This window comes from Papaver somniferum, chromosome 2, assembly GCF_003573695.1.
Source record: "Papaver somniferum cultivar HN1 chromosome 2, ASM357369v1, whole genome shotgun sequence".
Lineage (NCBI taxonomy): Eukaryota > Viridiplantae > Streptophyta > Magnoliopsida > Ranunculales > Papaveraceae > Papaver > Papaver somniferum.
Window position 1 is genome coordinate 40,311,075 of NC_039359.1, and position 72,089 is coordinate 40,383,163.

The 72,089-nt window shown below is 42.7% G+C and overlaps 3 protein-coding genes across 3 annotated transcripts; 1 reads left to right on the top strand and 2 right to left on the bottom strand.

Moving 5' to 3' along the window:
- Positions 1-17,712: 17,712 nt before the first annotated feature.
- LOC113350869 lies at positions 17,713-18,657 on the bottom strand. The gene is made up of 2 exons (XM_026594974.1): positions 18,125-18,657; positions 17,713-17,986 (listed from the first exon to the last, which is right to left on the bottom strand). The coding sequence occupies exons 1-2, from the start codon at positions 18,655-18,657 to the stop codon at positions 17,713-17,715; spliced, it is 807 nt and encodes a 268-aa protein (XP_026450759.1).
- Positions 18,658-62,554: 43,897 nt separating this feature from the next.
- Positions 62,555-65,552, top strand: LOC113347432 (4-hydroxy-3-methylbut-2-enyl diphosphate reductase-like). The gene is made up of 8 exons (XM_026591082.1): positions 62,555-63,507; positions 63,692-63,766; positions 63,862-63,933; positions 64,066-64,146; positions 64,230-64,327; positions 64,665-64,790; positions 64,877-64,925; positions 65,041-65,552. The coding sequence occupies exons 1-8, from the start codon at positions 62,647-62,649 to the stop codon at positions 65,209-65,211; spliced, it is 1,533 nt and encodes a 510-aa protein (XP_026446867.1). The 5' UTR covers positions 62,555-62,646; the 3' UTR covers positions 65,212-65,552.
- Positions 65,553-65,810: 258 nt separating this feature from the next.
- LOC113347433 (uncharacterized N-acetyltransferase p20-like) lies at positions 65,811-66,709 on the bottom strand. Its single transcript, XM_026591084.1, has one exon. The coding sequence runs from the start codon at positions 66,444-66,446 to the stop codon at positions 65,883-65,885; it is 564 nt and encodes a 187-aa protein (XP_026446869.1). The 5' UTR covers positions 66,447-66,709; the 3' UTR covers positions 65,811-65,882.
- Between the last annotated feature and the right edge of the window lie 5,380 nt (positions 66,710-72,089).

A 72,089-nucleotide genomic window follows, 5' to 3' on the forward strand; every position in this document is an offset into this window, starting at 1 on the left:
ACTCGTACGCGGTTAATTTTCGTCCATGGGCTCCGGTGCATACATCCATAGTTCAGGTCAACACCTTTGCTCCTGCCCCGAACATGTCTTTGTCTTTCGATGAAAAGGATATGAGCGTTGGAGAGGTGGTGTTCATGCGAAGCTGCATGCCTGGTCATGTGCCGTCTTTCTTTCGAGGATCTTGTAAGGCAGTCTCTTTTAATATCGATAGGGCGGCTCGGAATATGGGATTTGACCAAGGGGTCCCACTTTCCTGTCAGCCGGTTGTTCCGGAAGACCCATAATTGCCATCCGTTCTCGATGCTAGTGTTCTTACACCGGGTAAAAGTCTTCCTTTTCTTCTCCCGGAACAAAATCTATCAACGACCTCCAAATATAAGACGCTCTGGCAGGATGAGTTTCTCGCTATTCATGGATTCGTGAATGATGTGGCAGAAAATCATCGTGGTAAGGCTTCCCCTGCAGTTTTAGCTGAGCATCCTCTATTGAGGGACCCCTCTTCGACTAAGAGAAAATACGCCAGCCCGGACGCGGACAGTCCCCGAGCGAAGGTCTAAAAGCCGTGCAGATGGTTTCCAGTCGGATTCGACAACTCTTCCGACTTTCGTTTCTTCTAATATACGAGTACGTATGATTTTATCCCTGATTTTAGTTGGGTTGCGTATATCCTCGTCTCTTTTCTGAGCGTCTGTCTTTGTGGCTTGCCCAGGGTCTCAGCAGCGTGAACGCCTTTACCAAACTTGCAAGTAGTCAGAAGACAACATTTCTTGAGACGGAGGGTGGAGATGCTGAACCTATCCGTGGTGAAAAGGAACGCGAGAAGGATGAAATTTCGGAGTCTAGTGACGGCGAGAATAGTTCTTCCAACAGCAGTGTTGAATCTTCTTCTAGTTAGTCTGAAAGCAATCAGTGAGTCTCCTACACGTTTTTCTTATTCCTTGTATCTCTTCTTTTTGGAAACATATAATCTGTAATATCATAGGGGAAGCCGTTTCTGAAATGGACCTGAGACGGAGACTTGTGGAGACACATCTTTGTCTCCAATCGTGGAAGCCGCACCTGGTGACCTTGGAACAAAGGTTGCTCGAGATGAAGGTGTTGTTGCGACTCAGACAATGAAGAGTACTCCAGTGACCGCTGATGCAATTGTAGTTAGGAATTCTTTTCCGGTCGTTGATTCAGTCGCGGGCGCCACCTTCACTCCTCCATACCTGGTTCCTTATCCGGATCACGTGTTGATCGGGGGCTTTAGTGTGCCAGAAAAGTATGCGGCACTATACACTAGGATATGGGAAAGCTACGGACATATCGCCACGACCAAGAGAATTACTAGCCGACTCGCGTTGGTTAAGCGTGTGGAGGAAGCTTTGTCTTCAATTGACGACATGTGCAACGTGACTGGTCATACTGTTTCTGAGGATGTAATCTCGAGATGGAAGTTCCATCGTGACATGTACGTAGACTTCTAGTTCAATGCTCCTTGGTTCGTTGAAGGCTTCTCCGAGGTTGAAAAGCTGCTGGCCGAGACAGTCGAAGGTCCTTCTGTGGAAGTGGTCAAACAGCAGGAAGCGGAAGTCGAGAAGTTGTCCAGAAAGTTGAAGCTGAAACGGGAGACACTCCAAAGCACGAAGGAGGCTTTCTCTAAGAAGAGCAAGCCATTGTTGAAAAACTTTCTTTGAATTCATTTCTGTCTTCTGAATTTCTTTACATAGGTTTTTTTTTTTTGAAAGGCAAATGAAACGCCTAGTTTATGGTTTTGGTTTGAATTGAAAGATAACTGTTATCTATGAGGGTTTTGTATTATTCTTTTTGAATGAATTGTTTTAGAATATTGTTACTATTGCAAGTGACGCAAACATCCCAGGAAAACCATGGAACCGTGAGTGTTTCGTGTCTGTAGAGAGCATGGGATGAAACATAACATGCCTATATATTTTATCATTCACGTGAAAAATGGAAGTAGTAAACCATGTATTTTGTCTAGGCAAGACTTACTCGGTTTTTCGGGATCTCTTGACAAGAAATGAACCTTCCGGGTGTAAGTACGAGTTTTGTGGGAAGCACCGCCGTGATTGTGGAAAGTCCCCAGTCGTCCCTGAGTCACCTGATAACCGAGTCGTCGATCCCTGGTGGATCGTTTTCTTCTACCAAATTGGAAGTCCCCAATCACCTCTTGTCGTGTCATGACTGGTAACTGAGTCGCCTATCCCTGAGCGGATCGTTTGCTTCTACCACCTTGATGTCCGGGTTGAAGTATGAGATTGGGAGTTGGAAATCGATATTTTAACCGAGAGATTAATCTCCCACTGTGGTCGCCAATTGTTTGAGGGTGAAAAAAGTTTCTGCTGGTTTCGGTATTTTCGTGTGTTGTGGGTGAGAAACGAGTCTAAACCCTAAACAATGTACTTCAAGGGAGTACTTTAGATTCGAGAGATCAATCTGTACAAATCCGGCCTAAACCAATAAATGGCCGTTCTAGACTTGCTTAGGTCACAAAATGAAGGAGAAGGGTTGGTTTTGGGGAGGGAAGCGAAGAGAGTGTTGAGACCAGAATAGTTGATTCTGGAAGAATAATTGTTTGACTTGTATTAGAAAGTGAAAGCTAACAGATGGGAAAGCTAACAAGTGATTTCTTAGTGTTGTATGTGCCTGACCAAAACTTGTTGTTCAGTGGTAATAGGTAAGTCCTATTTATACAAGTCCAAGTGAAACATACTCTGGTCTCGTAAGAAATATAAACGAATGAGTAAATGGGAGGAGGTGGTAACCGATAACGTCTGGAATTGATGTTCCATAATGAAGGAAAGCGTTTCATCATTGCTCCCTGTATTTACTAACCGCCTCATTCTTATGACACTGCCTTGTAACGGGCGTAGTGTACGCCGCACGCTGTAAACCGCCAAACCAATACCCAAATGAGAATCCCCCAGTTTGCGACATGTGTTGATGTCTCGAGTGTTTTTGTAGAAAACGTGTAGCATGTTTCTGATGTTTGGAAAGTTGAGCTTAGGAGACTTGCCGGCTCGGTGGTGACCCTCGACGGTCGAGATTTGCATCTTAAGAGGAAGGACAGCCGTTGATTATTACAACCCTTCGTTTGGTAGCCAGCGGCATGAAAGCATGGATGGCATGCCTTTAACATGGGTAGGCGTGTCCAAGCTCGGATTTTGGCATAGTTTAGGCGCGGCCAAGAACTAGGGTTTTTTCATAGTTTGGGCGCGGCCAAAATTAGGGCTTGGCGTTAGGCCAAAGGTTGCCATGCATTAGCTGGTGACCTTGGACGACTAAGATATGTATCTTAGATGGAAGGGTGGCCGTTGATTGTCGCAACCCTTCGGTTTGGTAGCCAACGACGTGGAAGAAAAGCTGGCATGGTTTTGGCACAGCGGTGCGGCTCGCATGGTTGGCATGACTTAGCGCGGAGATGTGGTTGGCATGCCATTGGCACATGTGGAGCGCTGGCATGGTTTTGGCAAAGCGGTGCGGTTCGCATGGTTGGCATGCCTTGGTGCGGAGATGTGGCTGGCATTCCATTGACACATGTGGAGAGCTGGCATGGTTGGTATGCTTTGGGCGCGGAGATGTGGCGCGGCATGCCATTGGCACATGCGACATGTTTGGCATGCCTTGGCGCGGAAAGGTTGCATGGTATGTCATTCGCACATGTGACATGGTTGGCATGTCTTGGCATGGAGATGCGGCTGACACGTCATGCCATGGGAACATGTGGCGTGGTTGGCATGCCTTGGCACGGAAAGGTTGTACGGCATGCCATTAGCACATGTGGCGCGGATGGCATGGTTGACATGTCTTGGCGCGACGATTTTGGATGGTTGAGATATGCATCTTAGATGGAAGGGTGGCCATTGATTGTTGAAACCCTTCGTTTTGGAAACCGTGAATGAAAGGCCGGCATGGTTTAGGCGTGGCCAAGCTAGGATGTTGGCATAGTTTAGGCGCGGACAAAACTAAGGTTTTGGCATAGTTTGGGCGCGGCCAAAAGTAGAACTTGGCGTTGGGCCAAAGGTTACCACGTGTTAGTTGGCGACCTTGGAGGGCTAAGATCTGCATTTCAGATGGAAGGGTGGCCGTAGATTGTTGCAACCCTTTGTTTTGGCAGCCGTGAAGGAAAGGCCGACATGGTTTATTAGGGTTTTGTCATAGTTTAGGCGTGGCCAAAAACTAGGGTTTTGGCATAGTTTGGGAGAGACCAAAATTAGGGTTTGGCGTTGGGCCAAAGGTTACCACGCGTTAGCTGGAGACCTTGGAAGGCTAAGATCTGCATCTCAGATGGAAGGGTGGTCATCGATTATTGCAACCCTTTGTTTTGGCAGTCGTGAAGGAAAGGCCGGCATGGTTTAGGCGTGGCCAAGCTAGGGTTTTGGCATAGTTTAGGCGCGGCAAAAAACTAGGGTTTTGGCATAGTTTAGGCGCGGCAAAAAACTAGGGTTTTGGCATAGTTTGGGCGTGGCTAAAATTAGGGCTTGGCGTTGGGCCAAAGATTACCACGTGTTAGATAGCGACCTTGGACGGCTAAGATCTTCATCTCATGTGGAAAGGTGGTCGTTGATTGTTGAAACCCTTCGTTTTGGCAGCCTGAGTTATGCATGTAAAGTTGGGACGGCTGGCATGGTCGGCATGCCTCGGCGAGGAGATGCGGCTGGAAAGGCATGCCATTGGCACATGTGGTGCGGTTGGCATGGTTGGCATGCCTCGGCGCGGAGATGTGGCTGGCACGACATGCCATTGGCACATTGGTGCGGCTGGCATGGTTGGCATGCCTTGGCGCGGAGACGTGGCTAGCATGGTTTACCATTGGGATGGTGGTGCGACTGGCATGGTTGGAATACCATGGCACGGAGATGTGGCTGGCACGGCATGCCATTAGAACATGTGGTGCGACTGGCATGGTTGGCATGCCTTGGCGCGGAGACGCGGCTGACATGGTTTGCCATCGGCACGGTGGTGCGGCTGGCATGGTCGGCATGCCTTGGTGCGAAGACGTGGCTGGCATGGTTTTCCATTGGCACGGTGGTACGGCTATGATGGTTGGCATGCCTTGGCGCGGAGACGTGGCTTGCATGGTTTTCCATTGATACGGTAGTATGAGAATTAGGGTTTGGTATATACGAAGATGATATCGGTCAATACTTAAGGTTCTGCCGTGGAACATGACACATATATGTATATTAAAAAAGGTACCCTGGTAATACTTACGTAGGCATGCTGATTGATTCAATAAATGCGCTAGTGGTCGTAGTGACGTCATGTCAGATGTACGGTTTTACGATTTTAATCCTAAGATAAAAACCACCATCACACAAGGATTCTGGTCTGACCATCCAATAGTTGGTTTACTTGCAGTTGAAGGTTTGCAAACTCGACCTTTGAATCATTCTGAAAACGGGTTAAATCCTTGATAGAATCATCAATCCAGGATTTATGATCCTTTCTTTCAAGCGTCTTCTTTAGAACCAGCTCTTGAATTGACTCACGTCCTTGAACGTCTTCTTCCATATCAAGATGCACAATCTCTTGAGATTTTGCTGAGTTCTCCATATAATTTTTGTTAGAGATGGAAAAACACAATATAAAGTAATATATGTGTGTGTAAACAGGAGAAGAAAACTCTTGTTTTGGAAACCCTATGAACTCAAAATAGGAGGACGCGAACGTTTGTGGACCAAACACAAAAAGGAAAAAACTTAAACAGAAAAAATATACAACATACTTGAGTAATTCTCAATTATTATCCTTGCACCTCTCAAGTTAGGAACAAGGAATATAATACCTGGAATCAGGTGGTAGAGTGAGAATTAATCCCACTATGATAATTGAGAATTGAGTTGTACATGTCATCTGACAGCTTGATCCTTGTGTTCTTCACCTTTCTTCGGTTGACATTCATCTCAGAAGAAAAAGACACAGCTTGATAAACATATCCGTCAGAAGGCTTTCTCTGAGGACTAAATCTAGGACCTCTTGATACTGGTTCAAGAGGATCAGGATGGAGAGGGATCCATTTTCTAGACTTAGATTTACCTGAAACAGCCTTATAAACACAGGGAATGCTTTTATCAGCGACACAAGAATTTATACCACTAGACTGCACTTGAGCCCTGTGATGATTTCTAGGAAAGAGATTATATTTATAAGGTTTTTGGTATTATGTGGGAATGAAATTCTCTGCAGTAGTTGATCGACTATTTATTCCATTGACAGTGGAAAGAAGCAAATTATGAAGTTTAGAAATTTGTTTCTGTAAAGACCCTCAAGCTCGTCAACGCTATTAGAATAGTCATGAGACATCTTAGCCGATAATAACTCGATTAAATTAACACGAACGTTAATTAATAGGAATTAATCTAACAACGATCTAGATACGAAATTAGTAATGTCGATAGATCTCGAAAAGTTAGGCGAAATGGACTACTCGAACGTGTCATTCGGACACTGGATGAAGAAGATATCACCGGATGAGTATGAAGGGAAGATTAGTCATCTTATGGACAAACCTCGTTGGTCTTATCGAACCAAATCGAGTAGATAACTCATAATTTCTCTTCTTCTTCATTCTTATTTTCTCTTTCTTCTTCTCTTATTTATTCTTCTTCTGCTGCTCCTCTGTTTTCCATCTAAGAGTGATTGTGAGGATCGATTCGAGAGATATTACCGAGGAAGCTGTTTAGGCGACGAAGGAGATGCTGTTGCCGTTAATAATGGTGGAGAAGAATTAAGGATTTTTAGGGTTCCGATTCACAGAGGGAGAAGTAGAATTAGGGTTTCTGAAGTTAGGGTTCATGAAGAACTGATGATGAGATCGAGTTGATAACAGATGAAGAAGTAGTGGGTTGTTGTCTGATTGTTGTTTTATGATGTTTCAATGGAGAATCGAAGAATTAAGGTTTTGTTTTAATTAGGGTTTCTCTGAGTTCAATTCTGAAATGATTTCAAAGATGATGATTGAGAAAAATAGTAGATGGGTTTTGTTGAAGTGAAGAATTAGGTTTTTGTTTGTGTTCGAATTAGAGAAGTTCAGATTTGGGAATTGAATTAAGGTTTGGTCAAGAACAGATGGTGATGAAGATCGATGGGTTGCTGAAGTGAATCAATTGCTTGAGCTGAACTGTTTTTGAGGTAATTTATCTTAATTGAAGTAGTTTGAGTTGAATTGTTTTGATTTCAAAGTTTGTATGATTGTGAATTGAACTGAGATTAATGAGGGTATGGATTTGGAGTGAACTGGTGTTTTTTTGAGTTAAGGGAAAGAACAATAATTGATGTTGGAGTTGTAATTAGTGTAATTGGTAAACACCGGTCTATTATTGCAGGTGTTAGTACTGAACTGAAGATAATTGAATTGGTGATTTAGGGATTGAGATTGAGGCAGGTGGTATGTGATATAGTTGAGTGTTACTCAGCTAATAGTGGTGATAAGTATTATGTGTTGTAGTGGAAAATGTTGTTGTTAGTGAGGACATGAATGAAACTGAGATATACTTTAGAGGAATGCTTTGGAGTTGCAATGGATATCAGTGGTTGTTAGAGACGTATTGTTGGTGGCTGGTGTTGTTTGTTTTGGCTCTAAAGTGTGCATAACAGGTGATGGCAGTTGAAGATGGTTGAATTGGTAGTGCTGATGAGTTATCCTGGAAGTGAACTGTAATGGGTGTAGGTGAGGATTGTGTTAGATATGAGTAGGCGTTGTGATGAATGTTGTGTTTTTGCTGGAGTTGAGATGTTGTTGGATATAGCCAGTGATATCAGATTGATTGGCAGTATATTGAGGGACATGAACTGAGTTTGGTAGTGGTGCTGTAATGAAGCCACGGGGTTAGTGATGAACAAGTTGTTTGGGATGTTGTATGGAATGGGTTAAAGTGATAACGATGCTGTTGTTGAATGAGAGTTAGATGAATGTGATGAAGTTGAGATGGTAGTATGTAGAAAGAGTGAAAGCTTGGAACTGCAATTGCAAATAAGCTATATTTGTATTTGTAAATGAACTATTTAGTTATTTGAGATAATTATGATAAAAAGGTAGGAATGTAATCTGATAAGTAGGAAATTAAGATGTAAGAACCTTTGGCATGTTCTTTAGTTCAGGCCTGAAGTGTTAGTTGTCTGACTGAACAGATTCAGTCTGATTTAGTCTTCTTTTCTATGTGACTCAGATCATCTGACTGAGTCGAGTTAACCTTGTAACCTGAGTTGAATCGGGTTGACTCATACTTGACCATTTGACCAGGACCTTGACTTGACTTGGACGTTGACTATTAGTTGACCTGCGACCGTTAGTTTAACCGTTAGGTGACCTAGAAGGGCCAGGCCTTGGTAAGGACATGGTTTGTTGGGCTTGGGCTTATAGTTGGTTTCTATTTTGATGTGTTGGACCATGGTGGTCTGAATTAGCCTTTGGTGCCTTCTACAAGTTGTAGATATTCTTAAGTCTTATCTAATAGACGATAGACATAATCTAATTGAATTAGTAAGCCATTAGATATGCAAGAGATGGGTAATGAAGATGTGTAGAACCTTAAATGGGCTTAGAACAATTAAATTAGTTCACTTAGCCTATAACTGGAGAATTGTATGAGATTATGTTATGAGCCTTGTGTGAGCCTTTTGGCTAGATTCTTAGACTTCTTGTGTGATTAACAGTTAGTCTATATTAACGACGATCGATTCAAAGGATGAACCAGTGGATCGTGGATCTCGAGGTAGGAGTGGCTTGTCATCAAAAGAGGTGGGAATACTTTAACTCTTTTGAAACCATTGTTTGTTTCTTTTACAAAAGTTTATGTTTAACAAACTCATGCATTGTCAGTTTGTGTATTTCATGCATTGTTTAGTTTGTATTATGATTGTTCTGTTGACTCTTTGAATCTTTCCACAATTTGGAAAGGACATGTAATGTGTTGTGGTCAATATGAATTGTTATGGGGAATAAGAAATTCCACGTGTGGTATATAGGATACGCTCCTTCACATTTATACACAGAGCTTTTATGATATATTAGTCGACAGTTTGCAAGTTCGGAATTGTCGATATCAATACTTACAGTTAGGTGTGGATTTGCGAGTTCGGAATTGCACAACCATAGTATACATTGTTTGAATAAGGAGTTTGTCCATATACATGTTTGTTTGTTACAGTGATTTAGTCACTTTGATGTTTGGGAAAACATGAATTGTTTTCCAAATCTTGCTCATGATTTCTTTAAAGTTAAATGTTATTCCTGTTGGGTACCCCTTTCTAGGGATGATGTTCTCACCCTTTCCCACTTTCAGTTTCAGAGACAGATCAGAGTTGCGCAACGAAAGATCGAGGAGTTGACTCCGTAAATTAGTTAACTTCTGCTATGTATATTATGTTGTTTATTATATCTGCAAACCAAATGATTATTGTATATGTATCATTTGAGAGGAGTTCTTGTATATATAATTCTGAGCGGGGCTAGTTTTGGGTTAAGTTTTGTAGCAGATTTCTTAATTAAATGTTTAAGTAAATGATTCAGATTTTTAGTGCCTCTGTATTTAGTTAATCTATTGGATTAGTCAGCTGCTAGCTTAGGGGGCGCTACAGTTTTCTCCTGGAAAAACAATGGATAGCATAGTGATTCTTTTTCCCACAGAATGTACAGGTTCGTGGAGGAGAAGCAATAATTGGCACCTGTTTTAACTTCATATCCATATGAGAAGATTGTAAGTTATGTAAAATTTGCTAGACACAATCTTCTTCTGGAGAACATTTCGTCATGTACTATATTTCATGAGAATTAGTTTGTACAGAGGAATTTCTCCTTAAGACAGGGTTTTCCTTTTCCAAGGATCTGCACTGTTCTTGGGCTAGAATAAGAGATGCCCTTAGTTTCTCTTTTTCGACACGAAATCTGTTAAGGTCTGATAAATGTGTCTCGATCAAACGTTTTTCTCTAATTGAGTATTCCTTAACAATATCCTCAAGAACACTAATCTTTTCACGCTGTAGAGTAGTTTCTTGGAGAAGTTTTTCAATATTCTTGGAGAATGACTCAATTATGTTATAGAGTTCACGCTCACGATCAAGAGACTTTTCAAATTCATCAATAAGCTGATCATGATCCTGGAAATCAATAATCTCAGTAGAAGTTTTTGAAATTCTCATCGGAGAGAAAGATGTCAACACATGGGACAACCTTATTACCTCGGGATTCGGAAGAATCAGCTAAGGAGTAATCCTTTGAGGTATTCCCAAGATATTTGGCATATTTAAAAGATTTAGAAGACATCTTGGTATGTGTGTGTGTCAGAGATTTTGTTCTCAGACTCAGATTTCCACAAACACAGACTTGTAAGTTCTTGGACGTGTTTTCCTGCTCTGATACCAATTGAAAAAGCGGGAGTACAACAACCACACCCAATATTTCTCTTAGCAATCTGTATGTACAAACTCCAATATACTTTCTAGAGAGTCAACTAGACAGTCAGACTCAATCTAGATAAAAAGTATATCAAAGAGTTTATATCTTAATCTCTCGATTTGATATATACTCAAGCAAATATAAATCTGCGAGTCTTTATCAAATACTAGCGAGATAACTTGGATGGTACCAAACACAAATATCCAAGTGTCAATCAATTTAAATCAACAACCAAAATATCGGATATTCTAATTGATTGAACAACGCACAACCTGTGATATTTTCAATTATATAACAAAATATAATGCGGAATAGAAATAACACAGACACCGGAATTTTGTTAAAGAGGAAACCGCAAATGCAGAAAAACCCCAAGACCTAGTCCAGATTGAACACACACTGTATTAAGCCGCTACAGACACTAGCCTACTACAAACTAACTTCGGATTTGACTGTAGTTGAACCCCAACAATTCTCACACTGATCCAAGGTACAGTTATGCTCATGTGTCTCTGATCCCAGCAGGATGATACGCACTTGATTCCCTTAGATGATCTCACCCACAACTAAGAGTTGCTACGACCCGAAGTCGAAGACTTGAATAAACAAATCTGTATCACACAGAAAAGTCTATAATGATAGATAAATCTGTCTCCCACAGATATACCTACAAGTTTTGTTCCGTCTTTTGATAAATCAAGGTGAAGAGGAACCAATTGATAACCCGAACTTAAATTCCCGAAGAACATCCTAGTATTATCAATCACCTCACAATAATCTTAATCGACGCGGCGAAAGAAGATATTGTGGAATCGCAAACGATGAGACGAAGATGTTTGTGACTACTTTTATATCTTGCTTATCGGAAATATCAATCTCAAGCAAATACTTACGATTGCACTCGTACGATAGAATATGCAAGATCAGATCACACAACTACGAGAAAGTAGTATCGGTCTGGCTTCACAATTCCAATGAAGTCTTTAAGTTGTTAACCTGGTTTAAAAGAAAAAACCAAAGGTTAAAGGAGAATCGACTCTAGATTACACAACTAGTATCACACGTAAGGTGTGGGGAATAGGTTTACAGTTGCTAGAGTTCTCCCTTATATAGTCTTTCAAATCAGGGTTTGCAATCAATGTTAGCTTGGTAACAAAGCATCCAATATTCACCGTTAGATGAAAACCTGATTAGATTCAAGCTAATATCTTTCAACCATTAGATTGAAAACCTAGCTTGTTACACACAAATGAAATGCACGTTTCTAGGTTTGTATAACCGTACCCAAACATGTACATTTGTTTGTTCAACAATAGTTAACCAAATGGTTAGCCATATAAGCATTTTCATATCAACCATATTCTTCTTCACCATAACTAGTTCAAGTGACTCAAATGAACTAGTTAGCGAGTCGTTCAATTGAAAGGAAATCTTATGTAACTACACAAGACACAATCAAAGAAAAAACGATTTGATTCACTCTAATCGGTTTATGAACTTTATAGCCACAATTTTCAATTAGCATTCCTTAGTTTATATAAACATGAGTTCACAAACAATCGTCTTTAGATATAACCTAAATCAAGTTCGCGGACTTAAGTTCCCGGAAGGAGTTCTCAAACTCCAGCAAATTTTCTCGGGTCGAGAACTTCTGCCAGTTCGCGGACTGGGTTCGCGGACCGAGTTCACGTACTTAGTTCACGGCTCTTGTTCCGGTTCTCTTGATCAACAAAGTTCGCAAGCTTCGGTTCAAGGAATAAGGACTTATACATATATGTGTTTCCACAAAAATGCTTATATCCATCATTGGTTATATAATCTAAACTCTCATTTCAATCATTCAAACATTCTCAGAGGACGTTATACAGTTGTTATTCACAAACCATTTTTCGTCAGAGCAATTTTCAAAGTGATTGAAACATAACATGACTTTCGTCACTAGGTAAAGATGAACTTGGATGAAGCGAAAGCTTACCAACACATATTTTGAGAAATAGATATGCGAGTTAAACTCGGCTCGAAATACCAAATGTGTATAATCAAAGTCTACATAGGAAAACGACTTTTATCTCAAGATAGGAGATAGAGTAGACAGACTTTTGAGTGATAGATAAGTTCAAGTCTCCACATACCTTTTTGTCAATGAAGTTCTACCAGTTCCTTGAGTAGTTCTTCGTCTTGTATGATGATCCACCATGGAGTTCTTGATCTCAACTACACTTTTTATCCTAGTCCGAGACTTAGCTATAGTAGACTAGAAATCAAGACTTATAGTTTTGATCATTAACATTGACAAACATGCTTGAGATAGCAACCATGAGAGTTCGACCGAGAAATGCACTAACACATAGTTCTTGATCTTCTGAGATGTTTACATTACGTAGACTATGGGAAAATTAGTAGTCACAGTTTGGCGCTAGAAGGTTTTTCTCAACAGCTTGAGTCTTTATATTCCGTCATTTATTTCAACTTACGCATCTTATTTAATGAAGATATTTGTGTTCAGCAGCGATGAATCTCACTCTCTAGTGATTTGTTCATCCATTGTTTTCGCAAGTTCTTGGAGTTCATAGCCTCTAGAAACTCACAATCTTACATATCTACAAAACTTTTTCCAAAAATGTACTTACAAAACGTCAAAACTTTTGTTTTGTACTAAACAACCTTTTCCGACAAAGTATCCTTCAGATCTGAGTACCTCTGAGCACTGAAGAATCTCAGCGAAGATTTAAGGAAGCAAAAATCTTTTTAAGAATTTAATACCCCATCTTTCAAAAAGATCTGGTACCCTTTTTTAATTGTTTTCAACGTTTAAGGTTGTTTTTTTTCCAAGGGTGTCATAAGAAATTTAATACATGTCTTTCCAGACGTCATTTCAGTCATTTTTCTGGAAAAGCTGCTCATCCGTCTTCTGTGTCAGAGCATTAAGTGTTATTTTTGACGAAGGCTCCCAAGTAGCAAATTTTGTCGTTTTTTCTGTATTCGCAGGATAGCAAAAGCCGAAGGCATGCAGAAACCAAGTGATGTACCAACAAGCTCACGATCAGCAGTTACAAGAGGAAGATCTCAAAAGCCATCTCAAGAAAACCAAAGAACAGAAGCAGAGGACGCGCAAAGTGAAATAGCAATAAGAACAGTCGCTAACAAGCCACCTATTCCTGCTGAAGGGATGGGGAAAACATCAGAAGCACAACCACTTTACGGTATGTCGTCGCCGGAGAATCTTAATTCAACAAAGCCACCTGCGGCCAACGTAGGGTTACCCAGAACCTCAGCTCCTACGGGACGGGGGTTGGGAAACTTAACTCCGATCCAGATAGATACTGACTCTCCGATCATAGAAGAAGGAGTGGATAATTCTGAGGATCCGGCCGACAACACTTCTCAGGGTGGTGGAATCCACAATGAAGACCACATAGCAGTGCAAGTAGCAGCTTTGCTACTCCATAACAAGGAGCACGAGGATGCAATGCACGTGATGGCCCAAGAGAACCAGAACCTGAAAGATATTTTGGATGTACATATCGACGGTTCCCAAACTCAACCTCCGTTAAAAAGGCGTGAAAACGGAGCTATCTCAGGAAGACGAAGGGTGGATCTTAACCCGCCAATGTCTAACCCACCAGGGGGAGCCAGGAGAACGTATCATGATCCAAACGAAATGGATCCAACTTACAATTCCTCTCAGTCTTACTATGATGATACATTCTCAAGAGATACTCACAATGTGAACATGGTCATGGAGAAAATGGAGAAATGAGAAAGGAGATACAAGGATTGAAAACCGGTCACGCAGGAGCAAGGCTAGTGGTCGGTTGTCAGCCGACGCAAAAATAATTTAAGTTCTTTCACTTCACAATTATAAATAATAGTATAGTTATAAGAAAAGATTCGTTCCACAGGGAGATATGGGTTGTTATTCGTATTTGAAACTTAAGTAACCTGGGGGGATTTTTGATTTGAGTCTAAAATAATTAAACTAATAATAATAGAAAAGAATGAATAAAGAGAATCAATAAGTTGAGAATACTGGTTAAGGTTTCATCATCAATCATAATACATGCACTTCGACTAATAACTGGTATTGTCACTCAATCATCCATTATCAAGAGTCCTAAAGTACCCTATCGAGAGCATACTCCGGTAAATTCCTTATATCATCACATACCATAATGATGAATATGTGAATACTTTTCATCGAACAACCTAATGCAACGTGCTATTAGGTTTAATCCTCCAAGAGCCTTAAGTTCTATGAATTAGATTAATCCATGCAATAGAAATACTACGAGTAAACTATTTAACATAGGTCAAGCTTCTACTTGAAATCACACAAAGGTTTTGAATACAATTGGTAATCACAATATGCTACTTATGACAAGGTTCATCAACAATTACGTATCTCAAAACCCTAATCTAGCAATAGATATGCGTTCATGGTCATTTAGTATCACTCCTAAACAAACAATCATACATGGGGATAATAAATCGTAGAACAAGACAATAATGATTTGAATGGGATAACAAAACCAATATATTAATTTAGTGATATGTTTATAATATCCGACTACATCCTTAACCAATATGGAGTGTTTATCTACTCATGGATGTAGAAACATCCATGATATACATATAAGAAAAGTTTAGAGATGTCGTTACGATTGAAACCGCTCCAAAACCCTAGTTTTTGATGTTTCTTCTCTCCAAGCTTACAATTTCGTAACCTAATGATGTGATATCATTTTACATAACCTTATACCTTTTTATAGGTTTACATTGCTTGGCCTTCACGTATTTAGTTGGGTTCAAGAACCCGACCCAAAATAACAAAATAACGTTCCCAAACGTGCCCTTAGGAATTCCAAGGAGTTTATACACATTTTCCACTTGCTAAGTTTGTGAACCCAGTCCGAAAACTTCAAATTCCAGCAGAAATTTTTGGAATTAAAGTATGAAACCCGTCCGCGAACTTTACTGTCTTCGGTATTTGATAAAAACTGTTTTGGTCACAACTTCTTCATCCGAACTCGGAATGACATCATTCTTTTTGAATTATTTTTATCTTTCAATTATCTTCATGATGGTGATGAGAAATACTTAATTTGAATGAGTTAATATTGGTCTTTGGTCTGAGTCTTGATTTTAAGCGTTTTACTCCTTTTCGTCGCACTTCTTCCACTTCCCTTGGACTTGGGCACTTGGAATACTTATCTTCCTAACTCTATTCAGCACTTTGTAGCTCCTTTTTGGATGATTCACTAATAGATACAAACAAGAGAAAACAAGAGTAATAATACGAAAATATGCAAGAATAATATCTTAAACAAGTATGGAATGGACACTAAAATCATATGAATTATGCACTTATCGAATTCCCCCACACTTAGCTTTTGCTAGTCCTCGAGCAAAATAAATAAAACTAATCCTAAATACAACAACTCCATGTCGTGAGGATACGGTTACTCTTAGCATGAATAACATGCCTTTAAACCCCTAGGTGTCCCTAGTGGAGGAGTTATAGTCTCGTGAGGGATTAAAAGAGGTATACCCACAAAACCTACTACAATTTCTCGTCTTGGAAGAACCACTAAGTATAGACACAAAGAAAAAGCTAAATAATTAGCTTGTATATGTTCTTTAGTTGCAAACATCCCACATACATTCCAATCCGCACACATAAGCAATTACTTAGGTATGTCATTCATCTTGATTGCAAAATTTTACTAAGATAGTCATTGTACTTGTTGCAACGTATGTCACAACACTCGCATACTAAAATCACATGGATAAATAAGATAATGGAAATATAAAAGTGAAGTATGCAAATGTTGAATTAAATGAAAGATGTTACCCACAATACCTGTATGAATGTTGTCAAAGGATATTTATTTATAGCGCAATAGTTGAGAGAAACACCCATTTAACTCGACCACATGATTAGATACTCTAAGCGCATGTTCCTTTTCAGCAAGTATGTGATAGTTGCCTTGGATCCTGCATTCCACGCTTGCTTAGGCGATGGAGACAGGGACAACGTTTCACACATACTGATATCTAAGCGTCAAGAACCTCATCAATAGTCTTTTTGACTTGCTATATAATGATGATATGGTTTTTATTTTTATCGACTACATGATTAGATACTCTAAGAGCATGTTCCTTTTCAACAAATACGTGATAGTTGCCTTGGATCTTGCGTTCCACGCTTTCTTAGGCGACGGAGACAGGGACAACGTTTCACACGTATTGCTATCCAAGTGTCGATAAATGAAGAGGAGCCTTATATATATATATATATTAACTTCATCTCACTCTTTGTGAGTGTAATAAAATTGTCTTGTGGGGCTTTTATATAAACTCAACCAATGATTACCTTGCTACAACATCCACGACAGTATCAGGATCCCACCAAATCACTTTAGAGAAACATATAACTGCAAAAATAAAAAGAAAGTGATTCAGTAATAATTAATTACGAGGATGACTCTTTAAAATGACTACCATAGATGAGTTTCGCATTCAATTATGAACATATATATTTAAGGATTTTAGAACGATAAAGTGGAACTCAATCTACAGCTGTAAGAATTGTTTCAACCTTAAAAGGTTTAGTGTGTCATCCTAAATAACTCATAATTAACTCCAAAAGATGAAGTCTCAAGAATGCAAGAAATCAAAGAGTATTATTTATCATGTGTATATGCAAATAGTATGATACTAAATGCTCCCCCACACTTAAACTCAACATTGTCCTCAATGTTCAAAATCGAAAATTCTGATTTCTGACATAACAGCCCTGAAAAACTCGAAAACTGTACCAATGGGTAGGGAACTAGGAAAAACATCCTAAAAGAAAATTGTTCGGCTACGTCTTTTCTATAACGTGTCAAAAGGGCACAGTTTTTTGACATGCAATCTGAAAAAGTTCTGTATAAATACCGAAACTCAAATGTCCAGGCCTATCGCTCCAACTTAACAGACTCCGAATTCAGATTTTATTTTTGGAAAAGAAAGGTATGTCTGTCCTGTTTAAAAGTTGGGGTAAACCACTCATATCAGACTCTGTATGAAGTCTCGAGAGCTATTTTCGTAACAAGTGCGCAGTCAAATTTTTTTTGACGAAAATAGTTTCGTTACAACTTTCATTATGGATATAGGACTTTGTAAAATCTAAGATGGGAATGCAAGATATGATATGAAAAACCTAAAAACTAAAAACAAAATGGATAGAGATACAAAACCGATGGGTTGCCTCCCGTTAGCGCTTGGTTTAACGCTGTCAGCCCGACTGTAGACTCTTTGACTACTCCTTAGCCTGCATCTACGACATTAGCATGAACATCCGAATGAACATCGCTAGGACACCGCATTGCTCCAAAAATATCGAAGCGAATCTTTTCATCATCAAATTCCATATTCAAAGTTCCTTTGTCAACATCAATAACGGTTTTGGTCGTTTTCATGAAAGGCCTCCCCAATAAAGGCGGTATAGATGCATCCAACCCGCTATCCATTTCCAATACAACGAAATAAGCTAGAAATACGAGTTGATTCACCTTCACAAGCACATCTTCAATAATACCTCTAGGGTAAACATTAGAACGACCAGCTAGTTCAAGAACAATACGGGTTTCTTAAAAAGGACCCAACTTCAAAGACTCATAAATAGATGCGGGCATAACATTAACCGATGCTCCTAAATTAAGCATGGCTTTTCCAAACCTTTTATTATTAATCCCAACAGGTATATTGAAACTACTGGGATCCTTGCATTTATGTAGGAGTTTCTTTTGGAGGATAGCAGAAACGTTCTTCCCCACATTCATCACCTCATTATCGGTTAGTCGTTTCTTCTTGGTGCGTAGGTCTTTCAAAACTCTTGCGTACTTAGGAACCTGCCTAATTGCATCTATCAGCGGGATATTCACATGAATCTTTTTGAGTACATCTAAAATCCCTTTGTCTTGTTCCATATTTTTGTTAGAGAACCTTCCAGGAAACGCTAAAGGAGGAACATAAGTTGAAACAAGAGGTTTAGAGTTTGTTTTAGGTACCTCATTGGTTTGGGAAGAGTCAGTAGTCTCTTTCTCCAAAACCGTCCCCTTGGGGTTTTTGCTTTTCACAACAGCTTCTGGTTGCACAGTTCGTGTACCACTTCTCAATGTCACAGCATTAATAGTTTCTCTAGGATTAATAGGTTGAGAAGGGTGTTTACCACTATTCTGCGTCTCCAAAAGGTTCAATCTACCTTCCATGGTTCTCATTTATGTCTGCAACTCCTTGATTGCTCCATCAGTCGTTTGCTGATTTTTTTTGCACTATTGTGGTTATATTCTTTATCATAGCAAGCATCTCTGATGATTCTGAGTTCTGCGCTGGTTGTGGTTGTTGTTGGAAACCACTAGGGAGATTAAAAACCAGCCCTGGAGCTGCTGCTTGCTTGTTTTCATAACTGAAGTTGGGATGATCTCTCCATCCTGGATTGTAAATGTAAGAGTAGGGATCATACTGTTGTCTCTGCTGATTCGGGAATACTGCATTGACTTGTTCAGCTTCTTCCTCATAAGAAGGAATGATTACAGAGGCCATTTGTTGTATCATCTTCTCCATATTACTAATCCTATGTTCTAAGTGCGGTGAAAAAGTGTTGATGGTGGTTTTCCGAATATGGCTAAAATTGTAAAACCCTGTATTTAATGCGCTGACTCCCTGCAAGGGTTTAAAGCCACTTGAGAAGTGATGAGTGCAAAAAAACTCTTCACTCATTGAGCAATTCAATATGTATGGAATTCATTCAGAATGGTGCAACAATCTCGAATATACTATGAATTTTCCTAGTATCATTATCCATTTAATGCATTGTGCGCCTGGTATTTTTCCATGCTATGTTCTCAGCCGAACTCTTCATACTGACATGACATGACGATCAATGCTCACTATCAGCAGAGTAGCATGAATCTCCCGAAGTGCTAGTATTGGGATCTGCGCAAAAATACTCATACAGGCTACATTTCTCTGACAAAGAGATCAACGCGTTCACACACTTTTAATTAAAGTTAGCGTGATTGAACACATATTTATACTTAAAGAAAATCTAGACTGTCAATATCAGTCTCAAAAAACAATCACGTCCACACGAATTGGCCGCGCAGTTTAACAAGCATAGCTTACTCCTAGTAAAACTAGGCAATCACCATAGCAATCACCGGCAAGCCCACTAGTCCTCTAATTGATCGAATTCCATGTTTCCCATTCACAAGCATTTCTAACGCTGACCCAAACACGGGTATTTGTGCTGCGTAAAAACAAAGCTCGAACGAGCTAGACTGTTCAAAAAAATCTTAGAAGCATCACGAACGTCCAACTTTGACAGCCTGGTTAGACGGCTTGGACATTCCTACGAACAGTTAAGGAAGCGCAAGCATGATCATCAATGGGCCCACTAGTTCCCTAGTCGATCGACTTGCATGCGGCAAACCTATAGAGTGCTCAACCGCTTACCCCAAGCATGGGCGTTCACCCTGCATAAAATAGCTCAAACGAATTGAGACCGGCAAAGACGGTCTCAAAACGCATCACGTCCGTCCAACTTAGTCGGTCTAGTTGGACGGCCTAGATCGCATCTCGAGCAATCAAAGAAGTTCTGGCATGTCCACCAGCGACCCAGCTACACCCATGGTTGATCAACTTGCTCACGGCAAGCCGAGAATGTATAGAATCGTTCACCCAAAGTAGGGTGAACGCGATGCTTTAGAAACCCTAAATTACATTTGCGGCAACACACTACTGCCGCAAGTCGATCACAACCATCCAACTTCGCCAGCCGAATTGAGTGGCTTAGATTTAATTTTAGGTGACCCAGAGTATGTCAGCGTGCTCGCTGGCAACCCACCTTTGTACATGGTCGATCGACCTACTCAAACTCAAACGCAACACCTCGAATCGCTTGCTCAAAAGGGAGTTGGTCGATCGGCCTCTAAACCCTAAAAATCGCGTCAGCGGCATTGAACAACTGCCGCAAATCAATCACGACCATCCAACTTCGCCATCTTATTCGGATGGTGTAGATTTATTCTCAGAAAATTTACAAAGTGGCATTGTGAACACCGACCATCACTCCTCCATAGGGAGTGATCGACCGGATGGTAGTTTTCCTATAATACACTCGAATGATCACCCAAAGTGGTCGACCCCGCTATCCTTTTAAGACGCTTATCCGCGACTTATTTAATCAGGCTCTAAAACAATGATGCTTCATACACACCAATTATATTGAGCTGCTTAAATGTGATGCTTCACGTGCATCAAATACATACGATATTTTATGTCGACCTCATAAACAACTTAGTTGTTTCAACTAATAGCATCATGTGTTATTCTCCGCGGCAAGTCCCACGACTTGACCCACTTACTCGAGACATCAAACGTGTCACAAACTGGGGGATGCTCACTGGGGTATTGTTCTGGCGGTTTATAGCATGCGGCGTGCAACGCACCCATTACGAGAAAGTGTTAAGAAAAGACAAACGGTCGGTAGTAATGATATTAGTGGGTGAAAGAGTGACCAATTTTCCCTCATAGTGGAAACATGACGATCACCACCACCTACACAACCCCACTACTCCATTACTCAATATCCTCCACTTCCTACGAGATCAGAGTTTTGCGATCAATGAATTGTATAAATAGGCTTTCAGCCTATATCAACAACAACACGAACAACACAAGTGTTGTCAACACTGTATCCAGAAAAACACCCATAACTGATAGCTTACACTATGCAAGCCAGTTCGACATTCTGATACAAGTCATAAACAACCAACACCTTCATAATCTCAAACACCTTCTTCGCTTCCCTCCCTAAGATCAACCCTTCTCCTTCATCTTGTGACCTAATTGAATATGGAACGACCATTTCTTGTTTTAGGACAGAGTCTTACAGATTGATCTCTCGAATCTAAAATTACTCCCAGGCAGTGCAATGTTTAGGTTTTGGATTCGTTTCTCATCAACATACCCAAGTTTACCAAAAATAGCAGAATCATTTTTTACCCATAAACAATTGGCGACCACAATGGGAGGTTGATCTCTCGGCTGCAGAAAATTGATTTGAATCTTCCTAAATTGAGAACGGGTATATCGTATATCTAAACTCAGTCATTAACCTTATTTCATTCCAATCACCAATCTCAATTTTTGCTCTGTGATGTATCCATGCCAGTTGAATTCTCCGAAAATCACAAGATCAGAATCCAATCACTATGAAAGACATGGCCAGGATATTAGAAGATGTTCTCGCGAATCAAGCTAACATCGCCAAGTAGCATGACGAGATGCTTCATATTCTAAGGAATGTAAACCGATTATAGTAGGAATCGTCAAGCGTCTACCCAGCTAATGCCATCAACGATGCAGACATCATACATGAGTAGAAAGGAAATAATCTACAAGATTCAACCAACAACAAGGAGCTGAAACAGTTTCACGGGGAAACGACTCGCCAAGAGAGTCATGGTACCAGCGAGATAAAAGATAAGCACCCATCTTACGAAGATTTGTTAAAAAAATATGTATCAAACATCATACATGAGCAGAAAGGAAACAATCCACAAGATTAAACCAACAGCAAGGAGCTGAAACAGTTTCACAGGGAAACGACTCGCCAAGAGAGTCATGGTACCAGCGAGATAAAAGATAAGCACCCAGCTTACGAATATTTGTTAAAAAATATGTATCAAGAGACCCTCGCAGAAGTCCGGGGGGTTATTCAACAATGCACATCCTCAACTGCTCATACTCTCTGCCAGAAGCACCCAAAGAAGAAGAAATCAACCAAAGTCTTCAATAAAACAATGATTGCACTAATGAACGGTGCTTAGTTCCACCACCTCATAGTGCTACTGTTAAGGATGCAGAGTACTTGAGAAAAGTTATGCGTCTACAAGATCGCCGAGCTAAACGGTTTGCGTTTGCGTCAACATATGCTCGCGTCTCTACTCTGCCTTTGAAACGAGCTTCGTACCAAAGTCCACGGAAGTTCTCACGACGGCAGCCGTTAACGCAAGAAAAACCAGATCTGGAATACCCGCACTTCCCATTTCCAACAAGGAATATTCTGGAATTACTAGAAGTTTGGGTGCGAGACGGGGAAGTTCAATTACCTCTCGTATGGCGTCCTCCAAATGATCAAGAGATGATGGACCCGAGGTACTGCCACTGCCACATATTCATTCATCGTTATTCCAGTGAACGCAATAGCCTGAAGCATATTCTCCAAAGAAAGATTAACTCAGGATAGTTACCCCCTTTCTCTGAAGATTAACGTGCGCAGTTTCATCGAAGTGATCGAACCAACTACGGTTTTCTCGAGGCGCGCCATAACAACTTGGATTCGAAGCGATCACCCTTGGAGAATTCAAGTCTCGTTGAACCGAGATCTTGTGAACAAGTAAGTTTCGGTAAACAATTTACATTTTAAAAGCCTGGGGTCTTGACGCATGCATCCCACATCGAGGAAGGGAGTCAATGATGCAGTTGTTCTTAGACACCACATTATCTTCCTTTTACATGTTTCCCTTTTTATGCAACATTTGCAATTTTTACGAGATACTCAGAATGATAGTATTCAAAACCAAAATGCCGTCTTTCAGCCGATTCAAACATAATTCCTTTCAGAAAGTCATTCATAAAATCATCTCAAAAATAAACCAATTCAAAAATTCAATCACCTACTAGTTCAAAAACCAGAAAATCAAACTGTGAAAGGAATTCCTTACATTACTCAAGACACCTAAAATGGAAATATAAAAGAAAATGTGCAAGTATTCAAGGGAAGTCTTTCAGCAACAACTCATTCTTTTTGGAAAGAGCGCCTTTCATTTTGTGAAGAACAGCCTGCTTCAACTTCAATTCCAAGGATAGCCTCTCGATCTCCTCCTCTTGACGAGCAATGAATTCCATGGAGGGAACTTCTTTTGTTTAATCTTGCATCTTCTGGATTTTAGGAAACCCTTCATAGAACCAGGAAGCATTGAACATATCTCAGTGGAACTCCCAGTTTGAAACCACCTCCTCAGAAACAGTGCACCCAGTCACGCTGCTCATGACATGAATGGAGGATAAAGATTCTTCGACACGTCGGTCCAACAGGCAATACAACCTTCAACCTTCTATAAGCGGTTTCACTGAAGCAGCAAGAGAAAAACCACCGAGGTACAACATCCTGCGCGTCTAAAATCGCCCACTTCAACTCCAGTATCACATGCAAGACTGCCACAATGATAAAAAACGTCCAAGATATTTCATATCTGGCTCGACGACAACGAAATCTATGAGGGATGCTTTCAGAATTTCGTCTCCCATAGAAGAAGTAGTTGCGTCACCAAATGAGGTCACGCCTGAGACTTAAGAGGTACACACAGACTCTCCATGTCAAGAGCTTCATCATATTTGAAGAACATATTAGTTAAGTCATTCGCATGAGGATACTTCCCTACTCCTCAAAGACACGATCCAAAGATGATAAAGGAAAAGGAGCGTCGCTGGAGACTGCTTAGCACTACCCATCTCAAAGATGCTGAATTTGGAGAGACGCAAGCCCGCTGTCATTATGATTTCAAGATGCCCAAAGACGTAGACGTATTCGAGGTAGCAAGTGTATTGTTTAAATACCAGTGATATTCCTGGATGTCTATGAAATGCAACGTAGGCGCAAACACAGCCTCATGATCAGCAACTCGTACTACCCTCATCAACATTGGGTTCAAATCCAACTCTCTCCCAAATTATTTATTCAGAAACCCAGCGTGGAAACATCTATGAAGTTGAAAGCTCAGTAGATACTCGTGGTCAGGGGACTGTTTCCCTCCTTTCCGTCTCATAAGGAAACATCAAGGAAGCTATCGGTTCCATCATCAGCTTCTCTCTCTAATAACGAGACGGTCTCTATCATTATATGAAAACTTCCAAGATCGTGCAAGTAGCTACCACGCCTCTCCTTGACAGTCTCTTCTGATCACAGCTGCTGCCAAGAACCGTTGTTTCTCGTTGATTGATACCATCCAAAGCTTCACCATAGCAACAACCACTACGGACAGAGGTAAATCACGCTTGGGGACTGAGGCTCAGCATGAAATTCCTTCGCCGTCAGTAAAGGACTTCTTCAACACAAGAGAGACGGTCAATCAAGAAGCATGTAATTTGCAAGGGAAAATCAAATTGAAGAAGAAGTCGCTTCAACGTTCTCTCTCCAGAAGCCGCTTCAACGCACGCTCTATCCAGAAAAAGCCGCTTCAACGCTCTCTCTCCATAAGCCGCTTCAACACACGCTCTCTCCTGAAGAAGCCGCTTCAACGCTCTCTCTTGAAGCCGCTTCAACACTCTCTCCAGAAGAAGCCGCTTCAGCGCTCTCTCTCTAGAAGCCACTTCAACGCACGCTCTCTCCAAAAGAAGACGCTTCAACGCTTAACGCACGCTCTCTCCTGAAGAAGCCTCTTCAACGCATACTTTCTCTAGAAGAAGCCTCTTCAAATCTCTCTCTCGAAGCTGCTTCAGCACTCTCCCCCGAAGCCGCTTCAGCGCTCTCTTCAGAGGCTGAAGACACTCCAATCTTACCAGCAAATGCAATGGAAGTACGTCTTTCAAGAGAAAATAAGCTTGGGATAATTACATCTGGGGAATGCTAGGATGCCTTCACGTCCCTCAACCGGTTTATTTCTAATATCAGCATCATCACTGTTGAAGCTTTACGAGCCGCAGAAAATTCTCAACATGAAGACGTACATGTGCATTAAAGACTCCAAAAGTACAAATCGGAGATGGTTTCACGTATCCAGCCACGCCATCGAATATGAAGTGTAACTGGGGACTGCTCATCGCATCCAATTCCATACAACCATCCAAGATTCATAAGATGGTTCAAAGGATGTCGCTTAGAAAGAAGTCCTTGAAGACTTAATAGCAGCACGTCGGCAACATAACGCCTCTCAGATCGTTTACTTCACTCAAAGACTCAGGAAGATTTTGCCGATACAAGCATTTCACCATCGCAATCAGAAGGGAAACAATGAGCCTATGAGATAAAGGGTCAGAATGAATGCAATTCCATTCCAGTCAATGTTCAGGAGTTTAAAGAAGATTTTCGTTGCGACTCAGCAGTCCGGACTCCAAGCAACTTAATTCAAGGCCTCTCGCAATCGAGCGCAATGGAGTTTAGAAAATTTCGAAATCTACCTGGAGGCAATTGACGTATGATAGGAGGACGATCACTGCAAGCCTTGATACTTCGTTAAGCGTATCTTGCTCAAAGACCTAGTCGGCCTCTATCCTGGTAACATCTGTCTACCTTGACTCATAAGTTTTATATTTAACCGTCACCATCCATTGCTTACCCCGCAACAATGTCACTGTTACGTGCTAAGCAGGGGACTTAATGTTGATGGTGGTTTTTCGAATAAGGCTAAAATTGTAAAACCCTGTATTTAATGCGCTGACGCCCTGCAAGGGTATAAAGCCATTTAAGAAGTGATGAATGAAAAAAACCTCTTCACTCATTGAGAAATTCAATATATATGGAATTCATTCAGAATGGTGCAACAATCCCGAATATTCTATGAATTTTCCTAGTAGCATTATCCATTTAATGCATTGTGCGCCTGGTACTTTTCCATGATATGTTCTCAGCCGAACTCTCAATACTTACATGACATGACATGACGATCAATGCTCACTCTCAGCAGAGTAGCATGAATCTCCCGAAGTGCTAGTATTGGGATTTGCGCAAAAATACTCATACAGGCTACATCTCTCTGACAAAGAGATCAAAGCGTTCACACACATTTAATTAAAGTTAGCGTGACTGAACACATATTTATTCTTAAAGAAAATCTAGACTGTCAATATCAGTCTCAAAAAACAATCACGACCACATGAATTGGCCGAGCGGTTTAACAAGCATAGCTTAGTCCTAGTAGAACTAGGCAATCACCGTAGCAATCACCGGCGGTCCCACTAGTCCTCTAGTTGATCGAATTCCATGTTTCCCATTCACAAGCGTTTCAAACGCTGACCCAAACATGGGCATTTGCGCTGCGTAAAAACAAAGCTCGAACGAGCTAGACTGTTCAAAACAGTCTTAAAAGCATCACGAACGTCCAACTTTGCCATCCTGGTTGGACGGCTTGGATCCTCCTACGAATAGTTAAGGAAGCGCAAGCATGATCATAAGTGGGCCCAACAGTTCCCTAGTCGATCGACTTGCATGCGGAAAACCTATAGAGTGCTCAACCGCTTACCCCAAGCACGGGCGTTCACGCTGTGTAAAATAGCTCAAACGAATTGAGACCGGCAAAGATGGTCTCAAATCGCATCTTGGGCAATCAAAGAAGTGCTGGCATGTCCGCCGGCGACCCAGCTACACCCATGAATGATCAACTTGCTCACGACAAGCCGAGAACGTATAAAATCGTTCACCCAAAGTAGGGTGAACGCGCTGCTTAAGAAACCCTAAATTACGTTTGCGGCAACACACTACTGCCATAAATCGATCACAACCATCCAACTTCGCCATCCGAATTGAGTGTCTTAGATTTAATTTTAGGTGACCCAGAGTTTGTCAGTGTGCTCGATGGCAACCCACCTTTGTACATGGTCGATCGACCTAATCAAACCCAAACGCAACACCTCGAATCGCTTGCTCAAAAGGGAGTTGGTCGATCGGCCTCCAAACCCTAAAAATCGCGTCAACGGCATTGAACAACTGCCGCAAATCAATCATGACCATCCAACTTCGCCAGCTTATTCGGATGGTGTAGATTTATTCTCAGAAAATTTACAAAGTGGCATTGTGAACACCGGCCATCACTCCTCCACAGGGAGTGATCGACCAGACGGTAGTTTGCCCATAATACACTTGGACGGTCACCCAAAGTGGTCGACCCCGCTATCCTTTTAATACGCTTATCCGCGACTTATTCAATCAGGCTCTAAAACAATGATGCTTCATACACACCGATTAAATTGAGATGCTTAAATGCGATGCTTCACGTGCATCAAATACATACAATATTTTATGTCGGCCTCATAAACAACTTAGTTGTTTCACCTAATAGCATCATGTGCTATTATCCGCGGCAAGTCCCACGACTTGACCCACTTACTCGAGACATCAAACGTGTCACAGACTGGGGGATGCTCACTGGGCTATCGGTCTGGCGGTTTACAACGTGCGGCGTGCAACGCGCCCATTACGATAAAGTGTTAGGAAAATACGGACGGTCAGCAGTAAGTAGAGTAGTGGGTGGAAGAGTGACCAATTTTCCTTCATAGTGGAAACATGACGATCACCACCACCTACACAACCCCGCTACTCCATTACTCAATCTCCTCCACTTCCTACGAGACAGAGTTTTGCGCTCAATGACTTGTAAAAATAGGCTTTTCAGATTCTTTCGACAACAACACGAACAACACAAGTGTTGTCAACACAGTATCCAGAAAGACACCCAGAACTGATAACTTACATTATGCAAGCCAGTTCGACATTCTGATACAATTCATAAACAACCAACACCTTCATAATCTCAAACACCTTCTTCGCTTCCCTCCCTAAGATCAACCTTTCTCCTTCACCTTGTGACCGAATTGAATCTGGAACGGCCATTTCTTGGTTTAGGACAGAGTCTTACAGATTGATCTCTCGAATCTAAAAGTACTCCCGTGCAGTGCATTGTTTAGGGTTTGGATTCATTTCTCATCAAAACACCCAAGTTTACCAAAAACATCAGAATCATTTTTTACCAATAAACAAGAAGTAACCTCATTAACCTTTCGACTCATTGACATACCTCTTGTGTTGAATTGCTGCGTGTTTGCAGCCATATTCTCGATCAATTATGTCGCTTCATCAATGGTTTTTTTTGTCAAAGCACCACCACTAGCTGCATCAATAATATTTCTCTCGGATTGGAGCAAACCATCGTAAAAATATTGCACTATGAGTTTCTTAGAAATTTGATGATGTGGGCAGCTTGCTAACAACTTCTTGTGTCGTTCCCAGTAGTCGTAAAAAGTATCACCAATAATTTGTTCAATCCCACTAATTTCTTTACGAATAGTTGTTGCTTTAGAGGCGGGAAAGTACTTTTCTAAAAATGTTTTTTGCATCTCATTCCATGTTGTGATACTTCCAGATGGAAGACTATAAAACCATTCTTCTGCATAATTCATCCAAGAGAACGGAAAAGCTGTCAGTAAAGCTCTTCCTTGATCAGTTCCAGTTGGCTTCAAACTTGTCAACCTATGTTGAAATAGTAGTAAATGACGATTTGGATCATCTCCTGGAAGCCCTTTGAACTTCGGTAATCAATGAATAAACTGAGATTTGAGCTCAATTGAATCTTCCAAGTTGACACACAACTTTTGTTGATCAAATGATGGGGATGTTAGATATTTGAGTGTCCTCCTTGGAGGTGGAGGTGGTGGAGCGATGCGATTTTCCTTGGTTACCTTGGTTTCCCTGGTTACCAGTGTTTTGGTTGTTCGTTCCGTCAACCATCTCTTTTTGTTGTGATTGAGGTTCTTGTAATATTGTTCCTCTACGAGTTGAAATTCCGCCCCATGGGTAATCCCAATGTTTGGATGCCAGAGATCAAGTACCTGAAACAAGATTCTCAAAAACAAAATTAAAAACTAAAATAAGAAATCAAAAACAAAATAACAATTCGTTATGCCTCCTCGACAGCGGCGCTAAAATTTGGTCGGTTGTCAGCCGACGCAAAAATAATTTTAGTTCTTTCACTTCACAATTATAATTAATAGTATAGTTACAAGAACAGATTCTTTCCACAAGGAGATATGGGTTGTTATTCGTATTTGAAAACTTAAGTAACCTGGGAGAATTTTTGATTTGAGTCTAAAATAATTAAACTAATAATAATAGCAAAGAATGAATAAAGAGAATCAATAAGTTGAGAATAATGGTTAAGGGTTCATCATCAATCATAATACATGCACTTCGATTAATAACTGGTATTATCACTCAATCATTCATTATCAAGAGTCCTAAAGTGCCCCATCGAGAGCATACTCCAGTAAATTCCTTATATCATCACATACCATAACGATGAATATGTGAATACTTCTCATTGAACAACCTAATGCAACGTGCTATTAGGTTTAATCCTCCAAGAGCCTTAAGTTCTATGAATTGGACTAATCCATGCAATAGAAATACTACGAGTAAACTATTTAACATAGATCAAGCTTCTACTTGCAATCACACAAAGGTTTTGAATACAATTGATAATCACAATATGCTACTTATGACAAGGTTCATCAACAATTACGTATTGCAAAACCCTAATCTAGAAATAGATATGCATTCATGGTCATTTAGTAGCGCTCCTAAACAAACAATCATACAATCATACATGGCGATAATAAATCATAGAACAAGACAATAATGATTTGAATGAGATAACAAAACCAATATATTAATTTAGTGACATGTTTATAATATCCGACTACATCCTTAACCAATATGGAGTGTTTAGCTACTCATGGATGTAGAAACATCCATGATATACATATAAGAAAAGTTTAGAGATATCGTTACGATTGAGGAACCGCTCTGAAACTCTAGTTTTTGATGTTTCTTCTCTCCAAGCTTACAATTTCGTGACCTAATGATGTGATATCATTTTACATAACCTAATACCTTTTTATAGGTTTACATTGCTTGGCCTTCACGTATTTAGTTGGGTTCAAGAACCCGACCCAACATAAGAAATAACGTTCCCAAACGTGCCCTTAGGCCTTCCAAGGAGTTTATACACGTTTTTCACTTGCTAAGTTTGCGAACCCAGTCCGCAAACTTCAAATTCCAGTAGAAATTTTCGGAATTAAAGTATGAAACCCGTCCGCGAACTTTACTGTCTTTGGTATTTGATAAAAACTGTTTTGGCCACAACTTCTTCATCCGAACTCGGAATGACCTCGTTCTTTTTGCATTCTTTTTATCTTTCAATTATATTCCTCATGGTGATGAGAAATCCTTAATTTGAATGAGTTATATTGGTCTTTGGCCTGAGTATTGATTTTAAGCGTTTTACTCCTTTCCGTCGCACTTCTTCCACTTCCCTTGGACTTGGGAACTTGGAATACTTCTCTTCTTAACTCTTTTCAGCACTTTGTAGCTCATTTTTGGATGATTCACCTAATAGAGACATACAAGAGAAAACAAGAGTAATAATACGAAAATATGCTAGAATAATAGCTTAAAAAAGTGTGGAATGGACACTAAAATCATATGAATTATGCACTTATCAGCTGTAAGAGGTACTCCAGGAAGCGACAACATCTCCGTTGTCTTTTCGCATTTTGAGGGAGCCTATCCCTGCAAAATGTCCAGTACCTACGTTTCAGGCATACAATGGTACCTCTGATCCTGCAGCGCACCTACGGTATTAAACTCGTGTCCTTCCCATTAGGAAAGAGATGAGGTGGTACTTTGTAGGTAGTTTCCTGCAAGCTTAACAGGTTCAGCATTGGCTTGGTATGACAACTTACCAGCAAACTCAATTGACTCTTTCGAGCAATTGTCCACGGTGTTCTTGGAGACACACATGTACAACAAGTAAACAAAGGAAGAGTTAGATAGGCTATTTGCTTTAGATATCGGACCCCGGGAGACATTGATGCAATACACATCCAGGTGGCAAAAGACATGCCAAGCAATCGGGAAAGTCAATCCAAAAATTAGCATTAATTGCTATAAGTATGGACTTGACAGAACCTCAATCATCTTCGTGGAGCTTCAAAACCGAGCCTTTGATTCTGAAGGAGAGTGTAGGGTTGTCCAAGATCGCTACATCAGACTTTAAGAAATACAGAAGAACAACCCAAGGGCACAAGAAAAGACAACAATAGCTCCGCAACAAACCAACTCTCTAGAACTAATTCCGGAGATACCTAAGTGGCAAAATGAAGCAGGGGGCAGAACCATCTCTCGAGACAAAAGATCCAAATATGGAGATGGAAAAGGCATAGGAAGAGGAAGAGAAGAATTTGTAGATAAAGTCTACATAAAGCTAAACACCACATTCTAAGCAAGAAAGGAGCGCAACCGGGTTTTCTGTACCCTAACACTAGGAGAAAGCAACCGGATAAAACAAATGAGGCCAAGGAATATTGTACCACTAGTACTACGGGCATACAACTGATACATGCTATCATCTAAGAAACACGATCCAGAGATTCATAGACAAGGCAAGTTCATGGAGTACGTGCAGATACAACCAGCTGATACTGAGGTAGCCCTCAAGAAAAGGGTAGAACTACCTCAGGACGGCAAATACATCAACATGATTACCTTCTCCAGTGGAGGTCAGGAGGAGCTATTCGAAGTCATACTCGAGTTAGCTCGAAACAGAAGAAAGCTAGAAGCCCACGAGGTATTCAAGCTAAATTGACCACCTACTAGCACTTGGGAAGAATGGATGGCTATGCCATTAACATTCTCAACAAGGGATGTCAACCAAGAAGTTGAGATGCACAATGATCCACTTGTGATCACTCTTCCTATACACGGATAGAACGTCACAAAGGTCCTCATTGATGGGGGCAGCTTATTGACTGTGTTATTTTATGAACCTTACCTACGTATGGGTTTGACAACTGATAAAATGGATTCATCCACTTGCACAATATACGGTTTCAATGGAGCAATCTTTATACCAAAAGGAGAAATTATCTTACAGATGCGCTTCGGACTCTTAGTAACCAATACAAGGTTCTGCGTTGTGGAAGCACCTTCGCCATACAACGTAATCATGGTCAGGCTATAGGTCCATCGACTGTGAGGCACAACTTCAACATATCACTAGTACCTTCGATTCCATACACCTATGGGTGAAATGGAAATCAAAGGTGACCAGCAAGACGCAAGGCTATGCAATATGGTAGAGGTCGGGCTCAATGAAGAAAGAGTTGCTGCCCAACAACACGAAAGAAAAAGACGAAAGGCGAACACCAAGGAAGTGAAGGACGAAGTCTTCTTAGTACTCGAAGCCACCTCAGTTCCAGAGAAAAGCACCTCCGCCACTCCGGGGGCGAACATCTCCGCCAAATGACAATTACAGAAATTCACTCCTCTACGACCTCAGAAGCAAACCTTCTCTCCAGTGGAACCAACAAAGAAAATCAACATCGGCACCGAGAAGGAACCAAAGATGATCAACATCGGAACTTTGCTAAAAGAAGACGAGGAGATGCAACTAGAAAGGATACTACGGGACTACGCAGATGTCTTTGCAAGCTCAATGGAAGACATGCCAGGAATTGACCCGAATTTGGTCTCCCACCATCTTCGGCTCAAACCGGAAATGCCACCATTCAAGCAACGTATCCGCAAGGTGGAAGATATCTACCAAGAAACGGTAGAAAAGGAGTTGCAAAAGCTACTAGCAGAAGGATTCATACGAGAAGTCAACTATTCCACATGGATATCCAATATGGTAATCGTACCTAAGAAGAACGGAGGCGTGCGAATCTGCATCGATTTTAGAAATCTCAACAAAGCCTGCCCCAAGGACAGCTACCCGCTGCCAAATATTGACTAACGGTCGGTGCAATCGAAGGTCACCAGAGGCTATCCTTCATGGACGGATACTCCGGTTACAACCAAATAGACCGTGCAGAAGAAGACCAGGAGCATATAGTGTTCTTTACCCCACGAGGCTTGTATTGTTATACATGGATGCCTTTTGGACTAAAGAACGCGGGGGCAACATACCAGCGACTGGCAGACAAAATCTTTAAACCATGGATAGGAAAGATACTGGAGGTCTACGTGGACGATATGCTTGTCAAAAGCAAACAGGCGAAATCACCTGTCAGACCTAAGGAAAATATTCGAAGCCATGAGAAGCTTTCACATGAAGGTGAACCCGGAGAAATGCACGTTCGGAGTAACCTCAGGAAAATTCCTAGGATACTTAGTAACTAAGCGAGGAATATAAGTGGATCCCGAAAGGGTCGGAGCAATAAAGGAAATTCCATCTCCACAAACACTAAAAGGAGTACAAAAGCTAAATGAAATCTTAGCCTCCTGTTGATGGTGGTTTTTAGCTTAGGGTTAAAATCGTAAAACCGCACATCTGACATGACGACACTATGACCATTAGCACATTTATTAAATCGATTAGCATTCCTATGTAAGAATTACCAGGGTACCTTTTTTTTTATGTGTCATGTTCCACGGCAGAACCCTTAACATTGACAGACATCATCTATGCCAAACCCTAACTCTCATACTACCGCACCAAGGCATGCCAACCATGTCAGTCGCACCACTGTGCCAATGGCATGCCATGCCAGCCACGTCTACCGCGCCAAGGCATGGCAACCATGACAGCCGCACCACCGTGTCAATGGCATGCCATGCCAGCCACGTCTACCGCGCCAAGGCATGCCAACCATGCCAGCCGCACCACTGTGCCAATGGCATGCCATGCCAGCCACGTCTACCGTGCCAAGGCACGCCAACCATGCCAGCCGCACCACTGTGCCAATGGCATGCCATGCCAGCCACGTCTACCGTGCCAAGGCATGCCAACCATGCCAGCCGCACCACTGTGCCAATGGCATGCCATGCCAGCCACGTCTACCGCGTCAAGGCATGCCAACCATGCCAGCCGCACCACTGTGCCAATGGCATGCCATGCCATCCACGGCTACCGCGCCAAGGCATGCCAACCATGCCAGCCACACCACGCCATACCATGCCGACCTTACCTATGCGACTACCAAAACGAAGGCGTGCGATGATCAACGGCCACCCTTCCACCTTATATGCAAATCTTAGTCGTCCAAGGTCGCCAACCAACGCATGGTAACCTTTGGCCCAAAATCCTAGTTTTGGCCACGACAAACCGCGCCAAGGTATGCCATGCCACATGTGCCAATGGAATGCCAACCACCTTGCCGCACCATACCATGCCGACCTTCCCTATGCGGCTACCAAAACGAAGGCGCGTCCGAGGTCGCCAACCAACACATGGTAACCTTTGTCCCAAATTCCTAATTTTGGCCACGCCAAAGCATGCCATGCCACATGTGCCAATGGAAAGCTCCACCTTGCCGCACCATACCATGCTGGCCTTCCTTATGCGGCTACCAAAACGAAGGCGTGCGACGATCAACGACCACCCTTCCACCTTAGATGCAAATCTTAGCCATCCAAGGTCGCCAACCAACGGATGGTAACCTTTGGCCGAAAACCCTAGTTTTGGCCACGCCAAACCGCGCCAAGGCATGCCATGCCACATGTGCCAATGGCATGCCAACCACCTTGTCGCACCATACCATACCGGCCTTCCCTATGGGGCTACCAAAACGAAGGCGTGCGACGATCAACGACCACCCTTCAACCTTAGATGCAAATCTTAGCCGTCCAAGGTCGCCAACCAACGGATGGTAACCTTTGGCCCGAAACCCTAGTTTTCGCCACGCCAAACCGCGCCAAGGCATGCCATGCCATGCCACATGTGACAATGGCATGTGAACCACCTTGCCGCACCATACCATGCCGGCCTTCCCTATGCGGCTACCAAAACGAAGGCGTGCGACGATCAACGGCCACCCTTCCACCTTATAGGAAAATCTTAGTCGTCCAAGGTCGCCAACCAACGCATGGTAACCTTTGGCCCAAAACCCTAGTTTTAGCCACGCCAAGGCATGCCATGCCACATGTGCCAATGGCATGCCAACCACCTTGCCGCACCATACCATGCCGGCCTTCCCTATGCGGCTACCAAAACGAAGGCGTGCGACAATCAACGGCCACCCTTCCACCTTAAATGCAAATCTTATCCGTCCAAGGTCGCCAACCAACGCATGGTAACCTTTGGCCGAAAACCCTATTTTTGGCCGCGCCAAGGCATGCCATGCCACATGTTCCAATGGCATGCCAACCACCTTGCCGCACCATACCATGCCGGCCTTCCCTATGCGGCTACCAAAACGAAGGCGTGCGACGATCAATGGTCACCCTTCCACCTTGGATGCAAATCTTAGCCGTCCAAAGTCGTCTACCAACGCAAGGTAACCTTTGGCCCAAAACCCTAGTTTTGTCCACGCCAAGGCATGCCATGCCATATGTGTCAATGGCATGCCAACCACCTTGTCGCACCATACCATGCCGGCCTTCCCTATGCGGCTACCAAAACGAAGGCGTGCGACGATCAACGACCACCCTTCCACCTTAGAGGCTTATCTTAGCCGTCCAAGGTCGCCAACCAATGCATGGTAACCTTTGGCCGAACACCCTAGTTTTGGCCATGCCAAACCGCGCCAAGGCATGCCATGACACATGTGATAATGGCATGCCAAACACCTTGCCGCACCATACCATGCCGTCCTTCCCTATGAGGCTACCAAAACGAAGGCGTGCGACGATCAACAACCACCTTTCCACCTTAGATGCAAATCTTAGCCGTCCAAGGTTACCAGATAATGCATGCAACTTTTGGCCCTAGTTTGGTCGCGCCTAAACAAAGCCAAAACCCTAAATTTTGGCCGCGCCTAAACCAGGCTATATTAAAGCCATACCGAGCATGCTTTCATGCCACTGGCTACCAAACGAAGGGTTGCAATAATCAACGGCCATCTTTCCTCTTAAGATGCAAAATCATGACCGTCGAAGGTCACCACCGAGCCGTTAAGTCTCCCAAGCTCAACTTGCCAGACAACAACAACATGCTACATGTTTTCCACGAAAACACTCGAGACATCAACACATGTCACAAACTGGGGGATGCTCATGGGGTATTGGTTTGGCGGTTTACAGCGTGCGGCGTACACTACGCCCGTCATAAGACAGTGTAATAAGGATGAGGCAGTTAGTAAATACAGGGGGTAATGGTGAAACGCTTTCTTTTATGGAACATATATTTCAGGCATTACCGGTTACCACCTCCTCCCATTTACTCATCTGTTTTCCATTTCTTGATGAGACCAGAGTACGTTTCACTTCGACTTGTATAAATAGGTCTTACCTATTTCCACCGAACAACAAGTTCAGGTCAGGAGCATACAACACTCAGAAAATATTTGCTAGCTTTCCATCTGTTAGCTTCGCACTTTCTGATACAAGTCGTAAAACAACTACTCTTCCAGAATCAACTATTCTGGTCTCAACACTCTCTTCGCTTCCCTCCCCATAACCAACCCTTCTCCTTCACTTTGTGACAAAAGCAAGTCTGGAATGGCAATTTATTGGTTTAGGCCGGATTTGTACAGATTGATCTCTCGAATCTAAAGTACTCTTGCAGTACATTGTTTAGGGTTTAAACTCATTTCTCACCCACACACCCGAAATTACCAAAATCAGCAGAAACCGTTTTCACCCTCAAACAATTGGCGACCACAATGGGAGATTGATCTTTCGGTTACAATGTCAACTTTCAATCCTCGATCTCATATTTCGACCCAGACGTCAGGACGGTAGAATCAAACAATCCGCTCAGGAATCGACGACTCAGCTACCAGACAGCCCGGTTACCAGTCATGACATGACAAGGGGCGACTGGGGACTTCCTAGAGGTCAAAATCAAACGATCCGCCCATGGATCGACGACTCGATTATCAAGTGACCCGGGGACGACTGGGGACTTTCCACAATTGCGGTGCTTCCTACAAAACCTGGACTTGCACCTGACTCATTTTTCGTTAGCAGATCCAAAAAATCGAGTAAGTCCTGCCTAGAAAAAATACATGGTTTACTATTTCAAGATTTCACAGGAATGATAAAATCGATAGCCATGTTATGTTTCATCCCATGTCATCTACCGACACGCCATGTTCACGTTTCCGTATCTTCCCTGAGATGTTTGTGTTACTTACAATCATAACCAAAACATCATTATTCTAAAACAGTTCATTCAAAATAATAATCCAAAACCCTCAGGGGTTATACTTGTCTATCAACCAAAAAATCAAGAAAATCAAAACCGCAAACTAGGTGTTTCATTTTCCTTTCAAAAAAAAAAAAACTAAGATAAGAAGTTCGGAAGACAGAAATGCATTCAAGGAAAGTTTTTCAACAACGACTTGCTCTTCTTAGCGAAAGCCTCCTTCGTACTTTGGAGAGCCGCCCGTTTCAACTTCAGCTTCCTGGACAACTTTTCGACTTCCGCTTTCTACTGTTTGACCGTATCTGCAGAAGGACCTTCAGCTGTTTCGACTAGCAACTTTTCAACCTCAGAGAAACCCTCGACGAACCAGGGAGCATTGAACTCGAAATTTATGCACATGTCACGATGGAACCTCCAGCTTGAGATTACATCCTCAGAAACGGTAAAGCTAGTCACGTTGCACATGTCGTCAATTGAATACAAGGCTTTCTCCACACACTTAACCAACGTAAATCGACTAGTAATTTTCTTGGTCGTGGCGATATGTTTGTAGATTTCCCATATCTTAGTATACAGCGCCGCATATTTGGCTGGCACGCTAAATCCCCCGACCAACACATGATCCGGATGAGGAACCAGGTATGGAGGGTTGAAGGTGGCGCCCGCGACTGCATCAGCGACTGGCAAGGGATTCCTAATGACAATTGCACCTGCGGACACTGGGATGCGCTCTCCATTGTATGAGTCACAAAGACGTCTTCACCTCGATCAACCTCCATTTCAAGGTCTCCCGGTGCAGCTGCAATAGTTGGAGACAAAGCTGTATCTCCACCAACCTCCGTCTCGGTTTCATCTTCAGAAACGGCTCCCCCCTGTGATATCACGTATTAGATGCTTTTCCAAAGAGAAGAAAGAAATAAGGAAAAAGGGAAAACATGTAGAAGACTCACTGATCCGCTTTCAGACCGGCCAGAAGAAGATTCAGCGCTACTGTTGGAAGAACTATTCTCGTCATCACTAGACTCCGAACTTTCACCTTTCTCGGATTCCCCCACACCACAGACAGGTTCAGCACCGTCACTTCCTTCCTCGAGAAACGTTGTTTTCTGACTACTAGCAAGTTTGGTAAAGGAATTCACGCTGCTGAGACCCTGAGCAAGGCACGAAGACAGACGCTCAGAAAAGAGACGAGGATATACGCAATCCAACTAAAATCAAAGAGAAAATCATACATACTCGCATATTAGACGAACTAAAAGTCGTAAAAGCCGTCGAATCTGACTGGGAACCATCTGCATGGCTTTTAGACCTTCGCTCCTTCACTTGGGTACTATTCGCGTCCAGGCTAACCTATTTTCGCTTGGTTGAATAAGGATCCCTCAGCAATGGGTGCTCCACTAAAACCGCAGGAGAAGGCTTACCGCAACGGTTTTCTACCACATCATTCACAAACCCATGAATAGCAAGAAACTCATACTGACAGAATATGTTATATTTGGAGGTTGTTGATGGATTTCGTTCCGCGAGCAGAAAAAGGAGGCTTTTACCAGAAACAAGAACACTAGCATCGAGAACAGTTGGCAACGAATTTTATGGAACAACTGGCTGACGAACGAGTGGGACCCCTTGGTAAAAACCCATATGCCGATCCGTCCTATCGATATTGTAAGAGACCGCTTTACACGATCCCCGAAAGAATGACGGCACATAACCAGGCATGCAGCTTCGCATGAACACCATCTCTCCAACACTCATATCCTCTTTATCAGAAGACAAGGACATGATCGGAGAAGGAGCAAAGGTATTGATCTGAGTTATGGACGCGTGCACCGGATCCCATGGGTGAAAGTTGACCGTGTGCGAGTTGTCAAGGAATCCAACCAGGTTTGAACCAACCTTTGGGCGCCTATTCAACCAGCGCAGTATGCTAGAGCCACCCAAGACTCGGGAAGTAAGGCCAACAGTTTTGGAGCATACTTTTCGAAGTGCTCCCACATCCACGCTTGGAGAAAGGCGGCATGAATATACGAATCCACTTTCATGTAGCCATTTGAAGCGCACATGTCCGCGACCAGCTGATCCAAGTGTGTGTATAGAGAACCAAGAAACAAGCCGCCAATAGGGAGAACGACACCTTTTGCCAATTTTATGGCAAACTTGATAATTTCCTGTCTTATCTCTTTCTTACCAGAGCCGTCCTCGAAAATATCCCTGGATAACCAAAGAGCCAAGAACGCCGCGACATGAAGCGTACTATTCTTATGATTTGGCTCCAACTCATCAAGAAACCACTGAGATACCAACCACCCATAGAAGCACCTCGTCTCGTTTTCTTTCCGGACAAATCCTTTTGATTTCGCAACCAGAGCGGCGCACATTTCTTCTTCATCTGCAGACAATTTGACATCGAGGTTTCTTATTATGGGAAGGTTCAGCAGTACGGCCACGCTCTCTAAATAAATAGTCATTTAACCCCACCTTCATGTGGCCGTGTGAGTGTCCAGACACCATCTGGAAATAAAGGCAACCAAGCCTGGAATATCTTTCCTAATTTGAAGCACTGCGGAAGCCGCGAAAACATCAATAATTTGCGCCTTGGTCAAACTGGCTTTTACACATTCCTGGCTCATCATGTATCGCATCCATTGCTCAAAGAGACGTAACAGACTCACATAGATTTTAAAGTCGATGGGAGAACCAGAATACTCTTTCCTCTGAAGACAAAACCTTATTACACCTTTTGGCCGAACCGACTGGGCCTCTCCTTCACTTTCCAGACCAATCATAAAATTCGACACATACTTGGGATGATTCTTCCTAATTGTGGCGGATGTTTTAAAGAACTCAGCGTCTATGTTTGGCTTGGAATTGCCAACATCTTTCGGTACGGCAGAAAGTGACATCCTAACGAAAATTCTCTCACGCTATTTTCACCTTCGAAATAACTACAATGGAACAATACGAAGAGAAATTATTACGGAAAGCGCATGGAAATTATTTTATCAGACACAGGAGATCCATCCTGAACGTAAGCCAATTTGTTGCAAAGTCATAATGTGCGTAGACAAAGAAATGAGGACTGACATACCCTGCATCACCACCTCATGCCATGGCCGTACCCCGCAGCGAGAAGTTGGCGCCCGGCCGAGAAGGCGCGCCCCACTATGGGAACCATGCACACAGCCACACGAGGAAAAAGGAGAAAACCCTAGAAGCTAGGTTTTCACGGGAAGGGAATGACAATTACTAGCTCATGCATGCCTACTTTGCACAGTAATTGGGGAGGCCAACATTACTACGGTATTCACACCTAAATGTTACTACAAGTTCATGCAAAGCATATCAACGGCTAGGATTCATACCAACACAGAAGAACAATATTTTTACAAGTTCATGAAAAGGTACGACTACGGCTAGGATTTGCACTAACACAAGAAAACAAGAAAAACAAGTTAAAAGGGAAGTGCTGGAAGACATACCTGGGATTCGCTCCCCCGCTTTACTACTACCACACAGCCAGAATAAAAATAAAAAACAAAGGTGTGAAATAAAAGGAGAAGTCGGCCCCTTTTATAGGCATAACACTTAGGAGTTTGAATAAGGAAAGGACTTCCTATTTGAGTCAAGTAAGGAAAAGAGGCAATTGGGCCCGCAGAGACAAATCACCACCGTGCCAAGCCGTCCACGCATGCCTTGCCAAGTCATCCGTGCCATTGCCTTTTCCCCACCATGCCAAGCCGTTCGCGCCATTGCCTTGGCCCCACCATGCCAAGCCGTTCGCGCCATTGCCTTGGCCCCACCATGCCAAGCCATCCGTGCCATTTTCCTTGGCCCCACCATGCCAAGCCGTTCGCGTTATTGCCTTGGACCCACCATGCCAAGCCATCCGCGCCATGCCTGCCTCACCAAGTCGCGTCATGCCTTGCACCACCGTGCCGCGCCACGACTTGCCGCGCCAACACCAAAAACTCGCCAAGCCAGCGTCACGATGTTCCCTAACCCGACCAAGGTGATGCATGGCCAGACTAAGACAACAATCTTCACATCACCACTTCACGGTCTACACCACAAATACAATCTATCCAAGGCCGCCAGACACGAGGATTATGAACTCTCCTTACCTCTCGAAAAAGGTTCGTCGTACCTTCCTGACCATCTTTTCACGACTTGTCATTTCGATTTTGTCATATCCTGTCACCATCTTATGCTTACCTCGCAAAAATGTTCTGTTCCGAGCTAAGCAGGGGACTTAATGTTGATGGTGTTTTTTAGCTTAGGGTTAAAATCGTAAAACCGCACATCTGACATAACGTAACTATGACCATTAGAACATTTATTGAATCGATCAGCATGCCTACGTAATAATTACCAGGGTACCATTTTTTTTTATGTGTCATGTTCCACGGCAGAACCCTTAACATTGACCGACATCATCTATGCCAAACCCTAATTCTCATGCTACCGCGCCAAGGCATGCCAACCATGTCAGCCGCACCACCGTGTCAATGGCATGCCATGTCAGCCACGTCTACTGCGCAAAGGCACGCCAACCATGCCAGCCACACCACTGTGCCAACGACATGCCATGCAAGCCACGTCTATCTTGCCAAGGCATGCCAACCATGCCAGCCGCACCACTGTGTCAATGGCATGCCAACCATGTCAGCCGCACCACTCTGCCAATGGCATGCCATGCAAGCCACGTCTATCGCGCCAAGGCATGCCAACCATGCCAGCCACACCACTGTGTCAATGGCATGCCATGCCAGCCACGTCTACCGCGCCAAGGCATGCCAACCATGTCAGCCGCACCACTGTGCCAATGGGATGCCATGCCAGCCACGTCTACCGCGCCAAGGCACGACAACCATGCCAGCCGCACCACTATGCCAATGGCATGCCATGCTAGCCACGCCGCACCATACCATGCCAGCCTTCCCTATGCGGCTACCAAAACGAAGGTGTGTGACGATCAACGACCACCCTTCCACCATAGATGCAAATCTTATCCGTCCAAGGTCGCCAACCAACCCATGGTAACCTTTGGCCCAAAACCCTAGTTTTGGCCACACCAAACCGCGCCAAGGCATGCCATGCCACATGTGCCCATGGCATGCAAACAACCTTGCCGCATCATACCATGCCGGCCTTCCCATGCGGCTACCAAAACAAAGGCGTGCGACGATCAACTGTCACCCTTCCACCTTAGATGCAAATCTTATCCATCCAAGGTCGCCAACCAACACACGGTACCCTTTTGGCCCAAAACCCTAGTTTTGGCCACGCCAAGGCATGGCATGCCAACCACCTTGCCGCACCATACCATGCCGGCCTTCCTTATGTAGCTACCAAAACGAAGGCGTACAACAATCAACGGCCACCCTTACACCTTCGATGCAAATCTTAGCCGTTCAAGGTCGCCAACCAACGCATGGTAACCTTAGTCCCAAAGCCCTAGTTTTGGCCACGCCAAACCGCGCCAAGGCATGCCATGCCACATGTGCCAATGGCATGCCAACCACCTTGCCGCACCATACCATGCCGACCTTCCGTATGCGGCTACCAAAACGAAGGTGTGCGACGATCAACGGCCACATTTACACCTTAGAGGAAAATCTTAGCCGTCCAAAGTCGCAAACCAACGCATGGTAACCTTTAGCCCAAAACCCTAGTTTTGGCCACGCTAAACCGCGCCAAGGCATGCCATGCCACATGTGCCAATGGCATGCCAGCCAACTTGACGCGCCATACCATGCCGTCCTTCACTATGCGGTTACCAAAACAAAGGCTTGCGACGATCAACGGCCATATTTCTATCTAAGATGAAAATCTTAGCCGTTCAAGTTCGCCAACCAACGCATGGTAACCTTTGGCCCAAAACCCTAGTTTTTCCACGCCAAAACGCGCCAAGGCATGCCATGCCACATGTGCCAATGGCATGCCAACCACCTTGCCGCACCATACCATGCCGGCCCTCCCTATGCGGCTACCAAAACGAAGGCGTGCGATGATCAACGGCCACCCTTCCACCTTAAAGGCAAATCTTAGTCATCCAAGGTCGCCAACCAACGCATGGTAACCTTTGTCCCAAAACTCTAGTTTTGGCCACGCCAAACCGCGCCAAGGTATGCCATGCCGCATGTGCCAATGGCATGCCAACCACCTTGTCGCACCATACCATGTCGGACTTCCCTATGTGGCTACCAAAACGAAGGCGTGCGACGATCAACGGCCACCCTTCCGCTTTAGATGCAAATCTTAGCCGTCCAAGGTTACCAGCTAACGCATGGCAACTTTTGGCCCTAGTTTGGTTGCGCCTAAACAAAGCCAAAACCCTAACTTTTGGCCGCGCCTAAATCAGACCATATTAAAGCCATACCGAGCATTCTTTCATGCCACTGGCTACCAAACGAAGGGTTGCAATAATCAACGGCTACCTTTCCTCTTAAGATGCAAAATATCGACCGTCGAAGGTCACCACCGAGCCGGAAAGTCTCCCAAGATCAACTTGCCAGACAATAGCAACATGCTACATGTTTTCCACGAAAACACTCGAGACATCAACACATGTCACAAACTGGGGGATGCTCATGGGGTATTGGTTTGGCGGTTTACAGCTTGTGGCGTACACTACGCCCGTTATAAGACAATGTCATAAGGATGAGGTGGTTAGTAAATACAGGGGGTAATGGTGAAATGCTTTCTTTTATGGAACATCAATTCCAGGCGTTACCGGTTACCACCTCCTCCCATTTACTCATTCTTTTTCCATTTCTTAATGAGACCAGAGTACATTTCACTTTGACTTGTATAAATAGGTCTTACCTATTTCCACCGAACAACAAGTTCAGGTCAAGATCATACAACACTCAGAAAATATTTGCTAGCTTTCCATCTGTTAGCTTCTCATTTTCTGATACAAGTCGTAAAATAACTACTCTTCCAGAATCAACTATTCTGGTCTCAACACTCTCTTCGCTTCCCTCCCCAAAACCAACTCTTCTCCTTCACTTTATGACCGAAGCAAGTCTGGAACGACCATTTCTTGGTTTAGGCCGGATATGTAAAGATTGATCTCTCGAATCTAAAGTACTCCCTTGTAGTACATTGTTTAGGGTTTAAACTCATTTCTCACCCACACACCCGAAATTACCAAAATCAGCAGAAACCGTTTTCACCCTCAAACACCTCCATGAGAAGATTCATAGCAAGATCATCGGATAAATGCAAAGCATTTTTCGATACACTAAGGAAAGGAAGCAGGTTCATTTAGACCACGAAATGCGAGCAAGCTTTCCAGAAGATCAGGGAATACTTGGCTTCGGTCCCCATCCTACAGAAGCCGGATCCAGGAGAAATTCTCACCTTGTACATAGCAGCAACAAGCTACACTGTGAATGCAGTATTGGTACGAGATCAAGGACAAGGAGAAAAGCCCATATATTACATCATCAAGACACTTAGTTCAGCGGAGCGAAACTACACCAAGGTGGAGCAGCTTATATATGCCTTAGTAGTGGCAACACAAACACTAAGGATATATTTTGATGCACATACCATCCGAGTCTTCACGAAGGCTCAGATAGGTCAAATCCTCGACAACACGGAGAAAATAGGAAGGGTGGAAAAATGGAATGCCATGATTAAACAGTTCCACATCATCTTTGAAACCAGAAAGGCTGAGAAATCACAAATCTTAGCGGACTTTCTGGCGGACCTACCTCTCAACGACGAAGCAGATATAGATGATATCCCAGGAATGAAGGAAGACAAGTAAGAACCAGAAGATCTCCTGGAACCTCAGAACTCACGAAGATGGGAAATATTCGTAGATGGCTCCTCCAATGGAGAAGGCGCAGGCATTGGGATTGTAATAAAAACCCCTACCGGAGACAGACTCATCTATGCATCCAGGTTAGAATTCGAACAATACAACAATAACATCACAGAATACGAGGCGGTCATACATGGTCTACGCTTGGCACGGGAGCTAGGCATGTCATATGTTCGTTTGACTAGTGACTCGCAGTTAGTCATTAGACAAATTGAGATCAAATACCAAACTTTGGATCCAGTGCTATCTTCGTATCTAAAGCTAGCTCAGGAGCATGTGTCAAAGATCAGCAACGTAACATTCAGGCACGTCTGTTGAAAGGATAACAGACACGCAGATGCCTTAGGATTCATATCATCAATGCTAAGGTACAGAAGCATCACCGCTGTACAAATTGGAAGAATATATGAACCTTCAATAGAAGGACCCATCTCAGGCACTAAGGAGGCTTTGGCCGTTCAAACTCGAGCCATGAGAGAATCTGAGAAAGAAAAAGAAGACGAAGAAGTAAGAGAACCTGATAACGAAGCCGAAGAGTCTGACAAATACCAATCCATGTCATACGAAGACAACGAAGATGAAGCGGAGGATGATTGGAGGATTTCAATTCACCAGTACCTCGACAAAGGTACCTTACCATCAGATATCAAAGAGGCTCAGAAACTTGAATCAAAAGCAGCAATGTACAACCTTCGTGATGGGATACTGTATAGGAGGTCATTTCTTGGACCTATGATGCGGCGCCTCTCATGAACCGAAGGAAGGAAAACACTCTACGACATACACAGCGGAGATGTCGACAACCATAGCGGAAGAAGGTCCTTGGAGGTCAAATCCAAATGCAAGGATACTACTGTCTAAGCATGGACGAAGACTCAAAGAACGTGGCTAAATGCCAACGCTTTGCCAGGAAGATCAAAGCACCAGCAACGGAGCTAAACTCGGTCATCAGCCCTTAACTATTTGTCAAATGGGGGGTGGATATTGTCGGACCCTTGATAGAGGGAACCTCGAAGAGAAAATATATTATTGTGGTTACGGATTATTTCACCAAGTGGGTAGAAGTAAAGGATTTGGAAAGAATTAGGGATACAAATGTCTGTAAGTTCTTGTTTGAGCAAATCATATGCAGGTTCGGAATATCAGACACCATCTTCTCGGAAAATTGCAAACAGCTGCAAGGAAATAACATCAACATGTTGTTCAATACTTTCAACATCCATAAAAACAAGTCCACTCTTATATACCCTAAGAGCAACGGACAAGCGGAGGTAGCCAACAAAATAATATCAATGAACTTGAAGAAAAAGCTAGGAGCATACAAGAAAAGATGGTGCGAACAACTACACAACGTCCTATGGGCCTACCGAACTACAAGAAGGGCGACTACGGGAGAAACTCCATTCTTGATGACCTACAGATCCGAAGCGGTCATCCCAACTGAGATAATACTTCCAACAATGAAAACAGAGGGATGAGAGAAGAATCTAACAACAGACCTAATGTTAGAAAAGCTGGATGATCTCGAAGAAAGAATAGAAGTGGCCTTACAAAAGATGGTGAATTATCAACGAAGGCTATCTCGGGAATACAAAAAACGAGTCATCCTTAGAAACGTTTTGGTCGAGGAATATGTGCCACGTCAGATTCCGCCATATCAAAGAAAGAAGGAGTGGGGCAAGCTATCTCCAACATGGGACGGGCCCTACATCATACATGACGTCGCCAGAAAAGGGTCTTACTACCTAAGAACCCTAAAAGGTGAAGTATTACAACACCCTTAGAATGCAATGTACCTAAAAAAGTACTACCCGTAAGAGAATGGTGATTACCCAGGAGAAGAAAGTAACGGGCCTTAGCCAACCATGTTCTATCCCTGATAAGAGGTATTATAAACCTTATTAATCAATGAAAGAAACTTTTTGCTAAAGAATTAGTTTCGGTTAATACAATTGGGTTAGAATGGACACCCTCCGTCAGGACTGACGATGAGATAAGGCAAGACATAATTGCGCATATGTCAATACTCGGATCCTCGGGACGATAGTTCCCTTCATGAGGCAATAAGAAAAAGTAAGATATCCCCTATAGAGATACCTTGTCGAAGTAAAGAAGTCTTCGCGCTGAACGCATAGGGTTACAGGAAAACTATTGCCCACGTATGAGCCTTCGCCACCACGGTACCTTCTGGCCAAAGGATACTTAGGTAGGAAGATGAATGTTCCACCAAAGGTTAAACATACCTTAGCACCTTGTGATAACTTGAATGTGCGATCAACTAGACACAATACGTCTACAAACAAAATATTCATGCAGTAATATAGGTAAAGTAATAATGTTATCAAAGTACGACTGAAATGTCTTAAAAAGTTGCAGATAAAGAAGGCTCAAACCATCACGAAGCATTGTTTCAAGAAAAAGGGACAACAAAAAGGCACCTCAGCTGAGGGAATATTACAACAAAGAGTTCAGTTAAGATAAGATGAATACGACTGGATCAAGGGTAAGGAAGATGAGGAAAGACGACTCCTTCAGCTTGGAGCTCGTCTTCAGCAAAGGCAGCATTGATATAATCAATGGTCGAATGCTCAAATTGCACCTTCATTTGAGAGGACTGAGCCTCCAAGTCCGAAGCTGATTTCTGACGAAGTTCCATCACCCAAGCACTAAGATGATCGTTAGCTTGCTGGAAAGCCTCAGACTTGAACTTAGCAGCATCATCAAACTGATGAGATATCTCCAGTAAGGATATTTGACCTTAAAGACCGCTGATCTTGGCATTGGCACCCACCAGCTGCTCCTGGAGATCTGCGAATACAAAGTAGTAAGTAATAAACAAAGGCAACAAAGGAAACAAAGAATGCTGCCAGAATATAAAGAACACTAAGCTACCTCCTGCATGGCTAAGGGATTCTTCTAAACTATGATGGGCCTCAGCAAGGTCCACCTCAGCGGCTTCGAGATCTTCTACAAGGTTATCTCGTTCAGTCCGAAGATCATCAACATTAATCTGGAGCAAAGCATTCTCAGAGGATAAAGCTTGGTAAATATTCTCTAGTTCTTCCAATCTCTTAACCAAGGATGCATGGGACATGGAAGACGATGCAGAACCAGCCTCAAAAAGTGTAGTCTTAAGAGAGCAGACCTCAGAATACAAAACATTACACTCTGCAGTAACCTTATCCAACGAAGCACAAGCATCTTCAAAATCTGCATGATATTTCTTGCAGATGATCTCATGGGCTGAGAAGCGTCTCTCACCTAAGGCAATATCCTCCTTTTGCTTTAAAATAAGACCCTCTTTCCATTTAAGGGCTTCGTCACATTCCTTACGGAGCAAAGCCATCTGCTTCACGAAATCCGCGTTATGAGCAGACTCGAGAGAAATCCGGGCCTCGTTGTGAACAGTTACGTTCATTAACCTATCAGATTTCGTCTAATAATACCAAACATCGGAGGTCAACTTGGATACTTGTTCCCGGAGACGTCTAAGCTCACTAGGGCTACCAGCTGGCAGGCGCAGGATATCTCAGGACTATGCAACCAAACAGAATAAAAACAAAGCTAAGGGAAAGAAGAAACGAACCTATGGCTCTGGAGGACTGAGCAGCCAAAGCAGAATCAGCAGATTTGCGCCCATCCTCGATAACTTTAGCATGATTGTTAGATCTCTCAAGCGCCAGCAAACAAGCCTCCAAGGATCACTGAGTCTTTCTCAGATCTTCCTCCAACAAACATACCTTAGCAGCAGAGGCAGTATTACCAGACGAAGGATGTTGTGTGCTAACAAGGGCACATTCTTGACGAGCGCGCTCCAGCAAAGCATTCAAATGAGTACACTTAGCCCTATAAAACTTGAACAAGGTACAACCCACGTCTATTTATTTGCAAAGCTGCAAATAACGAAGCATAAGAACAAATGAAGGTTCAAAGCAAAGCATGAAACAGTCAAGTAAGAAATCACTTACTGAGAACACCGAAATATGGGGAAGAAAAATCAGCATAGGTGTCCATGAAGGCCTCCATCTCTTGGATACTACCCCTGCGGATTTCACCAAATCTCCGACTAGAGCGAAGGCAGTCCGGGTCAAAGAAAAGATCCTTAGCCACACGATACTGAGCAGACAAGACGTCCAGCTGCGAAGCTATCTCCAAAGACCCATCCATATGGTGACGATCAACCTCAGCAGAAAATGGACTCTTTGAATCCCGCAGGATGGCTTCAAGAATAGCATCGTCAGAACTCCCAAGGCTCAAACTCTCAGGTAACTTAACCCTTCTCAGATTCAGCAACGGCTCCACCAATCACTTGCGAGCGAGCGTGGGGCACAAGTACTGAGACCTCACCACGATGGAGAGACGTCATGGTGGATAAGATAGGAACCGAAGAAAAAGCTTGAACACCACCTAAATCCATACCACCAGCAGGAGGAAGATTACCCAGTACGGCCCAATCTGGTGACAAAGACGGAGGTCCAACAACCTTACTAACAGGAGCAGTAGAAAGAGACTGAGCACTCCTCAATGAGGTGGGCGTAGCATTGAAGGAGAAACTGGGAAGTGAAAGCACAACCATTTTCTTTGACTGAGAGCCGGAGATACTAACCTTCACCACGGGGGAAACACCCTTGGAAAATGAGCCACTCGATTGAAACAAAGTAGTAGGAGATGAAGGAAGACTCTTGGAAGCTAAAACAGCAGCCTCAGTAGTAGCCGAGACGATAGGAAATGCACCACTAGGAGCATAAAACGAGGGTACCTTTGGAAGCGAAGTAGGAGCTGGAGCTTGAACACTAACAGGGCTCACCAATGGAGCATCACCACCAACTAGGAGGTTCTCACCCTCCACAGAGACAGCATGGATGGGACTAGGGTCACCCTTGGAAAAATCTTCCTCAATATCGTCCAAATGAGGTCTGAGGACAGTATCCTCAATGTCCTTCATATCTTCGTCATCCGACACCTCCTCACCAGCCTTGGGGTCCTCATCAGATTCCTCAAGATCAATAACATCCTTAAACTTGCCCTTTTTCTTGGAGGACTGTGGAAAAACACATGCGCCAGCTAAGGATCAGGGGCAAGATACTAAGGAACCTACAAACACAAAGGTATGGCAATGATCCTTACCTCCACAGGTGTTGGCATAGCTGTTTCAGCCGAAGCCTTTCTCTTCCTAGTTCTGGTGGCTAAGGAATTACCAGCGGAACTCGGAGCAGTCCTAGCAGCAGAACCTGGAGCAGTTCCAATAGAAGAAGTAGGGGCAGGCTACAGAAAAAATTCATCAGAATACTAAAAAAAGCTACAAAAAGGCACAGAATCAAAAACCTCCAAGGAAACCGAAGGTTACCTCATGAGAAGCAGCAGGGTTGAAAACCCAGGGCTGATATCCATCATACTTTTCAGGCAAGGAAAGAGATGTACGAGTGACATTGGGATCTGTGGTAGTAAAATTGTAGGCCCAAGGACCCACCACACGAAGGGGAGTACGAGCCCAGCGATCATCATGATCAGACGGATGCGGTCATACTTCGACAAAGGTATCCTAGCATAATAAGGGATAACCATCAAACCAGTCTTATCAATCTCCTCCAGCAGATGAAGGCTGTTACCTTCCCTAACTTGCCTAGCAGTAACATGGATACGACGACGGCCAACACTCCAAGGAAGAAGATTACTCTTCTAAATAGCATCAGCATACGTAGCATTGAAGATGGCAGGGGTATAATCCTCTTGCTTAGACCTCCCATCAGCAAAGGGGTCATAAGACTTCAAAGTAGTCTTTCCTTTACTACGGTACCAGGTCTCACGAAGGGAACGCCAGTAATTACCGCGCCATACCATGCCGGCCTTCCCTATGCGGTTACCAAAACAAAGGTTGGCGACGATCAACGACCATCCTTCCATCTAAGATGCAAATCTTAGCCGTCCAAGGTCGCCAACCAACACATGGTAACCTTTGGACCAACGCCAAAACCTTTGTTTTGGCAAATCCCAAACTGCACCAAGGCATGCCAGCCATGCCACATGTGCCAATGGCATGCCAACCACCTTGCCGCGCCATACCATGCCGGTTTTCCCTATGCGGCTACCAAAACAAAGTCTTGCGAAGATCAACGGCCACTTTTCCATCTAAAATGCAGATCTTAGCCTTCCAAGGTTACCAGCTAACGCATGACAACCTTTGGTCCGACGCCAAGCCCTAGTTTGGTCGCGCCCAAACAAATCCAAAACCTTAAATTTTGTCCGCGCCTAAACTAGGCCATATTAAAGCCGTACCGGCAATGCTTTCATGCCACTGGATACCAAATGAAGGGTTGCAATTATCAACGGCTACCCTTCCTCTCAAGATGCAAAATCTCAACCGTCGAAGGTCACCACCGAGCCGGCAAGTCTCCCAAGCTCAACTTGCCGAACAACAACATGCTACATGTTTTCCACGAAAACACTCGAGACATCAACACATGTCACAAACTGGGAGATGCTCACTGGGTATTGGTTTGGAGGTTTACAGCGTGCGGCGTATACTACGCCCGTTATAAGACAGTGTCATAAGGATGAGGCGGTTAGTAAATACAGAGAGTAATGGTGAAACGCTTTCTTTTATGGAACATCAATTCCAGGCATTACCGATTACCACCTCCTCCCATTTACTCATCCGTTTTGCATTTCTTATGAGACCAGAGTACGTTTCACTTCGACTTGTATAAATAGGTCTTACCTATTTCCACCGAACAACAAGTTCAGGTCAGGAGGATACAACACTCAGAAAATATTTGCTAGATTTTCATCTGTTATCTTCCCACTTTCTGATACAAGTCATGAAACAACTACTCTTCCAGAATCAACTATTCTGGTCTCGACACTCTCTTCGCTTCCCTCCCCAAAACCAACCCTTCTCCTTCACTTTGTGACCGAAGCAAGTCTGGAACGTCCATTTCTTGGTTTAGGCCGGATTTGTACAGACTGATCTCTCGAATCTAAAGTACTCCCTTGCAGTACATTATTTAGGGTTTAAACTCATTTCTCACCCACACACCCGAAATTACCAAAATTAGCAGAAACGTTTTCACCCTCAAACAATTGGCGACCACAGTTGGAGATTGATCTTTCGATTACAATGCCAACTTTCAATCCTCGATCTCATATTTCGACCCAGACGTCAGGATGGTAGAATCCAAATGACCCGCCCAGGGATCGATGGCTCAGTTACCAGATGGCCCGGTTACCAGTCATGACACGACAAGGGATGACTAGGGACTTTCCACAGTCACGACGGTGCTTCCCACAAAACTCGGTTTTACACCCGGGAGATTTCTTTTCACCAGGAGATCCGAAAAACCGAGTAGTCTTGCTAGACAAAATACATGGTCTACTACTTCAAATCTTCACAGGGGAGACAAAAAAACCGATAGCTATATTTTTCCCGTGTTTCATGCTTTCTACTATTGCACAACATTCACAATTCCATGACGTCCCTGGGGTACTCATGCCACTTATATTCATAACCAAAAACATCAATATTCTAAAATATTTCATTCCAAATAATAATCCAAAACCCTCAGGGGTAATACTTGTCTATCAACCCAAAAATCCAGAAAATCAAAACCATAAACCAAGCGTTTTGTTTTCCTTTTAAAAAACATAGTCACCTACCCGTACGTGCCTACTTTGCATAATAATGATTACCCGTCACTATTCATGAGGTAGCCGACGTTACTACGGTGATATTCGAAGAGGAATTGTTTATGATGAAGTGTTTATACAAGTTTATGAAAGGCATACCCAAGGCTAGGGTTTACAACAGTTCAGAAGAATAATATTTCTACAGATTTATGGAAGGAATGCCTATGACTAGGTTTTGCACCAACACAAGAAAACAAGAAAACAAATTGAAAGAGAAACGCTGGAGTACATAGCTGGAATATGCTTGCCCACTTTATTGCTACCGCTAACACCAGGACGTGAGAAAAAAGATACGAGATAAAAAAGAGAGCCAACCCCTTTCATACGCATAACAATTTTGGAATTTGAATAAGGAAATGATTTCCTATTTGAGATACGTATGAAAAAAGGGAACTGGGCCCGCAAGAAAAAGTCTGCGCCACGCCATGCCCACCCGACAGTCCGCGCCATACCAAATCCAAGCAAGCGTCCACGCCAAGCCAGCGCCCATTCCAAGACGATCCAGCGCTAACAACTTGCATCTTTCCAGTGCCAGTAGCTTGCATCCTTCCAGCGCTAACAGCTTGCATCTTTACAGCAGCTTGCATCTTTCCAGCGCCAGCAGCTTGCATCCTTTCCAGCGCTAACAACTTGCATATTTCCAGTGCCAGCAGCTTGCATCCTTCCAGTGCTAACATCTTGCATCTTTACAGCAGCTTGCATCTTTCCAGCGCCAACAGCTTTAATCCTTTCCAACGCTAACAGCTTGCATCTTTACAGCAGCTTGCATCTTCCCTGCACCAGCATCTTGCATCCTTCCAGCGTTGCTCTTGAACGCCCAGTAGAAGGGAATCAACAATCTAATTTCATTACACAAAAAGATCAGGAACGACTTCTCCAAAATCGAAGCAAAGAAAAATCAGCAACCCCCCTGAGTTCACAAAGACTCTTTTCCCTGTCAGGAGATGCATGATTTCTAGGTACTTCGCCCGCAAAATCGTGCAGTCTATGATGAAACACTTATGTGAGATTCTATATTTCCCCAAGGAGCAATGTCAAGGAATATTTGCAGCCCTCAACCGCACTGCATCAGGGAAGCAGCTGTTTCCAACCAGAGAAGTCGTTCCCAAACCCCAACCTCTCCTGGAAAGCACGATTTCTAGATGGAACTGGGGACTCCTAACCATTGTTCGCTTGAAGAGTGTCCAGTTTGACAACACACTGATTAACGCAGCCGCTCCGCTTCAACAGCCTCCAGCAGCGAATCCGCTTCAACAATCACTCCGGCAGCCGCTCCGCTTCAACGCTCGCTCTTGTAGCCGCTCCGTTTCAGCGTTATCTCCATAAGCTTCTCCAGGATCCGAAGACGAGGCTTCAGCGTTCGGCTTCTTAAGTTTCAACATCTTCTCCAAGAGCAGAAGTTGCTTCAACGACGCTTCTTCTTGCAAATGGTCGTACCACCATGCTCCCCATGTCAAGGATCATGATCACAGCCAACCAATCTTCGTAGTCATGGACAGTTTGCTCGCTTACGCATCCAGCCAATCCTTTTACTTCCACGGATGCCCGTGCAACTCCAGCCAATCCTTTTACTTCCACGGATGCCCATACGATTCCATCCAACCTACTTTGTTACCACGACAATGTAGTCTCTTCTGATTACATCTTCTACCAAGATGAGTTTCACCATAGCAGCAATCACTACAAAGATGTAAACATGTAAACCATAATTGAGGACTGATGATATACACGGAATCCCTTCACTGTCAAAGCTCAGAAGACATAGTCAACCAAAAGGCCATAGCCGCAACAAGGTCATCTACTCTTCAAGGGTGCATCGCAAGAATATCATCATATCTCTGTCTAGGAGACGCCTTCAACACTTTACGAGGTCGTGGAGGATCCCAAGCCTGCTCAGAGGAAAACAACTTCAGAAACTGAAGAAAAATGCGACTGGGGACTCCTCTTCGCAGTCCATCGATGACCATCAAAGACTCATGAGATAACTCCAGAGACGCGGCTGAAACATTTTCTTGAAGAAACAGATGGATCCATGATAAACATAACTCTCTCATTCCTACATCTTCGCTATCCAGAATATTTCGTCCATGCGATATCCTGAGCATCCCAGCGTCACATCCAGAAGAGTACGATAAGCTTGTATCAAATCACGTGGACCTGGATTCAAGGTGATGCAATGAAAATAGGATACACATGGGGACTACCAGCATGAGACGCTTTCACTCCCCTCAACCAGGTTATTTCTGATTTCAACATCATCACTGTCGAAGTTTCACGAGCCCTAGGAATTTCTCAACACGAAGCCGTACATGTACACCGAATACTTCAAGAGCACGCCACAAAGATATATTCACATATTCATCCATGCCATCGGATCAAACTGAAGTATAACTGGGGACTTCTTACCACATCTCATTCCATACGATAGTCCAAGATTCAGAAGATGGTTCGAAGGATGTCGCTTGGAACAAAGTCCTGGAAGACTTGATAGCAGCACATTGGCAACGGAACGTCTCCCTATTTTATCCGGGGGCGCCAGAAGTTTTCGACCATACAAGCATTCACAGCACATCATCATCACGATCAGAAGGTCCAGGCACTGAATAACCTAAAGCCAAGGATGGACCGACACCGCAACCACAATCTCTAAGATTAACCCTGACATGATCGTTTCCGAGCATATATTCCATCCATCCGTCCTAAGAACTCAATGGAGTTTGGTAAATTTTGGAATCCACTGGAGAGACACTGCAGATGAAAGCGCTGATACAAACGAGCAACAGAAAACAGAAGAAGGTCAATACCTCTTTTCATACGGACGGAGTTTCTCGAGTTTTGCACAGAATAAAGTTCCCTTCTTGCTCCATAAACGGTAACAGATGACTCGGCGCGACTATGTTATACCGGGCCCGCAAAATCCCTCCTGAATTCTTCCTGAGTTTCACTGTCGGGCCGTTTTCACCTCCTAAACTAGCTCAAAACCTAAATATTCCCTCGTACGAAGATAAGAGATTCTTTTTCGGTCATATGGAGGGGCGGACCGTCAAAATCCGAGTTCGTACGAGAATTCTACAACGATTTTAGTAAGGAGCGGTAATTAGGGTTTCGGCATCCCAAACCCTGATTTCGACAAAGTTGCCAGGCGCCATCACTACCATTTGATAACCGAAGTTCTAGCGTCATCACCATCGTTTGGTAGCTGAAGTTCTGAAACCAGTTTACACCATTCTGCGGACTTAAGACAGTTTCCACCATTCCGCTGACCGAAGCCAGTTTCCTTCATTCCAAGCCGACCAACGCCTGCGGCTCCCATTCCAAGCCTACCAACGCCTGCGGCTCCCATTCCAAGCCGACCAACTCCTGCGGATCCCATTCCAAGCCGACCAACGCCTGCGTCTCCCATTCCAATCCGACAATCTACATCTCACCACTTCATGGTCTAGCCAGCAACACCACAAGTAGAATCTATGCAAGGCCGCCAACACAAGAATCACGAACTCTCCTCACCTCTCGAAAAAGGTTAGTCAGGTCTTCTTGACCATCTTTTCACGACTTGTCATTTCGATTTTGTCCTCGCCTGTCACCATCTTATGCTTACCTCGCAACAATGCTCTTGTTCCGAGCTAAGAAGGGGACTTAATGTTAATGGTGGTTTTTATCTTAAGGTTAAAATCGTATAACCTTACATCTGACATGACGTCACTAGGACCACTAGCGGATTTATTGAATCATTCAACACGCCTACACAAGAATTACCAGGGTACCTATTTTTTTACATATATATGTGTCATGTTCCACGGTAGAACCCTTAGTATTGACCGACATCACCTTCGTACACCAAACCCTAAATTCTTGCACCACTGTGCCAATGGCAGACCATGTTAGCCACATCACCGCGCCAAGGCATGCCATCCATGCCAGCCACACCACTGTGCCAATGGCATAACATGCCAGCCACATCTCCGCGCCAAGGCATGCAAACCATGCCAGCCGCACCACTGCGCCAATGACATGCCATGCCAGGCGCACCTCCGAGCCAAGGCATGCCAACCATGCCATCCGCACCACTGCGCCAATGGCATGCCATGCCAGCCGCACCTCCGCGCCAAGGCATGCCAACCATGACAGTCGATCCACATGTGCCAATGGTATGCCAACCACCTTGTTGCGTCATACCATGCCGGCCTTCCCTATGCAGCTACCAAAAGGAAGGCGTGCGATGATCAACGTCCACCCTTCCATCTTAGATGCAAATCTTAGCCGTCCAAGGTCGCCAAACAACGCATGGTAACCTTTGGCACAAACCTTAGTTTTGGCCACGCCAAACCGCGCCAAGGCATGCCATGCCACATGTGCCAATGGCATGCCAACCACCTTGCCGCGCCATACCATGTCGGCCTTCCCTATGCGGCTACCAAAACGAATCCGTGCGATGATCAACGTCCCTAGTTTGGCCGAGCCTAAACCACGCCAAGGCATGCGGACCATGCCACATGTGCCAATGGCATGCCGCGCCATCCACCTTGTCGCGCCTAAGCCATGCCATGCCGGCCTTACCTTCACGGCTGCCAAAACGAAGGCGTGCGACAATCAACGGCCACCCTTCCATCTTAGATGTGAATCTCAGCCGTCCAAGGTCACCAACCAACGCATGGTAACCTTTGGCCCAATGCCAAAACCCTAGTTTGCCCGCGCCTAAACCATGCCAAGGCATGCCGACCATGCCACATGTGTCAATAGCATGCCGCGCCATCCACCTTGCCGCGCCTAAGCCATGCCATGCCGGCCTTCCCTTCACGGCTGCCAAAACGATGGCGTGCGACAATCAACGGCCACCCTTCCATCTTAGATGCAAATCTCAGTCGTCCAAGGTCACTAACCAACGCATGGTAACCTTTGGCCCAACGACAAAACCCTAGTTTGGCCGCGCCTAAACCACGCCAAGGCATGTCGACCATGCCACATGTGCCAATGGAATGTCGCGCCATCCAACTTGCCGCGCCTAAGCCATGCCATGCCATCCTTCCCTTCACGGCTTCCAAAACGAAGGCGTGCGACAATCAACGGCCACCCTTCCATCTTAGATGCAAATCTCAGCCATCCAAGGTCACCAACCAACACATTGTAACCTTTGGCCCAACGCCAAAACCCTAGTTTTGGTAACGCCCAAACCGCGCCAAGGCATTCCGGCCATGCCACATGTGCCAATGGCATGCCAGCCAACTTGACGCACCATACCATGCCGGCCTTCCCTATGCGGTTACCAAAACAAAGGCTTGCGACGATCAACGACCATACTTCCATCTAAGATACAAATCTTAGCCGTCCAAGGTTGTCAACCAACGCATGGTAACCTTTGGCCCAAAACCCTAGTTTTGGTCACGCCCAAACCGCGTCAAGGCATGCCACATGTGCCAATGGCATGCCAGCCACCTTGTCGCGTCATACCATGCTGGCCTTCCCTATGTGGTTACCAAAATAAATGCTGGAGACGATCAACGACCATCCTTCCATCTAAGATGCAAATCTTAGCCGTCCAAGGTCGCCAACCAACGCATGGTAACTTTTGGCCCAACACCAAAACCGCCCCAAGGCATGCCAGCCATGCCACGTGTGCCAATGTCATGAAAACGACCTTGCCGCGCCATACCAAGCCGGACTTCCCTATGCGGCTACCAAAACAAAGGCTTGCGAAGATCAACGGCCACTTTTCCATCTAAGATGCAGATCTTAGTCGTCCAAGGTTACCAGCTAATGCATGGAAATCTTTGGACCGACGGCAAGCCCTAGTTTGGTCGCGCCCAAACAAAGCCAAAACCCTAACTTTTGGCCGCGCCTAAACTAGGCCATATCAAAGCCGTACCGGCCATGCTTTCATGCCACTGGCTACCAAACGAAGGGTTGCAATAATCAACGGCTACCCTTCCTCTCAAGATGCAAAATCTCGACCGTCGAAGGTCACCACCGAGCCGGAAAGTCTCCCAAGCTTAACTTTCCGAACAGCAACATGCTACATGTTTTCCACGAAAACACTCGAGACATCAACATATGTCACAAACTGGAGGATGCTCATTGGGTATTTGTTTGGCGGTTTACAACATGCGGCGTATACTACGTCCGTTATAAGACAGTGTCATAAGGATGAGGCGGTTAGTAAATACAGGGATTAATGATGAAACACTTTCTTTTATGGAACATCAATTCCAGGCATTACCGGTTACCACCTCCTCCCATTTACTCATCTGTTTTCCATTTCTTACGATACCGGAGTACGTTTCACTTCGACTTGTATAAATAGGTCTTACCTATTTCCACCGAATAACAAGTTCAAGTCAGGAGGATACAACACTATGAAAATATTTTCTAGCTTTCCATCTGTTAGCTTCCCACTTTCTGATACAATTCGTGAAACAACTACTCTTCCAGAATCAACTATTCTGGTCTCAACACTCTCTTCGCTTCCCTCCCCAAAACCAACCCTCCTCCTTCACTTTGTGACCGAAGCAAGTCTGGAACATCCATTTCTTAGTTTAGGCCGGATTTGTACAGATTGATCTATCGAGTCTAAAGTACCCCCTTGCAGTACATTTGTTAGCGTTTAAACTCGTTTCTCACCCACACACCCGAAATTACCAAAATCAGCAGAAACCGTTTTCACCCTCAAACAACTGCATAACTCATCGGACCCTAGTTTTGTTCACATGGTCGTCCCTGGTAAACAAAACATCATAATAGAAGGGATCCTTTCTACTAAACAAAGGGAGGAGCATACCTGCGGCCAGCTGACCAACACTAATTAGAAGGTTGTTCTCATCTTAAGGAAAACTCCGAATCAGGGACTCAGTAAGAACATCAGGGCCATCGACAAAGGAAATCTCAAACTTATGGAGGAGAAAAGATTTTGTGATCTCAGATAAAGATAAGTGAGCTAGATATCCTTGTCACGCAGCTGAAGCCTGTGAAGATTATAGTGAGGATGAGGAGGTGGAATATCCTTAACGATAATTTTTTGTGCTTCAGGGTCCGCAACAACCTTAGGGACCACAGCCATCTCAGTACCAGTAGGTATCTCAGTATCCTCGGGAGGAGGAGACGGCGTGGCATCAGGATGATCCATCCGCGGAGGTGGATCGGTAGACGAAGAGGTTATTTGTCCCTTTCGCGTAGGCTTCTTCGGAAGTCTCATAATTCCTAACACCAGCAGGAAGAACACCCCATCAACAATGGCGGACTAAAAATCACAGTCAACTCAAAAGCAAATTGGGGGCAAAAACAAGCATACTTTGGGCATGGGTTTAACTAAACCAACCAGGGGAAGCAGTTTAAACCCGTCATAGAAGAAATCAAAATTTATTCATCACCATAAATAAAATTGCAGGCGAAGAAAAATCATAGCAAAATCAACATCAAATATGAAATGGAAGCAAACCCAAACTCTCATGCAACATGGAAAACATAGCAAAAGCTTCAAATAACGCATGCAGAAATTCAAGAACATCAATGGCGATCAATGACAATTAATCAAAGCCGAAGCAAGGAGAATCCAAGACGAAAGTCCAAACAGACAGAGAAGAAGCAAGGTATCACTTACTTGAATGTGATGATCGAGTGTTGAACAGGAGCCTTGGCGAATCAAAAGGAAGATGAACAGTTAACAGCGGAAGAAAATCTTTGTGAAAGAGATAGAGAGCGACAGTTCGAGGGGGAGAAAATGAGTTAATGAAAATTCATCCTCTTTATTCTCTTATTATAGGCGGCTGAAGAATCCAAAAATTTGGACGTCTCTAAATTCAAGGGAAGTTATTACATGAAAGGACACGTGGGGACCACCCAATCGGTACGTGCAAAAATGGAGGCGTTACGAGAGTTTTTCTTCCAATCCTACCAAATGGTAGAATATGAAAGAAAAGGGGCAAACTGTGAATACCAATATTCTGTGGAGCACGTGTCACGATCTTAGTGGTCGCATACATAATAACTGTGTAGACCTCGCTATACAGAGAAACCTAAGGGGCAGCGGATACCTTCGCAAATCTACTTTATCTTATCCCAAGAAGGGATACCTCGATGTCCAAGATGGATAAAGTAAAGTCTAGTCTAGAGAGAGGCAGCTGGCGAAGGGACAGAGGTAGATGACGCATTTAATCAGCATTAAATGCACAAATCTCTTATTTACACGCATAACCAAAGAACGTGGAGAGAAGCGACGTGGTGGAATCTGACTAGAAAAAGTTAGCGATGAACGAAGGTGGAATCTGTACTAAAGGTGGGAAGTTCCCGAAGGAACGTGGGTCAGCTGAGGTGGCATAGTTCGACTGGAGAAAGCACGCGGAAAACGAAGGTACCATTTGTACGGAAGGTATATCAGGAAATGATGGATCCAAAGACAACAAAGATATACCTGGAGCAGAGGGAGATATAAATACCAAGCCTCACCAACAAACTTAAGGCATTCAATATCTAGGAGAAGAAGATCTCGTCTTAAGCTTATACCTCTTTAATGTTTAGAATTTAAGTATTTACTTCAACTTGAGTTCTCTCTATTACTTTGGGAAGCATTTAAGATCGTTGTAACCACCACAACTTAATACAAACAAATCACTCATTACCCCGTGGACGTAGAAAAAAGTCGAACCACGTAATATCTTGCGTCTCATGATAACTTATTAGCATTTACATTATATTTGTGTTCTTTGTTATTATCATGATCTTAGATATCTTTTATTACTTAGTATCATCAGTTCAACAGAGATATCATTACTACATAGTTCTTGATCCTCTGAGTTGTTTACATTACGTAGACTATGGGAAAATTAGTAGTCACACATATCTATAATGGTGTCACGGACAAGATCATGCCTATATTTGAGACCTACCTCATTCGCACAATGCAAAGCATGGTCCCTAAAGCAGTCCATGTCTCTATTACAGGAGACACATGCGCTATTATCAGGGAATAAGGGGATATCTAGACGATAACCCAACACAGCACTAAATTGCCTCGTACCTACCCTCTGGTTAAGCCCTTCAGTAGGTAACGCCTTGAGAAAATCCTTAGCATGACTAGTCTTGTTGCATTGCCAAAGAACACTGTCACGCGCAGTAATGGAATATTTGGTGGGAATTTCCTTCATGACAACGTCAAATATTTAACTGCCAAGGTCTTCATGGGATTAGGACCAGTAATATCAACGTTGACACTGGGGTAACATGCATATATTCTTGTTTATAATTGGGATAACGGTTGTGATGTGTGAAGCTTGGAGATCTGGGGATGATATGGTTGATTTTATTAAGAAGATTACATAATCACCTGTCTAGGTTCGATGTTACTGCTAAGAAATGTAATTTCTTTTTCCACAGTTTAGGTATTGTTATTCAGAAAGGGGCAGAAGCCCAGCTTATTGTAAGGATTCCTTCCAATTTTGTTGAAGTGATTTTTTTAAGATATAATAATTTATACTTGTATTTTATTTCTAGAAACAAAAAAATCCACCTTTTTGTAAAGCAAAATATCTTCGATTCCGACTTGTGCTTCTGATATCCCCACGTTCATTTTGATGGAAATTGTTAAAGATGGGTACACCCAAGTTCAAGGGGTTCATGCTTAATGTGAAACTTGACGGTTTGTGGACGGGAAAGGGGGTAAACCCTAAATATCTAATTTTATAGGGGATGCAAATCCTAAATACCCAAAAAAAAAAATGAAACATTCGGATAGAAGAACCGGGAAGGAATAACCAGACAACTATCAGAGTACTCAAAATTCAATCCAAACAGACAAAGATAGGTTCCTTCCATGAGGTGCGCAGGATAAGATGCCACTCCTTCATCTTCATCACCACCATCATCACAGTAAGTCATTCTTCACTTCATTCAAATCTGCTATCTCTCTAACCTTTCCTGGTTCAAAAAGATGTTTCCTTTTGAAAAATCCAAACTTCTTTTCACCTCAGAAAGTACTTTTCTTAACAAATTCCATGGTTTCAAGAAGAACCCATGTTTTATTTTCCTCACCTAGTAATGGGTTAGAAGAATTATCAACTACACAAATTTCAGAAACCCAGAAATTGGAAGAAAAGGAGGAATTTGAATTGAGAGAAAAGCCCTTACCTTTGCCCATTAAGGACTCCGATACTGAAGAAGCAGTTCCTGAACCTGTGAATCATATAGCTCTAGCTCCATTTTTGAAGTTCTTCAAATCCAAAGAAGATGGAGAAGTAGAGTTTTTCAAAGAGAGGGTTCATAAAGAAGAACCAAAGGAGGAGGTTAAGAAAGACGAGTTGAAGGAGGTGAGTATTGAGTATTATGACCCCAAACCAGGTGATTTTGTTGTGGGAGTTGTAGTTTCAGGAAATGAAAACAAACTTGATGTGAATATTGGAGCAGATCTTTTAGGTACAATGTTAACAAAAGAAGTACTGCCCTTATATGATCAAGAGTTTCCTTACCTTTTGTGTGATTTGGGGAAAGATGTTGAGGAGTTTATGGTTAAAGGGAAGATGGGTATAGTTTATGATGAAGAGGCAGTTAGTGAGGTGCATCAAATTCCTGGTAGACCTATTGTGGAGACTGGAACAGTTCTTTTCGCTGAAGTTTTAGGGCGTACACTTAGTGGGCGGCCTTTGCTGTCTACTAGAAGGTTTTTTCGTAGAATCGCATGGCATCGTGTGAGGCAGGTTCTCTTCTTGCTTCTTTTTGTATGCTTAGTTAAGTTCTGTAGTTCATTACATTGCTAGATGTATGTGTTCTGCAGCTCTCTTGACTTAGACTTGCACAGTTATGATATGCACTTGAACATCTACTAGCAGTTCGAGCTTTTAGAGGTTGTGGGTGTTAAAATATATTTGTGATTTTGTGCAGGTAAAACAGCTTAACGAACCTATCGAGGTTAGAATTACGGAGTGGAATACAGGTGGTCTTCTTACAAGAATAGAGGTATTCATTCTCTTGATTATCCCTGTCAACATTTACCTGTATATATATGTGTCAAACTACAATTGAGTATGCTATTGAAAATTGTGCTTTCACAGGGTTTGCGTGCATTTCTTCCTAAAGCGGAGTTGATGAATAGAGTTAACAATTTCACGGACTTGAAAGAAAATGTAGGCTACAAAACCAGTTAGTTGATCTCTTCCATTGTTTTTATATCTGTATGTTACATTTATCTTAGATTTGGTTTCTTCGAGAAATCTATATATCTTGTTTGTGTTTTCTCTGCTTTGTTGATTGTATAGGTGGGGCGCCGGATTTTTGTTCGCATCAGTAGAATAGATGAAGATAATAATGACTTAATACTTAGTGAGAGAGAAGCATGGGTCAGTCAGAATTTCATCTTCTAATTTTGTTATTGTAGGTTTTGTTAATGATACCCAAGTCTTAGTTGTGTGTAATCTTTCAGGATATGAAGCACCTGCAAGAAGGAAGCCTTCTGGAAGGGACAGTTCGGAAAATCTTTCCTTATGGAGCACAAGTAAGGATTGGTGATACTAATCGAAGGTGATTGTTTAAGACAAATTCAGACAAATTTTAGCTTTTTTGCTTATGTTTTCCTTTGGACCTAGCTTCACATCTAAGTTCTGAAGATTGGTGCAATAGCATCAGCACAATCATAGAAAATAAAACTGTTTCTTCTTAGATTTAAATGAGTAAAAAACGATAGCCTGAGACTCATATTGATAGTCCTAAATAAATCTTGTAAAGTTTCCAAATATTCTGTCTCACTTTTGTCTGCTTTCAACATTTGAATTTCTTATTTCCTTCATCAGTTTCCAGTGTATCTCTTATCTTATTCTGGTTTCTGAATGCTCTATGTATGCACACATGCTTATCTCAGCGGATTGCTTCATATATCAAACATCACTCGCGCACGAGTTACTTCTGTGAGTGACTTGCTTAAACTTGATGAAAAAGTGAAGGTGTTAGTGGTGAAGTCCATGTTTCAGGATAAAATATCGCTCAGGTGACTTGCTTTGTTCAACCTTAGATTTGATCAGTAACTCATTATATTGACTTACAAGAATGCTTACCTTTTTATATGGGTTGCAGCATTGCGGACCTCGAAAGTGAACCTGGTCTTTTTGTGACAGATAGAGAGGTGACTAGTTTATTTTTCCTTGTTGTTTGGTGTTTTTATTTTGTTTCTTGCTTATCTGGTTGTATAATGTCGCTTTTGTTGGTATATTAATCTTCTACTTCTTTACATTTGGCAGAAATTATTTTTGGAGGCTGAAGAAATGGCGAAAAAGTACAGGAAAAAATTACCAGCCTTTTCTGCAACTCGCAAGTTAGACCCTCTTCCGGGGGACACCTTACCTTTTGAGGACGAAGCAAAACTTTATTCAAACTGGATGTGGTTCAAATTTGAACAAGGTGGATCATGAATTGCTTCATTCAAAGAGACTGTTGCAAGTTAATGCCAGGGGGATCATTTTCAAAAACCCAAATTTGACTCAAATACCTCTTTCAAAATGACGATTCGTATATCCAGGGTCGGGACTACTTTGAGTTATTCCATTTTTTGGGTGCGCACTGATGCATGATTTGTTATGCATTATAAGATGGCGAGGTTGTTGTTGTTGTACTTGTAATATCAACATTCCAGGATTACTGTCCTACACCATTTGTCAATTATAAGTGGTCAATTATGGTGACGATGTAACCTCTGAAAGTAAAAACTTGGCAACATCTTTTGCATCACATAGCATAAGATGGGCATTGCATATTTCCTATCATGGGCATTGTATATTTCCTATCTTTAGCAATTCCTCACACTAGGAGCATAACTGGAAAGTACTGACAAGACAACATGGGCATTGCATATTTCCTATCATGACCATTGAGATTTCCAGGTTCATCTGGTCTTGTGGAACTTTAGTTGAATCCGGTGGTGGAACTCGAGATGACTCCGATGAACCTGGAAATCTCAATGGACTTGACTTCAGTAGATGTAACAAGTAACAACATCAGCAGCACTCAAAGCTACAAACTCAAACCTTATTAAAAGAAGAGAAGATTATAAGGAAAAAAACATGCCCAACAAAATACCAACCGATCAATCGAGATTGAAATCGGTTGATAAAAAGCTATAGACCATAAAATCCCTAGTTTTACCCTTTATAATTAGTAACTTCCTAAAAATACCATCTCTTTGAAAACCAGCTTTCTCTAGTACCCTTTGTGAACCTATGTTCTCAACGTCCACATAACCTTCAACTCTCTCTATGAGCGGCCAAGTCTTAAATATAATCTCCAAAGACATCTTGACAGCCAATGTTGCAATTCCTTTACCCCAATGTTTAGATCCAATGTGAAAACCAATCTCACCCCTGCATCGATCTTCGCCTTCCATTGGTCTAAACATAATTGCACCAACAGGTTTGTTCTGAATGCAAATTACTCTGTACCATGGATGTGGTACAATTTTCTCCTTGATATGATCTAATGCATCTTCTTTAGATTTACATGTTTCCCATGTACAGAAGTCCGCAACACGATCATCCGTCATCCATACCATGAAATCGTCTAAATCCGAAAGATCTAGTGACCGGAGAGATATTTCCTGTTTCCCAATCTCCAAACTACCAGTTTTATCTCTGTATGGCAAATTCGCTTCCATTTCTCAGTTACTTTTTAGAACCTTATGGATTGAGAGGATGACTGTAGTAGTATCTCGTATGAAATTGTTTATTTCTATGTGAAACTAAATGATACGAGTATGGTTTTATATGAAATGAAGCATGGTCCCGCTCTGGTATAACCATCATTACATTACATTAGTATTATAGTTCATATAAAAAGCCGACATAGTTGACTAGCGTGGTGGACACCACTGGGAGTAGGACACTTGATGGGCAAGAGATGTACAGTACTTGTAGGAGGGCGGAAAATTGTGTGCATCCCAAGTTTGGTATACCTTGGAGTAGACGTTCATACTTCATTTTCATTTTCATTTGGATTTCTTCTAAAACCAAATTCATTTAGACGTAGTGAATTTGGTTGGGTTTGGGTGGAATTTGGTATCCCAAGCGTATACGCCCAACATTCAACTTTCGGCAAAAAGCGTTGCCTTTTCACCTTATTCCACCGAGCCTTTAAAACCAATTGATATTTGATGATCCTTTTTGGTTAACACAGGAACGACTCTAAAACCAAAACTTCCCGTAAAATGTAACACTTAGGATCGTAATATTTGTAGTCATATGAAATGACGATCCTAGCTAGCCATTGCAAATGTTATGAAGGGTCGTTAGGTTCCGTAGTACTATGGTGTAACGACTCTTCCACTAGATTTTCATAATTTTTGACTTCATATAATCATTTCATTGAATCGTAAAAGGCATACATCTTGCATACCGTTGCATTGAAGGAAATGAAATACAATAGATAATAACGGTGCACTTATACACTTAACCATAAAGGGCATAATTGTACATAGTGCCTTCCAGGATAAAGTAGCAATCGTCGAACTCAAACTTTTTCCCACGAAGCACCTCATATCACGCATACGCCTACCCCAACTGAAAACACAAAACAAAAACTTAGTTAGTATTGTTCAAAGCTTTTGATAAGTTTTACCTCTTGTTTAAATACTTACTCTTATAGTACCCAACATATTGGGCATGGCTTTCCTTACGGCCTTAATTTCTCTTTTGAAAGCATCGCATTCCAATTTTATCTCCTCGAACCGTTCCTTAACGAGTTTCAAAGACCTTGAGTTGCAATTTCCGTCTAATGCCACAAAAACGATGAATACACGGTTCCACCAAGCATCCGATGATTCATCATGTCTTTTCCTTGATCTTCAAAGTGGTTTGTGACTGTCAACCAAGCTCTCACAATGGCACAATTCTCTTCGGAAGTGTAGGGAGTTGTCATGGTGTTTCCTCTTCTTTTTTCTCTTGGATGATAAATGAATGAGAATGAATGTGAAGGTTGAGAATTTTGGTTTGGGTGAAGAAGGGGTGAGATATGGGTCTCTATTTATAGAAATTAATGGCTCAAAAATCATTTTTTTGAATTTTTAACCGTTGCCCGACTCAACCACGTTAGGTGAATTCAAAATTCACATTAACTGCTAAATGGGTCTTTATATGATATATTACCAAAGTAACGACTCTTGTAGATCAAAAGAGTCGTATTTCTGTTATGTTTATTGGATGACGACTCTACTATCAAAGAGTCTCTGTGTTAAGTGACATTTAAAGTCGTTAATATGACTTTCTCCAAAAATGACGACTCATACCTAATATTTCAAATAAACTTTAGAGTCGTCATTGGTGTATTTAAAACCTCTGACGACCCTTGTCGGGAATATTTACCGAACATATATTTGAACTCGTTTTATTGAATCGAAAACAAACATACATGTACTATGAAATAAAATAGAAGGAAAAGATATAAAATAGTTGAATACATTGCGCTTGAAAATCTAAACGAGTTTAATTATATGCGGCGAATTGTCATTCGCTTTCCTCCAAGAGAAAATAGTAGTCCTCGTGCAAAAACTCATGGCCGTACTCTAATTCGTATTAGCTCCGACCCAAAGAGTACTTGAAAAATAATTTTTTTTATAAGTTAGTTAGCGTTGTTGAATAAACATAACGAAAGAAATAATTTTTGATGAACGGCTTATTGATTCACAAACTTACACTATCCATTCGAGGTTCGTTGGGAAGAGCGTCAGCCCGAGCTTTCAATTCGTCTCTCAGCAATACGCATTCATTGTATAAATAATCGTACCTTTTCCTTATCTGCTGGAGCGTCCTTCTATAACGATTTCCGTTTAGTGCTTTAAAACCCTTAAATACACGTTTCCACCAAGCATTGGATGTTTGGTCCATGTTAAGGTAGGGCTCCCTGGTTGGGTCTTGATTACTAGCCACCCATTTCGCTTCCTCAAAGTCGTGCTTCGTGAGAGTGGCGTGTGCTCTAACAATAGCAACATCTTCTTGATTATTGAATGGAGTTGGAGCCATTTTTAGTGTTTTAAAGTGATGGGTGACTGATTTGGGAAGATTGAAAGTGTTAGAGCATTACTCGGTCGAACTCGCATGCGTTTCAATCTCAAGCATGTTTGTCAATGTTAGTGATCAAAACTATAAGTCTTGATCTCTAGTTTATTATAGCTATGTCTCGGACTAGGATAGAAAGTGTAGTTGAGTGATGGTTTATCAAAAGTAGTGATTGTAGTTGTAGTGGTAAACAGGTTCTTTTCAGACTTGTGAAGAAAACAATTTTTATAGATTTAAATTAAACATGCAACTAAATAAAATAATTCAAAGTTTTGGAGAAAAATACCAAGACTAGGATTCCACCATTGAACAAATAAATATTAAACTCTAAATAATATTCATGCAATTCTATCTTTAAAAATAATTCTAATATTTGCCTCAAATATATTTTTGAAGTAATAATTGTAATCACAAAGTATAAAACATCAAAAGTTTTTAAAACCCAGCATGCTTCATCAAAATAATTCACAACTATTCAATAAAAACTAATATTTCAAATTCAATTCCATGCAAATAATCAAATAATAATATTGCAATAAATAATAAAATTAGAATTATACCAATCAATATGGATCAATGGCTTCCTCCGTCGTCTCGGCTAATGGGTTTAGCTCCTCATCCCAAAAACACACTCACAAGATAAATTCATGGCTAAAATAGGTGGTTTTATTGATGTATATAAGATGAAACAGGAATTAGCAACGCTGCAGAAGTGTTACAGCGTCACTGTTACAAAGGGGTAAGTGCTGAAAATTAAACGATAGTTTTCTGTTGCTGTAAAACAACGACACTCGTTTCTGTTTTAAGACTGTTGAAGAACGACTGCCTTAGCAGGTCTGTTCTTCCTCTTCTTCTTCCTCCTCGAACAGCAGCAGCAGCAGCACTGTAACTCTCTGTAATCGCTTCTCCTCGGCTCTCCTCGACTCTAAACTCTCTCCTATGGTTTTCCAACCCTTTTTATGACTTGAAACCACTCTTATATATCCCACAGACCCCAAATATCTCGTATAAATTCAAGATTTCTTCTCCGTGCAGTTAAGAGAATATCTCTCTTCAATCCTCCCTGTACGCGTCTTCTGACCTCTTCTGAGTTATCTAAACTCTCCAAACTCCAACTAATACTTGAACAGGACCAGGTACATCCATATCCTGGCGTCAAAGTCCTCCAGAAATCTCTCAAAAATCTTCTAAACTTGAAACAGAACACGTCTCTCTGTTGAGACTTTGAAACCCTCTCTCGGCCATTCCAGCCCAATTGGTTGGGTCCAATCGATTGTAACAGACCTGTTGAGTCTTGTAGAGTCCATACGTACCAAATATAGTCATTGAATCTCCTAAAATCACGTAGAAATTCGATCTCCAAATCTGCTCCTCGCTGCATGCATTTTCCCGCCAAAATGCATTTTTGAAAACGTGAAGAAATGTGACCTTCCCCTATCCAGTCCCGGTCTCCCTTTAGCAGATGCCTGGAAATGGGTCACCCCTTAGTAATTAGGTTACCCCTTATCCAAAGTGAGAGTCTGTATAGTAATTTTCTCCCACGAGCGCAAAAACCACTTTTTTAGCCAATTTCGCCGCAAAAGCTTATTTCTCCAGAAATACCTACAGGGACATAAAAAGCCATAATAAGTACAAAAATGGGTACTAACACAATATACAATTGGGCTATATTAGACACATAAATGCGTCTATCAAATACCCCCAAACTTATTATTTGCTAGTCCCGAGCAAATCAAAACTACAAAATAAAATCCTAACTCACTGTCGCAGGCATCGTCGATTGCATTTAGCGTATGCAATAAGCCTTTAAACCCCTAGGTGGCCCTAGTGGCCGAGTTATAGTCTCGGGAGGGCTTACCAGAGATATACCCACAAAACCTGTACTCCAGACCTTAGCTATCTACGCAGAACCTTGGAAGGCACTAAAGAATCTCCTTGGTTGGCATACTTATTGACTACAGGAAGAAGTACCCTGATGCGAAATTCCGATTGCTGTACACGAGTTTGCACTCAAGCATACTAAAATTCATATAAAGTGACAGAGCTCTACTCAGATAGTTGCACTATGGACATCATATTCGGAGTCAAAACTAATCACATGGATAGATCAAGAAGATGGATATAGAAAAACATGTATGGTTTTGATGTTTACTAAGTGAACGGCGTTTCCCATATCTGTCTGAAGGCCTCCGCCAAAATGAACCTATCCTAATGGATTGAGATACTAGTCTGACTAATATCAACACACTGGCATATACAAGGATACCAGTGGTCGATAACCTAACTCTAGGTTAACACAACTGGCATATACAAGGGTACCAGTGGTCGACTTTATTGAATTTATTCCTTTTGGTCAAATGGTCTGGTCTCAATTTCTTTTTTTTTTTTTTTTTTTTTTTTACTTTTTGGTAACTACCATTTTTTTTTCATCTTTTTTTTCATTTCTTTTTCTTTTTCAACCCTTTTTTTTTTCATGGTATCTCAATCACTCTAATTCACCCTAGCATTGGTAACAACTTGAATCGTGGGCCCCACCTATCACTTAGAGAAACATAGTTAAAAAACAAAATAAAATAAAAATAGAAGTGAAAAGGACTCCACGAGATATGGTGAAACTATCATGTTATTTCTAACACCTGAGCTCTGTGCTTTTATGAATAGACTCTTCTAGATGTTGCCATCTAATCAGATTGGTTCCTCAACTCCTACAATCAAAATGCTTCCATCCACTTAGATTAGTTAGTGCAATCCTAAATAGGCATAAATTTCTAAGCTCTGGAGTTTATTTATTCATACGGCAACTAAAAAGTTTCTCCCATACCCCCAAACTTAAATCTAACATTGTCCTCAATGTTTCGCATGAAAGAACAGTACCAAAAATATAAGTAACATGAGGAAATAGTAAAGAGAGAGTTCGGAAAGATAGTACCTGAGTGAAGTGAAAACAAAAACTGAATACAAAAATTATACAACATACAAATCGCCTCGATGGTCAATCAAGGGTAAACAGGGTCCTCCAGAGGGACCTCCTCAACATCATCTGTAGGAAAAGGCTCTAAAAAGGGCTTCAATCGCTGACCATTAACCTTCGAAGAACTACGACCATCCAGTGTCTCGGTCTCAACAGCTCCATGAGGAAAAACAGTACGGACCACAAAAGGACCGGTCCACCGAGAGCGCAGTTTCCCGGGGAATAGATGCAAACGAGTGTCATACAGAAGAACTTTTTGACCTGGAGAAAATGACTT

Coding starts and splice junctions, on each gene's coding strand:
- LOC113350869 (XM_026594974.1), bottom strand. CDS start 18,657: ATGGAAGGTAGATTGAACCTTTTGGAGACGCAGAATAGTGGTAAACAC. Junction 17,987..18,124: donor GTTGGGATTAATAATAAAAG/GTTTGGAAAAGC, acceptor TGTTTACCCTAG/AGGTATTATTGAAGATGTGC.
- LOC113347432 (XM_026591082.1), top strand. CDS start 62,647: ATGCCACTCCTTCATCTTCATCACCACCATCATCACAGTAAGTCATTC. Junction 63,934..64,065: donor TCACGGACTTGAAAGAAAAT/GTAGGCTACAAA, acceptor TTGATTGTATAG/GTGGGGCGCCGGATTTTTGT. Junction 64,791..64,876: donor CAGGATAAAATATCGCTCAG/GTGACTTGCTTT, acceptor TATGGGTTGCAG/CATTGCGGACCTCGAAAGTG.
- LOC113347433 (XM_026591084.1), bottom strand. CDS start 66,446: ATGGAAGCGAATTTGCCATACAGAGATAAAACTGGTAGTTTGGAGATT.